Genomic DNA, 72,089 nt, shown 5'->3' with positions numbered 1-72,089 from the left:
TTCTGGAATTTTCCCAGATTTATTTTCCTACATTTACATTTATTTATCTATTTTTAGATCTTATTAAAACACTAAATATATCAAAAATACCAAAACACTTTAGAAAAATCCCAAATTTTTCTGGGATGATCTTTATCATCCTCATAACTTTCTGGAATTTTCCCAGATTTATTTTCCTACATTTACATTTATTTATCTATTTTTTAAATCTTGTTAAAACACTAAATATATCAAAAATACCAAAACACTTTAGAAAAATCCCAAATTTTTCTGGGATGATCTTTATCATCCTCATAACTCCCTGGAATTTTTCCAGAATTTAAAACTTATTTTTCAAGCCATTTTCACCCAAAACCGAGCTAGAAAGCCCTAGAACTCGTTTCACCGAAAAGCCTACTTAGACTTTTCCAACTGAGCTCAAATTTTGTGGGTGACTTTTATATGTTATAAAAAGCTTATCTTAAATTTTCCGGAATTTTTCATCATGTTTTGCTATTTTTCACTATTTTTGGCCAAAACCGAGCATTAAATTCACCAAATATTCATCTTTTATCCAAAAATTACCAAAAATTCACAGATCTCATATTTTCATGTGTAGATCATCTCTGTGAAATTTCGTGACCCGACTCTAAGCACACGTAAATCTGTCCATTTTTTCATAATACACGAAAACCGAACTATTTTGTGTTTTCTAGCTTTAGATCGCAAGGATCTCGGTTTCTAGCCTTTGCTAGCCGCTAGATACAACACTTACAAGCACAATATCACTATACCAAGCAAGTTACACCAATAATCAAACCATTTCTTTCAAAGTGTCGGTTTTTAAGTAAAAACAAAGGTTTTAACCGTAGAAATCCATTCCCGACTCTTTTTACTCATTTCTTGGACCAAGATCCCTTGTATAACATGTATACATCTCTTGATCATGCAAGAGTCGGTTCCATCTCGGTTTTTCACCCATCTTTCACTTGGAAACTCATTTTAACAAGATTTTAACCGTAAAATTTTATTCTAAACACTTTTAACTCATTACTTGGATCAAGATCCTTTGTATAACTTGTATACATCCCTTGATCATACGAGAACCGGTTCCATCTCGGGTTTTTACCCATATTTCACTTGGAACCTCTTGTTCTTGCAAAACAACTCAAAGTAAAGAAACCAACACCAAAGATCATGTATTATAACATGTTTATACATTGTGTTCTTGATTAGAAGAGGTGGATTTGATGAACACTTGAAAGTATGAAAGGATTTGAAAGAGTTTTGGGAGAGTTTTGTTGTTGAATTGTGTTAAAAAAAAAAAAAATGAATTGAATGATAATAATAATAAGGGCCGATCGGTCCATAGGGTGGATGGGGGTGGGCCCCACACATCAATTCTAAGCCACATATTCGGATTACGCAATCCGGATAATGTTGTGGATAATCTGGCTCAGTTCGTTTCTCGTTTAAACTCGTAATTCGGCTTGAAACGAAATTAAAATGGTCGTTTTTCGGGTCAAAATAAAATTTACATAAAACCGACTTAAAAACTTTAAAAACTTAAACCATGACATTAAAACATCATATTATTAATAATTACGCATCTTTTTCGGCTTGATTGATCGTCTCTTGCTTGATTTGGTGTTAAAGGTTTCGTTTAGCGTACCGACGTACCATTAAATCGAAATCCTTTTTCTGTGCTATAATTCACCTATCCCGAAGCATTCATACCTCGTAAACATCACTAAACATTATATACCTCGTCTATAATGTAATTCCCGATTCATTCGGGTTTCAATAATCGTTCATTGGTTAATTGTAATTCCAATACGATTCCCTATATAATTGAGTATGATTCATACTGTGAACCATATATATTCGTATCAATGTGCTATAACTCATATAATCAATATTAAATAACACGTAAATAGTATATTCCGGCTACGGTGTACCTGGATTTGTCGGAATCGTTACAAAAGTCAACAAGCATCATTACAGAATCTAGAAACCCAAATCGGACAAATTGCCCGACAATTATCCGAAAGACCACCTGGCGCTCTTCCAAGCAACACAATCACCAATCTGAATGCGACAGCTAACACTGTTACACTCAGAAGTGACACAACCAATGTTGCCTCACCAACTTCAGAACCAGTTATGGAAAAGGAAGCCCCTGCTAAAACACAAGAGGTACTGATTCCAACAGGCACGGTACAACCTAAGGAACCAGTCCGAACTTATGTTCCACCTATTCCATACCCTGGACAGCTGAAGCAGGAAAGATTGGAAGCTCAGTACGGGACGTTTTTAGAACTCTTCAAACAACTACACATCAACATTCCTTTTATCGAAGCCATTTCTCAAATTCCAAAATAGCTAAGTTTCTCAAAGAAGTGCTGACAAACAAGAGGAAGCTGGAGGAGCTATCACATGTCACGCTGAGTGTAGAATACAGCTGTCCTCCAAAACAAGTTGCCGCCGAAAATGACCGATTCAGGAAGCTTTACTATTCTTGTCTCGTAGGAAAATTTTCTGTTAGCAATGCCCTGGCCGACCTAGGAGCTAGTATTAACTTAATGCCTTAAGCGGTTTTTGCAAAACTAGGGATAGTAGAACCAAAGCCCAAGCGCATGAGCATTCAGTTAACTGATCGATCCGTTAAATATCCTTGGGGCATTGTTGAAAACATGCTTGTCAAAATTGACAAATTTGTTTTCCCGGTAGATTTCGTAATTCTAGATATGGAAGAAGACAAAAGTGGACTTATTTTAGGAAGACCCTTTCTAGCCACTGCAAAGCCTATCATTGACGTTTGCACTAGCAAACTCACTCTAAGGATTAATGAAGAGGCTATCACTTTTGACATAGGAAAATCTATGCAACATCCGCAACATAAAGATGACACATTATATTGTGACGACATCATCATTTCTATCGTGAGTTGCTATGTGCGGAAATCTTCCATCAACACCGCATTAGAAACATAGATCTTAACTGATGTAAAAATTAAGCCCACCTTAGAACACGATCACCGAACATAATAAAAAATGAAAAATCAAAAACATCAATCGAAGAACCACCAGCCATAGAACTAACAGAACTCCCAAACCATCTCGAATATGCCTTTCTAGAAAAAGACTCTAAAATCCCAGTAATTATTTCATCTCTCCTTTCTAAAGAAGACAAAGACGAACTTCTTAAGGTTCTCAAAAACCATAAGAAGGCCATCGCATGGAAGATCATGGATATCAAAGGCATCAGCACTTCCTTTTGTACTCACAAAATTCTCACGGAAGAAGAATACAAACCCGTGGTCCAACATCAAGATGTGGTGAAGAAAGAAGTAATCAAATTCCTTGATGCCGAATTAATCTACCCAATCTCAAATTCACCTTGGGTTAGTCCAGTTCAAGTAGTCCCCAAGAAGGGAGGAATGACAGTTGTAATAAACGAGAAGGACGAGCTAATCTCGATGAGGACCATCACAGGCTGGCGAGTTTGCATTGACTACCGAAAACTTAATGAGTCAACAAGAAAATATCATTTTCCACTTCCTTTTATCGATCAAATGTTTGAATGTTTATCTAGAAAAATGTTCTACTGTTTTCTTGATGGATTCTCCAGATACTTTTAGATTCCCATTGCTCCTGAAGATCAGGAGAGAACCACCTTTACATGTCCGTATGGAACCTTCGCCTACCGAAGAATTCCATTTAGGCTATGTAATGCTCCGGCCACCTTCCAACGTTGCATGGTGGCAATCTTTCATGAAATGATCGAACACTCTATGGAAGTTTTCATGGACGACTTCTCAGTCTTTGAAGACTTATTTGATCATTGTCTAAAGAATCTAGATAGAACGTTAGCTAGGTGTGAAGAAATAAATTTAGTACTCAACTGGGAAAATGCCACTTTATGGTCAAAGAGGGCATTGTTCTGGATCAAAAGATATCTCAAGAAGGATTAGAAGTTGATAGGGAAAAAATAGAAACCATCTCTAAACTTCTGCCACCAACTTCATTCAAAGCCATTAGAAGTTTTCTAGGTCATGCAGGATTCTATCGTCGTTTCATAAAAGATTTCTCCAAATTTGCTAGACCTATGACTAAGATTCTGGAGAAAGACGCACCATTCATCTTCTCTGAAGAATGTGTTGAATCATTCAACACATTAAAAGACAAACTGGTCAACGCACCAATCATGACTACACCCGATTGACACCTTCCTTTCGAAATCATGTGAGATGCAAGTGACCTTGCAGTTGGAGCCGTATTCGGACAACGCAAAGAGAAACAATTTCACTCAATTTACTATGTTAGTAAAACTCCTAATGATGCACAAGAAAATTATACCACAACAGAAAAAGAGTTACTAGCAATAGTTTTTTCCTTTGAAAAATTTAGATCCTACCTACTTCTTTCCAAAAACAATAGTTTACACTGACCATGCCGCCATACGATACATCTTCAACAAGCAAGATGCCAAACCTAGACTCATCCGATGGATTCTCTTACTCCAAGAATTCGACATATAAGTCAAGGACAAGAAGAGAGTAGAAAATGTAGCCGCAGACAATATTTCACGCTTAGATTGCCCAGCTTCAGAAGAACATCAGAAAGAAATTATCAATGATAATTTCCCACATGAAGTTATCATGCATATCCAAGCAGTCATGCTAGAGGAGGATGGAAGTCCTTGGTTTGCCGATTTAGCAAACTACTTGGCTTGTAAAATCCTAATAAAATGGCTAACTCATCAACAGCGGAAGAAGTTATTTTCTGACCTTAAGTTCTATTTCTAGGAAGATCCATACCTGTTTACGATAGGTGCCGATCAAGTTGTTCGTAGGTGTGTACCAGGAAAGGAAGCCCTAGATATCCTCAAACACTGTCATGAAGGACCAACTGGTGGTCACCACAATACTGCCACCACGGTTAGGAAAGTGTTTGATGCAGGATTTTTCTGGCGCACCATATATAAGGAGACACGTGCTTTGATCCAAGCATGCGATGCTTGTCAAAGAGCCGGAAACATGTCAGCCGAAAATGAGATGGCTCAAAAGGGCATTTAGATATGTGAAGTCTCTAATGTATGGGGAATAGATTTCATGAGCCCATTTCCTAACTCATTCATAAATAAGTACATCCTTGTAGCAGTCGACTACGTGTCTAAATGGGTAGAAACAAGCTCTTCGCATGAATGATGCTCGAGCAGTTGTACATTTTCTGAAAAGGTTATTTCCACGCTTCGGTACTCCGAAAGCCCTAATTAGCGACATAGGTACTCACTTATGTAACACACTAATGGACAAAGTCTTAGCAAGATATGGAGTCTACCACCGACCGGAAACACCATATCACCCTCAGACTAGTGGGCAAGTAGAAGTCACGAATCAGGGAATTAAGAGAATCCTTGAAAGAACTATAGGAATGAATCGCAAAAATTGGGCAGAAAAATCAGATGACGCTTTGTGGGCCCTTAGGACAGCCTATAAAACCCCATAGGAACAACACCTTTCAAACTCGTTTATGAAAAAGCATGTCATCTACCCGTAGAACTAAAACACAAAGCTTATTGGGCTCTCAGGGCAGTGAATTTTGATCTAATATCCGCCAATAAAAACCGGGAAGATCAGATTCATGAGCTAGAGGAATTAAGAACACTGGCCTATGAAGACTCTTAGTCTTACACAGAAAAGACTAAACGTTTACACGACGCACATTTGAAAGGAAACAAGAAGTTTCAAATTAGCGATCAAGTACTGTTATACAACACACGTCTACGTCTTTTTCCAGGAAATCTAAAATCTCGCTGGACAGGTCCATACATAGTTGAATCAGTTTTTGATTATGGGACAGTTGAGATCTCAAATTCTAATGGCCACAAGTTCAAAGTCAATGGACATCGGTTAAAACCGTACATCGATGGCCCATTCGAAGAAGTTTCGAAGGTACTAATTCTCCACCCGAACCAATAAATACCGTCAGAAGGGTCTGACCAAGACCTTAATTAAATAAGGCTCTATAAATATGTTCTGTTGTTTTCCTAAATAATAATAATAATAATAATAATAATAATAATAATAATAATAATAATAATAAATACTTTAGTACCAAAAACACGGGGGCGTGCTCCTAGAAGCACGGTCCCATGCCACAAAGTGCGGGCCAAAATCTTCGCTGCAAAAATCTCAGTCAGACTGGTTTGTAACAGAATTGTCAGAACAAAAACACGGGGCCGTGCTTCTACAAGCACGGGGCCGTTCCTGGCAACTGGTTGGCTATAAAAGGCACCTTTTGCCAATGCATTTCTTACACCAACCCTATTACAAACACTTCCCCCCTGAGATCAAAACATGCCTACTGAGATGAGCGAAGCAATCCCCGTCCCTCGCCAACCAAGGAACGAAATCCGACACATATCCAAAACCGAGATTTTGATGAAGCTTCAAGAACTCGTCAAAGAACTCACCGAAGTGAATCTCCTTGCAGAGATGCGTCTCGTTCAACTCACTGAATCGGTGGAGAACATGAAAATGGAGCTTCGAGACATTAACGAACAACTCCAGTTTCAAGTTCTCAATTTCATATACTTTCCGCCACCAGGACCATTCAGCGGAGGAGAACCCTTCGGAGAGATCTAGGAACCTTAATTTTTTGTTTTCATGTGTAAACAAGTGCACTAGGCATATTATGCTAGGACCCTCGGGCTTAATCCGAGTAATTTTACATTTTTTAGGAAAACGGGGCTTATCCCATAATTGTTTTAGGACTTTTAATTTTAATGAAATGTGATTTTTAGGATGGTCACACTGTTAAAATAACATGTTAAACATCATTCTAAAAATTCCGACTCTCGCGTTTTGTTGAAAAATCAAATAAAATTTCAGTGACAAAAAGCATGGGGTCGTGCTTCTTGAAGCACGGGGCCGTGGTCACCCTAGAATCTTCAGCATGATACACGCTGAATCCGTACAATTCTCTGAATAAGAAACATTTACTACCCTAACGCACGGGGCCGTGCTCCAAGAATCACGGGGCCATGCTCGATATTACAGTCTCTATATAATGCATGCAAACTCACTATTCCATTCATAGCAAATGCAAAGTTTACTGAAATGAAAAGTAAGAAAATGGAATGGAGACCAGTGAGAAGGGGCAAGCATGGTAATTCTTCCTCAAACCTTGAGGAAGAAATCATGAGGCTCAAATGCATCATGAGAGAACAAGTCGAAAGTAACATCCAAACTGAGGCTCGCCTAATCGAGCTGACCAACAAAGTCGAACTATTGTGGTTTGAGAATTTCCATGTTGTGGATAGCCACAACAAGGAGGTGGATTTCAAGCTCAATTATCTTAACCGGGAGATCGCGATGCTCGATAAAAAGCTTCCCGAGCTATTAGAAGCTAAAAGAGCCCCACCACACATTCAAGATTTGTTTGGAATGGTGGTCGTTAGAAGTCAAGACTTTGTCTCGCTAGGAGTTACTATTGCTAGTGTTATGTTTCGTGTTTCGAGATTGTTGTTTACTTTTCCTTTCTAATTATGTTTAATTATGTTTTATGTTTAATGAAGATTAGGACTTTTAATTTTTATCTTAACTTTAAATCCTTAAAAAATCAGTTAAAAAATGAACAAGCTCGACAAATAAACAACAATTAAAAAGGAAACTGACTGCTACCTGCAGCACGCTATCGTGCTTCATAAAGCACGGGGCCGTGCTTTTGTCTACAGTGCAGTTACGTATTTTTCTAAAAAAAATAAGATTTTCCAAACACTTAACCGTAACACCACTTCGTTCTAACACCGAAAACCGCCGACCTTTCACCAATTTCTCAAATCTTTGCCTCAAATCTTCGATTTCCAACCAAAGGTATATTAATTTATCAAATCATGTTCAAATACATCATTTTAGGTCTAAATCAAACCCCAAATCTCACCAATTGATAAAATCGGGTGCAAACCCGGAAATTAGATGGGTTAACTGTTTAGATCTAGGATAATAAATTGTTAGATAGGTTTGCACTTGTGTTTTGTTAAGAAAAATGATTCGGTTTCGGATCTTGGATGATTTGTTATACACTTGAAACCCGAATAACTTGTCAAAACCGGTTGGAATAATAAGTTCGAGTCTTGTTTGTGGTAGATTTAGGAACAGAAACACGGGTTGTGCTTTACGAAACATGACTCGTGGTCACCCTCTGGCCAACAAAAAGTCAAAATCAGATTCTAGGTTAACTACCAAGGACCCGCAGCGTGGGGCCGTGCTTGAAAAATCACGGTACCGTGCTTACTGAAAACATAGGGCCGTGCTTTAAGAAGCACGACACCGTGGTTAACACACTGTTCAGAAATATGAAGTAAATCTTTGATAAGAAACAGACTAATCTGAGTATAATTTGCAGTTGGCTGATTACGGTGATGATCAACATACATTTCTGTTATTTCCCGAACAAACCACCAGAGATATACGAGCCCGACAACGCCTGGGCTACCTTAACAACTGTCGCCCCGAAGCACATTTTTATGCTTGCAAGGACACACTAACGCAAGTGAATCAGTGGGAGTGGTACAAACAGTTCGTGAAAGGACCATGGGCGCGTGTGTTGAATCAAAAGGGTAAGGCTGTGACAGAATTGATCAAGAAATTTCTAGCCTCGTTCTCTTTCAAGACAAGAAATTTGAGTATGTGGGACAAAGAAGTTGTGGAATTCAGGTGTGGGGGGAGAATGGTACATGACATCAATGACCCAGTTGGGTATTGATTTGGGGATATACACGAGTGATGAAACTGACAAACCCATTTGGTTCGAGTCTATGATTACATTTTCAGATGAGGATGCGGACGAGTCAGCAAAAGCAGGTGATGCCAGAAAAGAAGCATGGGAACTACTGAGTTATGGGGATGAAGCCTACTGTGCCAGCAGCTCAAAGAGCATCGCCTTACGCGACCCACTCATGAGATACATTCACCGACTGTTGAGCCACACGGTAACAGCACGCGGTCAGAGCAAGGGAGTGGTGAATCTGAGGGATTTATGGGCCTTGTATTGTATAAAGAACAAAATGGCTTGCAATATCACCTATTTGTTCTGTCATCTTTTCAAGACGAATGCAAATGAAAAGAGCCCAACTACCTCGATCTTTGATGGTGCATGGATTTATAAATTGTACGAAGACTATGATGCAGACAGAGAAGGAACCCAAATCCCAATACCTATCGCACTCAGCCTCGATTACTTCATCAGCATGCAAATGGTCCAACAGGTCAGCCGAAACTCGGAAATGTGGAGGTTCTATGATGCACTGAATCAGGTTTGGGATCTTGAAGACCCGACTGAGATGATGATTCAGGACATACCCGAGAGGAGGGGAGGATCACCTCCCCGACAGATCCACCGCCGCACATACAACCAGCAGGGAGGCCCATCTTCATCAGGGTCCGGCCCTAGCTCGTCTTACGATAGCCGATACTCATTTGAGGGCATATACTGTCACACCCCGACTTAGGGCCTAGGCGTGTGACCACAAGTTGTACCTGTTTTGTAAATATATCAGAGTTTATGGGTTAATTTTAGCGGAAGACTTTAGGTTGAATATAATATTAATTTACATTGAAAATTTACTCGGGAATTAAATACCCGAGTATTGGTTTACAAAAGATATGTTTTCATATTACAAGGATTTTATATCAAAAACGGAGCCATCTTGTACGCGCTTCTATCTTCATTAAGACTCCAATCCTTGTTAATGCAACTTATGCTTAATTACCTGCAATGGGTTGGAAAAATACGTCAGCTATATGCTGGTGAACACGTATGACACAATAAAACATTTGAATGACAATATAATACAAATGTAGTTTTCTTGACAATCTCAGCGGAAGCATTTCTACTTCCGGTATATGTACCACTGCCCTACACACACAATGGTATTCCCCGAGCCAAACGCCCCTAAACTGAGAACTGGTCATGACCGTTTAAGCTCGCGGCTTCATTGCCTTTGATTGATTGATTGAGCTTTAACAGTTATGTTTGGATCCAGACACATTCGTATTTGGTCTGAGTTAATATTATTCTCTACTTTGTATTATAATGTTTTAGAGATTTCATTATCTCATGTAGACATTGATTGACTCGTTAAGAGAAAAACCCGTTCGTCTCATTGAGTATGAATATGTTTTGACTGATTAAAAAGGTTTACGTATTCACCTGTACCGTCAGTGTTGTAAACCTTCACTGATTGATTGATCAACTGTGAATGATATTAACCTATACATAATAGGTTCGTATGAATGTTTTGAATGATGTTAAGCTATGATTGTAAGCTTAACCATGAAATCGTTTATCTTTGATTGTGAAAGAAAACACTTAGTTTTATGTGACGTTTGATATAGCATGCTTTGGCCTAATAGGTTCTATCATGTTGGTAAGTTTCTCCAGGTAAGTAAACGGGTCCCTCGGTTGATTGGGATTTATGCGAATTACTTTTCCTTAGGCAAGAAACTTACTACTAATGATATCCCCCTTCAAGTTACTACATGCCCTTCAAAATATCTCTTTTGTTTAACATTACTTCATCATGAAGTAACGTTTTATGGAAACATGATTGTGAATGAATGTTTGTAAAATACGATCAAGGTTAAAGGCCATAGCCTCGATTGATAGTCTAAGATATAATTCAAATAACTTAAACATAATTCCTACCTTAATTCGGATGTTTAGAATGATAATAAGATAAGGCAAGACTTGATCTACTCGCTTATGTGATTGCTAGCTTAATTCCAACTTCGTTTCTTGCACGTACTACGAGAAAATAGCACGTCGGCTTACTAAGGCAACCGGGCACGCCTTTCAATGTTAACTGTGTGAAAGTGGAGGTGAAATGGGATGAGGAGATCTCAATACCAGTCACCCCCTTTTATAGGCTAATTCAATTCCTTGTGGCTCGTCGCGTATCGCGACGCCGCCATTTTACACCGCCTTATGTGGTGATGACACGTGGCCTGTCATATTGTGCCACGTGTCGACACGGTTTCAACACGTGTCCGGTGACTCACCAAGCTCATCGCGCTACGCGATGGGTTGATTGTTACCCCGTCGCGTATCGCAATGGGAACAGATTTTCAGAATTTGCATTTTGGTACCTGTACTTCTTAAGTTAGTATTTTTAAGCTTAAATTAATAGGGTTAGGGATGTGGTGTTACATATACAGCCTCATTGACCAGTTCCAAGCTAACACTACCGCCTCGTTTGACAGGATAACAGGACAAATTGCTGCATCCGACGCACAACGAGCAACAGAATATGTGGAAACGAGGCTAGAGATTGACCATTTGGAACACTGCATGGACATGCAATGGGGACCGTTCGACCCGGACACGGGTAACTGACGAGCAGCGGCAATGGTAGGTCTGGTAAGGGTATGGGTTCGAGTGGTAGTATTTTCATGACATTATTATTATGCTTGTTTGAACAATTTACACTCTGTCACTTGTTTGTTTGTTTTGTTGGATACTTTTTATGGCCGTGGGTGCCAAGAAATTTTAGCAGGTACTTATTTAGTCAGTGTGGGCAGGATATGGATGATTCCATACCCAATTTTCAGTAGAATTATGCTTGGTTGTTTGTGGTTGTTTGCAATTTTATATTATACAGGTACAAAAGAGGAAAACGGACAAAAAACAAGGGACACTCTGCCGAAATTTTGTTAACCCATAGAGAAGTACCTCTCCATTTTACCCACCATACTTAATTAGAATTTTAATCTTCTTATGAATATTTTCACATTGAGGACAATGTGAGTTATCAAGGTATTATTTTTACCATTTCCAGTCTCCAAGAACATGAGTGAATCATGAATGATTATTAGTCATCAACCTTGATGTATTGAGAGTTAGAGTGATAAAAAATTTCTTCATCAAAGGATAACTGCAAAATAACCATGTACTTTACCAAAGGATAACTAAATCACATTTTTAACATAATCATCAAGTAAAACAAAGCTACTTCATAAGAATAAGATGGTAAATGGAGTTTAGCTCATAATGAGCCTGGTTATGAACATTAAAAGAGATGAAGATTACAAACACAAGATTAAACTAGAACAATCTAATCAAATGTGGATGAATCTTCCTTCTTCAATAGTGATGGATGATGATGATGATAACCTCCAAGTCTTCAAACTCTCCACAAGACCTTCAATATGTGTGCAAAATGGGTGTTTTTATAAGAGAAACCCATATAGAAGTTTTTTTTCAAGCACACCAAATGAGTGCAATATGCTCCTCTATTTATAGGCTATCTGTGCAACCAGGCACGGCCCCGTGCCTTAGGAGGCACACCCCCATGTCCATCTGTCCTCTCGCATTTAATGCTTTGCCAGATCGTACATGATGACTCACCAAGAGGTGTGCTTCATGAGGCATGACCCTGTGTTTCTAGTGTTTTGTTATATTTCTTTTGTCTTTTTGGAAAGGTGACCACAGCCCCATGCCTACTGGGGCACGTCCCTGTGCCCAGCTGTCCAGTATTTTGTCTTTTTTTGCACTGGAAAGCATGGGGGCGTGTTCCATGGAGCATGGGGGTGTGTTTCAGTGTTTTCTTGGGTTTTCTTTGATTTTTCTTTGTCTTTTCATTCGGTTTTTTGTTCGAGGCTTAGGTTTACCTGAAAATACATTTTAGCATGATAGGTAGCTACTTGAACTATATTATTTGATAGAAGTTGCAGTTTTTAGAGATTATTTAATGCTAAAAAGATGTATAATTTTATATACATCAAAAAGATTTGAATGGTTATGAATATATGCTGAAGTTTTATATTCCGCGAAAAGTTTTAATTAACTCTGATATTTAGAACTATGTTTATGAATAAATTCAACGCTAAAATAGGGCAACGGGAACGAGGCCTTACAAGAAATACATGGTTATTTTGCAATTATCATTTGATGAGATATGTTTTGTCATCACAATTTATTAATTCAAGATTGATGATTAACACTCATTCATGATTCACTCATGTTCTTGGAAACTAGAAATGGTAAAAAGAATATCTTGATATTTTATCCAAAACATATTTCCTTGTGTTGTGCTTTGAAAAGATGAGATGCAACTATGATCAATTTCTCTAGTTTTGGTAATTATGAAATAAAATTGTTAACACGATTGATTAAGTTGCCATGTTAGTTAAAGAAATTATATGTTAAAGGAGTGTGTAATTATAGTCTACTTAAATCAACCAAGTGGAGGTTGTGTGACTAAACTATAACCACCCGAAGTTGTTAGAACTGGTATTTGAGAAATCGAAATCAATCCTAATATTTAAACTTCACTAAAACTACTTGCTTTACTTAAATTGACATTTTCATGGTAGACATGAAATTATGCATTCTACTACTCTTATGTCATAGAGTAATTCACTTAGAAATGATGGGTTATTCTATCTTATATTATTAAAGCAAGTTAAGCACAATTCATCATACTGATCATCAAATAAGAGTTATGTAGATTCATGATTTAGATGGTAACATTCATATATTGATTTTCTCTTCCAAAACTCATCTACGTGTTCTCCTATTTAATTTTACTTTAATTTAAAAAGAACTAGTTAAAACCAAGGTTAAATGATAATTACTTCTGGTTAATTTAGAACAAAGGTTTATTATTAGAAATCATTAGTGTCCATGGATTGATACTTGGTTCCTACCGTCACTATTCTACATATACGATAATACACTTGCCTATATGTGTGTGGTTTAATTTTAGTAAAAATCATTTTAATTAATTTAAAACACGGTCTTGTGTGAAAACAAATCAAAAGCTTTTATATACACACAACACACACCAATAAACCATTAGAGAGGGCTAGAGATATGTTTGTTACCACAAAACAGTTATAGAGAATTAGTGTTTTTTTACCTAACATGTTAGAGCATTAATATCCCTTTTCATATCTTCAAATTTAAAATTACACACTATATTTTCTCTCTCATTCTCAACTAAATAATATTATTATATATTTTTCATTACATTTCTCTTTCATTCATTCAAAACCATTTTCAAAATATATGAAAGAATTTATAGGGTGCTACAGGAACTTTTCAAATGTACAGAAAAATCACTGCATGATCTCTCTCCTTCACTCATAACACCCTAAACCATTCATTAAAAACCATTTTCAATATATATATAAAAGAATTTATAGGGTGCTACAGGAACTTTTCAAATGTACAGAAAAATCACTACATGATCTCTCTCCTTCACTGATAACACCCTAAACCACTCTTTATATTATAAAATCATCACTCACTAAATTTGATAGACAAATTGAATTGTTAATGCTCTTACAATTATGAGTATTCATGTTTAATCAGATTGTATGACTTTAAATGTGATATTATGGCTTAAGGTTTGCATATTATGTTATGTAAAGGGATTTTGGATGTTCATAGAACAAAAGGAATGAGCTTCTTATGTATTTTATACCGAATGAATCAATGAGACATGAATTGAAGATGTCAAAACTGGTTCGAGTGAAAGTGAGTTAAGATCAAAATGAGCCAATTAATAAACCAATTTATTTTGGCTCAAAAACCAATTTGGTTCATACTTGGTTTCTTCGGAGTGGATTTGTGTGAAAAAGGAGTTCGGTCAATACGGATCAACTTAAAAAAAGAATTTGGTCATGGTCAAAATGGGCTCGAGTTGAAAAATTGCATTTTAAAGAGCCTATTTGGTTATGGTCAAAATAGTTTGAGTCAAAACATTTTTTGGCAGAGCGGTGATCGAGCATGCTGTAATCGAAATTATCATTACGATATCAAATGTTGTATACAAAGAAGTGTATAGAAAGAAGTATTTGTAATACATTTTTAAGATAATTATGTTCTTAGGTTTACCTTTAAAAATTTTTAAAGAAATTATTTGTTTCAAATAATTCATCATATTAATTTACACATTGACGAATCTTATGTAATACACGAGTTCAAAAGCTAGTATTTGAATATCTAAAATCATCTAATGAATCATTAGTGAATATCTACCGTTGGTTCATTATTGAAACATAGAAGAAAGAAAGAATGAAAGAAAGGTAAAAAATAAAATTAAAACAAAAACAAAACAAAGACATAAAAGTAAAATATAATCAAATTTTATAGTTTTAAAAAACTTGGGGGTAAAATAGTCTTATTGTGAATTGTTTTTAATGAAATATATTAAGTAGGGATACATATGATACTAGTTTGAGTAACTCGTGTTACAAGATTTATTTAGATTTTTGTTTTTAATCATTTTGCTATTTTATATTTTGTAATGATTTGTTTTATTTTTTAACGTAGTTTTGTTTTGATTTAATATGTATATATTAGTTTGTTACATTGATTATATTTTTTAGCGTTTGTACTATTTTAATTGATATGTGTAGGTTTTTCAAATTTTTAACTACTGACATAAAAGAACATGAACATGTTGTTTTTCAAACGAGCAAACATGAACACAAATATATGCCTTATGAAAAATGGGTGATTGATGTAGGTGATGATAATGATTGATGCATGAGACGGGAGGTTGACGATGGTGGGCGGTAATTAGAAGTTAACCATCGATGGAGATGATAGACCAACGACGAAGAATATGTAAAGGAGAAAAAAATTAAATTAGGGCTTGATGTTGAAAGTGTTTCACAAATAAATAAGATGTTATAACCCGTTTAAGGCCTATCCGGGTTTGGTGAGACCCATGATTTGAGAAAATTATTGTTTAATGATTAACGGGTTATTTCATAAATAAATGAGATTCTATTTATGGGCTTTCCGGGTTTGGTGAGTCCCATGACCCACGCAAATTATTGTTTGATTATGATAGAGTTTCAAAAATAAATGAGATGTTATGTTATAAACCATTTAATGACTATATGGTTTGGTGAGACCCATACCCATGAACTTGGGTCAAATGCATGAGAAGCATCAAATCACAAATCAAGCAATCCGGTGGCTTTAGAGGGAGTGTGGAGCAATCAAAGAGTGACACATGTGATAAAATAGCCTATATTTTATCAAATTAAATGGTTTTATAAGTTTAAATTATTTTTTCTAATGGAATATTCATACAAATATGAGCTGTATTCTCATGCAATTTCTTCACAATCATGAAAAAGACGCTCCTAGTGATATTATAAACTGTAAATATATTTTTTAGTGAAATGAATTATAACAAAAGATGATATGTTGTTTCATTATGAATGAAATAAAAAAAGAACATCATATATAAAATTAGCTTGAATAAAACACTTTTTTGTATTTTAGTTTTAAAAGAGATTAATCAATAGAAGTTGAATAAATATGTGAGAATAAAATAGCTGTTCATACATAATTTCTTTTTGCCTTTACCACCTTAGACATATAAATATCGTTAATTGAATTTTATCGCATTCATTTCCTACACTCAAAAGTTTATATAAATTGATTTAACAAAAAAAGGTAAATCTGATTTAATTAAAGAGATAAATATTTGATTATATTAACATATATACCCGAATATTTTTAATCTTTATAACTTAGGTAATTAGTTAATTGATTAAATAATTGATTGATATGTTTTTATTAGAAGACATAAATAGGTTTTCATTTAAAATAGAAGAATTGAGCGGAAAATTTAGGCTAGGAATTAATATTCAAGTGACATGTGTCCACGGTTATCTTTTTATTAGAATATGTATATGTATCTACTTTATAAGAAAATATATGAATTTACCCCTTAAAAATATAATGATCACATTTTACCTGTTTCAGTTTATCATTGATTGAATACTTATTTTATTTAAAAAGAAAAGAGAGAACTTTGATTTTGGTCCCCATGGTTTCTTTAAATTATCAATTTTGATCCAATAGTTTATTTTATGCTTTTATGGTACAATAGTTTCAATTAACTATCAATTTTAGTTCAATCCATAACATCATCCACTAACCATTAGTTAATATTTGTTTTTTATCTATACACTTTTTATTTTTAAAAAATATATTTTTCAAAACTGACGTTTTATGCAAGTGTATATTTATTTATTTATACTTAAATACTTTTATTTATTTATTTTTTACTTTTTATAGCTGTAATAGTATGTCGATTTAAAAAACAATGTGTTTAGTTTTATTTTGAAGTACGATTTTAATTATAGACTTTTGCTAACTTCAAATGACTTAGAAAAATCAGTGTCCATTCTTTTATTTTTCAATGGTAAAAAGAGCATATAGCTATTTTATATTTTTTCTTTCTTTTCAATTGACGGAGGGATTAGTAAAACAATTTATTTTATTTTAATTCTTGATTTGCGTTTAGTAATGGTACATAACTTTATTTAATATAGTTTTTTGTCAACTTTGATTGGAAATTGAGTAAAGCGCATTTAGTAAAACTCTTGGAATAAATAAATATACATTTGCATAAAAATGCCAGTTTTGAAAAAAAAGATAAACTATATTAAGAAAAAACTAAATTATATAAGTTAATTATGTACCATTATTAAATACAAACCAATATGTCATTCATATTTTGATGAGGTGGAAAGGTGATTAAGATGTTATATATTTGTTTTAAAGCCTATAGAGTACAAAAATTTAGTTGTTAAAAAAAATACAAACCAATAATTAAAATTCATTAACAGATATTTAAAAACCCTCCGTCAATTGAAAAGTAATAAAAACAATATAAAATAAATATATGTTCTTTTTACCATCGAGAAATAAAAGCAGAAAAGTTAATTTTCTAAATCATTTGTAGTTAGTAGATGTGTAGAATTAGAATGATATTTAAAAAACATAAATATTATGTATTTTAAAGCATAGATACTATTATACCTATAAAAAAAGTAAATATAAAAGAATTCAAATTTTTTTTTCATTCAATATCAATAGAATTTTATTATATTAAATTAAATAAATATAAATAAATATACATTTGCATAAAAGTTCTGGTTTCGGTAAAAAAAAACTTTTAAAAAATAACAAAAAGTATATATTTATATATAAACAACATTTTAATATGTTAACTCTCATGTTCCATTAAGTTACACAAACAACCACGAAAGTTTTTAATATGGCACAGAGTAAGAAACCAGATCAATATCCACCGAATTCTTATTGCGTACCAGGTGCAATTTTAAAGCAACTAATTTATAATTTAATAACTTATATAAAAATTCAATATTTACATATGTAGTTTAAGAGTAGTCTTATTACATGTTCTAGAAAAATAAACTTTACAAGTTTGCGAGAGATTTAAGTTTTCAATAGCTTTTGTAATGGATTAACGACTCACCTTAGCAAGAGAAAAGGAAAGGAACAACCACCAATACCAAACAATAATCTAAGTATCTAATCTATTACATTTTTTTACAAACTAAATTGATAGTTCACAATCTCCCTCACTAATATTTGTTTTATGTGTCTTGTTGTACTCATACAACCCCTCTCTTCTTTGAGTTATGAATCTCAACACTTCCTTTATCACACCCCAACCTAAGGCGAAAATGTCGAGACGCGAACTGATTGTTCACAACTCACAATGTACTATCATGCAATATAATATGACAATATCTATTTAATTATTTTAAATAAACAACACATCATCCAGGTATATCATGTTTGAGCAAACTACCAAAACAATCCATATTTAATTCAAACATATCAAAACAAATAAATTAACTTAAGTAGTCATTTATTACTTTTATTCTTAAAGTCTTGCTAGTTGTCTCTTCACCTAGCTTCACACCAACTGATAATCTGCATATGAGTAGAAAATAACGTAGTTTTGTCAACACATTGTTGAGTGAGAAAATCATTGTGACATTCGTCATTTTTGAAACCCAAAAACCCGACCCATTTTAAAATTTTGACATCTTTCCGATCTTTATTTATTAATAAAATGGTGAATTATTTTTTATATTTATGTTCATGATGTTGTTCATGCATTTTTTTATGTTATTTTGTTATTTATGATGTTACAAATTTCATCTTAAGTATTATATCAATTTTTTCATAAATTGAGTCAAAGACATTTAATTGGTCATAAAAGACATTCAACTAGTCAAAATCATGTTTCAAGCCTTATAACTAGCCTCTTGACTAGCCATCAAATTAACTCACTTGACCTTGTTATTAAGTATTTTGAGCCTATATAAAGCTCACTCATTCTCTACATTCCTTGCACAACTAATTTACACTCAAAATCATTCAAGCTTGTCAATTTCTCTATTAGTCTTAAGTTTGACTTTCAAAAGACAACTTCTCTAGAAGTATTATTTTCTTCTTCTTTTGTGATACAATCCCAGGTTAATGTTTATTTCTTGTCAATACGCATAACGATTGTTTCCATGATGACAACCCAAACGACATTCATGGAGACATATCATCCTTTGTAATCGGCTCGCTTATGTTCGGTTTATGAATTTTATGTTTAAAAGTCAACTTTTATTTTTACAAACTAATAATCAAGAACAAACATTTTTAACATACTACTTCATATATTTCAAATTATGTTACTCACAAACCCGACTCAATAACCGGGTTCGTGTCCGACCAAAAAAACGAACCGCTCGTTAAACTAGTTTTCTTAAATTGTTTGGTTGGAACAAACCGGACTCATCTAAATTAATTAATATTTATTATAACCCATTTATTTTCCAAGACTAAAATAAATTAACTTAACAAATCAAATAACCAAAAGCCTTTTTTAATAAACCCAAAATATATATATTAAAATCAAATGGATTATTATTAAAATAATAAAAATAATAATTGTTGTTGTTGTATCATTACTATTATTAATGTTATTATTATTATTATAATCACTACTATTATTACTAGTATTATTATTACTATTACCATTATTATTCTTTTTATATATAATATTTTTCCAATGTTAAATGAAATATTTTAATAAAATATTTTGTTTCAAACAAGTACTACGCTCATGAGGCTATTACATTATCACTATAACATTTCTATAAAAATAAAGTCATTTTATTTGGCGATTCTCTCTAAAGATTTCACAGGACACCACCAAAAGGGAATCCTTTATTTTACATAAAAATTTTCATATAGTTCGCAAGCCTTAGTACTAATTAAGGACTTTCATTTATCATACAGAAATTATAACATTGAATTATAAAAACATCACGTTTGCAACTGATTTCACGAATTAAAATGAGTGTTAAAAATCATTTTTCTTCCCCCTTCCTCAACGCCAACGTGTTTTAGTTAACAAATCATGGAACCGCCCTCACCCTAGCCTTCATACCTCAAACCCACCTACCTTCGAGAAGACAATATCGCAAGCTTTATTTTGTTTTTCTTTAACTTCTTCTTCATGCATTTTCTTATATATAATTCTATCTGGATATAATCGAAGTAATATTATGTATCTAATTTCTTCGAAGGTTGTTATGGAATTTGTATTTGAGTTTTGTTATTTATTGATTGTTGACCTATTTTCGTTCATGTTTACTCTTAAGCACGAAACACACAAGTACATGCATCATTTATAATACTTATAGTCGATTGTCGAATTGGTTTACTTTTGTTACCTTGATCTCGCGGTCTACGACCGATTTCCTATGAACGTAATCGTTTAGTGGAAGTTGAGACTATGAACATGGTTGTGTACATAGTTATCTAATAGAAACCGTATTTCTACCTTTGGCTATCCATTACCAGTTACCTCTAAACAGATTTGTTTATTTATAACCAGGACTATGACTATGGCTATCTAGTAGAAGTCACATGTTTATTTTATATTTACTTTACATGAATTTCTTTGGTTATTTGTTTGGTTGTTTTCCCGCTCAATGTTTTATCGAACCATCTTGTTATTCTTGATCTTAATGTTTCATCAATTTGATTCCAATGTTTAACTTTGTTATTCTCAATCTCGAAGTTTCAACTGTTCACTTTTTTATTCATAATCTCAATGTTGCATTTATTCATGTTGATACTTTAGTTTATATGAAATTTTCACTTGGTTAGTGTGTCATTATTGACCCCAAAAACTTAATCTATTTTGATATTTTGATAACAAAAGTGTCGTTCTTTCTTGAAATCAACGCTGTATCGATTTACTTGGTTATATGTTGTTAGTTCAAGTCACCCATCTATTCTTGACCCACAATATTCCATTTATGTATTGCAATGCTGATGACTTTAATATTTCATTCATTATGTTTATCATTTTGTGTTACTCTAGAGATTCGCTTATTTCATTTTAACTTCAATAGTTTCGTCTATTTTGTTTTAAACCTCAATAACATCGTTTCAACCTTAATAACACTATTTATTTCGTTTTAAACCCCAATAACATCGCTTATTCTAATAAACATCAATAGTTTAATTTTTACCTAATATTTTCGTGTAATCCTTGACCCCAGGGGTTTGCTTATATATTTTTTTGTTAGTTTTGATCCTTATAGTTCATTGTTCTTGATATTCAAGTTTTCATATAAGAATTTATTTACTTATCTTAAAACCCACACATTGGGACGAATTATGTAGACCATCCGACGATAAAGGTAATTATGGGTCGACACGTAATTATCGAAGTCATCGTATGGAAAACATAATAAGTACAGTTGTGTGGAATAACTCGGAACTTGGCATGATTTTGGGAAACGGGACAAACGCAGTATGATAAGAGCATGGTGGATACGCCGATGGTACATCCTATATATAAGTGCCCTTGCCATACATCCCATTTGTGGCGTTTTTTAGTCATTCAAAGATCAGTGTTATTAATTTGTTTATTTATTGATTTTATTTTTCACACATATATAAAATTTATTAAAATTTTTAACAACTCCATGTAGTAGTTGTTTTCTTTTATTTTTATTTTTATTTTAATTTCGGAACGAAATTTCTAAATGTTGTGAATCCTGTGACATTCGTCATTTTTGAAACCGAAAAACCTAACCCATTTTAAAATTTTGACATCTTTCCGATCTTTATTTATTAATAAAATGGTGAATTATTTTTTATATTTATGTTCATGATGTGGTTCATGTTTTTTTATGTTATTTTGTTATTTATGATGTTACAAATTTCATCTTAAGTATTATATCAATTTTTTCATAATTGAGTCAAAGACATTTAATTGGTCATAAAAGACATTCAACTAGTTAAAAACATGTTTCAAGCCTTATGACTAGTCTCTTGACTAGCCATCAAATTAACTCACTTGACCTTGTTATTAACGATTTTGAGCCTATATAAAGCTCACTCATTCTCTACATTCCTTGCACAACTAATTTACACTCAAAATCATTCAAACATGTCAATTTCTCTCTTAGTCTTAAGTTTGACTTTCAAAAGACAACTTCTCAAGAAGTATTATTTTCTACTTCTTTTGTGATACAATCCCCGGGTAATGTTTATTTCTTGTCATTACGCATAACGATTGTTTCCATGTTGACAACCCAAACGACATTCATGGAGACATATCTTCCTTTGTAATCGGGTCGCTTATGCGGTTTATGAATTTTATGTTTAAAAGTCAACTTTTATTTTTACAAACTAATAATCAAGAACAAACAATTTTTAACATACTACTTCATATTTTTCAAATTATGTTACTCACAAACCCGACTCAATAACCGGGTTCGTGTCCGACCAAAAAAACGAACCGCTCGTTAAACTAGTTTTCTTAAATTGTTTGGTTGGAACAAACCGGACTCATCTAAATTAATTAATATTTATTATAACCCATTTATTTTTTCAAGACTAAAATAAATTAACTTAACAAATCAAATAACCAAAAGCCTTTTTTAATAAACCCAAAATATATATATATTTTTTCTTTATAAATTGCTTTGTCATGAACCGAACGTCCTCGCCAAATTACTTTCTTTTCGCAAATTCTTTTTAAGCCTAGCTATTTATTTATCTAGGGTCGTTCGTTAAACCAAACTTTGTCGGTTCACTTTCTTAAAGGCATTTTTCGCTCTCGACTCGCTTACGTAACATGTGAGTTTTTTATAACCCCTTTTTACTTTTTTTAATATTTTTGGGGTGTAGCATGTCACAAGTTTTATTTCGTTAGTTATGCGCTTGTTTACAAAACGATTCACATTTATCGTACATGTTAATATTATTCTTGCATATTGTTTATGATTATACGTGAACTTGCATGCAACCTGTTTACTATTTTTATGGTGGAAGTTACGCAAACGCATACCCATAGTGGGAGGGTCCGACGGGACGTACCTGCGCCGTATAACGTTACGACTTCGGTTGTTTACGTAAGGTGGTTCTCATTTCCCCGACTTCTGCCTTCGGCTAAATCAACGGGAGGACGACACTATTTGATTTCATTTACATTATGTTTGAATGTTTATTGCATGACGATCGTTGAATCACTCATTTTATATATATTTATATACGCAAAAACTTATGAAAGCTCACCAACATGTGTTGTTGACAGAATATATTATTTTAAACGTGCTGCAGGTTGATACGATGAAGTGACAGGACAGGAAAATTATTTAGTGTGTCATTATTGACCCCAAAAACTTAATCTATTTTGATATTTTGACAACAAAAGTGTTGTTTATTCTTGAAATCAACGATGTATCGATTTACTTGGTTATATGTTGTTAGTTCAAGTCACCCATCTATCCTTGACCCACAATATTCCATTTATGTATTGCAATGCTGATGACTTTAATATTTCATTCATTATGTTTATCATTATGTGTTACTCTAGAGATTCGCTTATTTCATTTTAACTTCAATAGTTTCGTCTATTTTTTTTAAACCTCAATAACATCGTTTCAACCTTAATAACACTATTTATTTCGTTTTAAACCACAATAACATCGCTTATTCTAATAAACTTCAATAGTTTAATTTTTTTAATTTTTACCTAATATTTTCGTGTAATCCTTGACCCCAAGGATTTGCTTATATATTTTTTTGTTAGTTTTGATCCTTATAGTTCATTGTTCTTGATATTCAAGTTTTCATATAAGAATTTATTTACTTATCTTAAAACCCACACATTGGGACGAATTATGTAGACCATCCGACGATAAAGGTAATTATGGGTCGACATGTAATTATCGAAGTCCTCGCATGGAAAACATAATAAGTACAGTTGTGTGAAATAACTCGGAACTTGGAATGATTTTGGGAAACGGGACAAATGCAATATGATAAGAGCATGGTGGATACGTCGATGGTACATCCTATATATAAGTGCCCTTGCCATACATCCCATTTGTGGCGTTTTTTAGTCATTCAAAGATCAGTGTTATTAATTTGTTTATTTATTGATTTTATTTTTCACACATATATAAAATTTATTAAAATTTTTAACAACTCCATGTAGTAGTTGTTTTCTTTTTTTTTTTTTTTAATTTCCGGACGAGACTAGAAAGTAATAAGAATAACGAAGAATCAAGCTTTAACGTGTTGTATGAGATAATCCAAATAGAACTGAAACTTAGATATAATAAACTAGAATTAAAACCGAGAATATAGCCGCCAGAGTTAAACCAAACGGGCGTATAGAACTCTAATTATGAGATTTTTAAGGTTTAAGCTAGCCGGTACTGACCAGATTCCAAACTGTGATTCGAGAGTCAGGTTTTAATTAGTACACTCAAAATTTGATTCTGAACAAAAAAGTCTTCTGGATCAAAAGCTAGTTCCGTCCTGAAGATGGAGATATTGACATGCCAAATAAGTTTGACTAAAACACCCTTAATAGGCCGAGATCAAATTGACCACCGAAACTCTCTTAATTTGAGAAATTAGTTGATGGATTTTTTAAAGGAGATAAAAACCTAAAATATTGAAGAAGACAACTTATTCAAACGAGGATTGAAACTAGGAGAAATTCTTGGTCAACGAGCTCTTGAAGATTAAAAGTCAACGGCATCTTGCAGAACTTGATTAATCTCGAAGAAACCGGCATTGGAGAAGGGAATTTCATGGAATATGAAAAGGATGGCTGGACTACAGTAGTTTTTAAGGTTTAGAGGTGTGTTTTGATTAAATATTGAGTGTTATAATGCATTTATTAAGAAATCCACTCGATTAGTATACAAAATAAGCTATTAATGTGAAAATCGGGTATAATAACTAATAAAATTTGGCTTGGACAACAAGAAAACGGTTTGGGGTGTTTTACAATATTAATTTTACATATCTTGGAGCTTAAGTTTCATTAATTTAGCCAAAAATATGAAAATTTTGGCTAAATTAGTCCTTGTACTTCTATAAACGCAATTTTTAGCCGAAATAAGCGCTTTTAAGGGTTTTTAAGCATTGTATGACAAATTTAAAATTTATTAAATTATTAAATTAGTTTAACCAAGCTAAATACTAATAAATAAAAGTTTTAATTAATACAAAAGATCCTAAATATATTCCCGAGTTGGGTAAACGAATACGAACACGAATACAAATACGAAAGATCAGAAATGTTACATCCTTGATCACCATCATGCATATGACCATTCACTTGACACCCCTATAAAGCGTTTTGAAGCGATAGCGTGGTAATGTGGTAGGTGTTGTTTTGTATATCATACATATTGTATATTGGTGTTCACAAAAGGTAATGAAGTGGAAGAGTGCAAACATACACAAGAAATAATGAAAAAAATAATGCCAACTTAGCATTGCTTCGAAAGCATTTTAAATTGAATATAAGGATAGGACGCACCATGGGAAAGGAAAAGTAAGGTTATTTTATATGTGGTAAACATTCAATTACTTTTTAGCCTCTAAGCCATATAAACATGCTGACCCTTGAACCCGAATAATTAAATAAGTCTACCCTCTAACTTGTTTAACCCATTTATTACAAATCACTAAACTGTTTAACACGTTTACAACTTCATTACTACATGTCAACCTGTGTAAATACATTGGTTACACGAGTCGTGTTCAGGTTACGCGATTTTAAGTTTGTGCAAGTTAGGGTTGATTTTTTTGACATGAATAATTGTGCAGGTTATGTTTTGGTTAAACAATTCTAATATGTCAACCATATACGATTCACAACTTCATTACAACTACGCCTCTGCTCACAAGAACATATCCCAAACATAAAGTTATTTGGTTACTTAATTTTTATTTTTTTGTTAATATGATAACTCGTTACATAACACTATTAGAATACTAATTTTTCACCAACGGAAAATGACAGTAGTAATACCATTGGCAAACAAATTATCCATGAGCACTTTACTAGACCGGACGATATGTTTTCATCGTAACCACTATTACTGACGAATTTACAACGAAACGAAGATACTTAGTTTTTATAAGTGTTGAATGAATACAGTTGGTAGATTGAAAATGGGACATACAAGTCCATTTGAAACGTGAAATACCTTAAATATCAAAGAAGGAAATGTTGTGGATGGCGATTGTGCACGCATGCATAACACGTTTGCAACGTCACCCATATATTAAATTTTATTTCTAATTTGTAAACTCAATAAGTACTTGATGGCGAGATCAATCAAATGATAAAATTGTATCATTTAATAATTGTAGCAACTAACATTTTCTATTTTAGTTTTGTATATATGACGAACTCACATATGACATCAATAAACGATATCATGTCAATACCTTATACTCGTTTTTATAATTTAATTACGAATTTGATACAAAACTAACATCAATAAATCAAACAATTTTAAAGAGTAGTACTGAAAACCGGCCAATAGAAAATCTATGGTGCACCACTTGATCAAAAGCTCACAATTTTTTTATATGTAATACTTATAATATATAAAAAAATTGAAGCATATAGTTTTTTTCCTTTTTTGAAATCGATTTCCTGAACCACACCAAGAGAGAGAGAGAGAGAGAGAGAGAGAGAGAGAGAGAATGTTGGTTATATACGAAAATCAAGGGAAGGGGGAGAAAGAGGGGGGCAAGCACGAGTTTTTAGGTGGTTTTGGCCGTAGTAGATTATGGCCAAAGACGGTGGTTCTCGCCTAAGGAAATGGTGTCCAGATGATGATGGCAAACATGGGAGGTGTAGCATTCGTCATTTTCGGTTTAACTTGTATTTGTATTTGTATCAAAAACTCACCCGTTTTGATCTTTCGGATCTGTCGTTATTAATAAGATATTGGGTTTTTTATGTTCATTTATGCTACACAAGTGTCGGATCAAGAAAATATCCTTTTCGGTATGTTAAAACACCCTTTTATGGTTAAAGATGAGTTAAAATGAACTATAGGGACTAAACTTACCAAATATCAAAAGCTGGAAACAATCCCCCCCCTACCTTGAGCGCCGCGCCACGCCACCATCTCCCCCATGGAGGTCGCGCCCCGCCTAGGTGCACCTGCAGATTAACAGCTCGTTTTTCTTGTTGTTTTGTGCATTGTTTGACCTTTTAAACCTATCCTAATGCATGAAACTCTTAAAAGAAACATTATGGCCAACCCTTCACTCGTTCCCTATATAAACAAGACCAATGCATCCCTTTTAGGTTTGCGAATTCACCTCAACCTCTCCCCAATCTAGATCTAAGTATTCTTTCTTCAAACTCTTGATAGTTTGACTTCTTAAGGTCAAACACATACTAATCTTTGTTTGTAACTAATTCTTGATAATTGTAAGACCCCGTAACCGCAGCAGAAACGTAGACGGGATGCAACAGACACCTCTGATATCAACCACATTGTTTATAAAGAAAACTGAATGCATTAATATACTTCAAAATTACATTATCTCGTATTTCATTACCGTCTAGGTGATACACACATCATACAATACGATACATAATTCTATTTGTTATAATGTATCCTAACATCCCGCACGCAAATCTTACACACATCAAGCACTTAGCACGTAAGCAATCACTTCATCTTAATTGTACCTGAAAAGCATATGAGAAAACGGGTCAACTACGAATAGTTGGTGAGTTTCACAATTTGAGTAAACCATGATAAATCCATATCAAAATATAATATTATCTGGGAACACTGTTAACCCAGTACTGTACTCATTCCGGGGGCAATGTTAACCCAGAAACACGATGTAATTATGCTGAGCCCACAAGCGAAACCTCTGTCTGGGGACACTGTTAACCCAGTACAGTACTCATTCCGGGGACAATGTTAACCCAGAAACACTTCTAGGGACATCTGGGGACACTGTTAACCCAGTACTGTACCCATTCCGTACGATTCCCGTATAATCAAATATTTATAAAAACACGCAAATCCATGCGTTCAGTATGTACTTAAACATTTTATTAGTAACATGCTTTCCGCCCCGGGAAAATATTTAAAAACAATTCAGAAAAAGGGGCTCGTGAAACTCACCTTAGCACATGCAAGCAGGTAACAACAATCATTATCAGTTAACACGTCCAATCTGTAATATGATCCCTACGATCGTTACTATACACCCATTATTAATATAATCTTTAACTGTATCAACCGGTACATCTGGGGACACTGTTAACCCAGCACTATACCCGTTCTGGGGGCAATGTTAACCCAGAAACACTTCTCCGGACTCAGATTGTGATGTCGTTTAGAGTTAAACAGTCAAATTTTCTAATAGCTTGTTTTCCCTGTTTTTCGTGCCTAGCACGGTTACCCGTTTTTATGTTTCAAAAATGAGTTTAGTCACACACGACCCGAAAATAGTGGTTGACTGATAATTTAGTTTAAGTTGTGAAATTAGAGCTCGGTTTAGACGCCCCGATTGGCCGCGGGACCCGTTTCTCTCTTTAGTGCACCGGAAACTGTTTTATCGGGTAAAATTACTCAAATCATCCGAATTATTTTCGGATGATTCATTTTTACTTGTTTAACTCAATTATATGAAAATAGTTCATTTCTAGGGTTTTCATACACCAGTCAGCTCGCTTAAGCGAACTTCACCGGTTTACGCGTTTGAACTTTAAAAGTTTGATAATTAGCACAAATAATTATCCGTTTAATCTCGGATCTTGAAATTTTGTACAAATCACTTTTTGACAGTGGGGAATTTTATAAAAATATTTCCAGAATTAATTTTTATATTTAAAATTTATTTATCTATTTTTAAACACCATTTAAACACTAAATATGTCGTAAATACCAAACGATCTTAGAAAAATTCCAAATTTATCCTGGATATCCCCTGCCATCCACATAGTCCCCTGTAATTTTTCCAGAACCAAAATCTTCTTTTACATGCCATTTTCACTAAAACCGAGCTAGAAAACCCTAGAACTCGTTTAACCAAAAAGCCTACTTAGGCTTCTCCAACGGACCTAAAATTTTTTGTGTGACTTATACATGATATAAAAAGCTTATCTGCAATTTTCCAGAATTTTTCATGATATTTAACTATTTTTCACCATTTTTGGCCAAAACCGAGCATTAAATTCACCAAATATTCATCATTTATCCAAAAATTACCAAAAATTCACAGAACTCATATTTTCATGTGTTTAACACCTCTGTAAAATTTCATGACCTAACTCAAAAACATCAACAATCTGCCCAAATCTCCAAAATCGAACATAAACCGGATATACCTTTCGTTTTCCGCCACTACAAGCTACAAACTCGTCTTTCCGCCTTATCTACCACTAAATACAGAACCTACAACCAACATACCACAATACCAAGCAAGTTACAGTCACGATCAAGCCTCTTACACTATAGTTTCGGTTATGATTCAAAAACAAAGATTTAAACCGTAAAAATTCGTTTTTGGTCCGTTTAACTCCTTTCTTGGACCAAGATCCCTTGTATAACCCGTATACATCACTTGATCATGCAAGAATCGGTTTTCATCTTTGAAACCTCATTTTCCTGCAAATAACTCGAGAAGGGAAGATGAAAACGTGAAATACTCAATCTTTACCTCGTTGTTCTTGCTACAAAGTCTCGGTTTTTAGATCAATATGTTGAGAGAGTTGAAGGATTGATGAATGTTTGTTTAGAAAAAAGAAAATAATAAGGAATGGGGAACCATGGTCCGATCGGAAGTAGTGAGGGGGTGGGGTGGGACCCACCTCTTCATCCTTAGCCACATGTTTGGATATCCGCAATCCGGATAATGTTTTGGATAATCTGGTTCAGTTCGTTTTTCGGTTAAATATTTAATTCGGCTTAAAACAAGGCTAAAACGGTCGTTTTTCGGCTTAAAAATGAAATTTATATAAAACCGATTTAAAAACTTTAAAAACTTAAACCATGACATTTATTAACTTAAAACATCATATCATTAATTATCGCGCATCTTTTTCGGCTTGATCGATCATCTCTTGCTCGGTTTGGTATTAAAGGTTTCGTTTAATGTACCGACGTACCATTAAATCGAAATTCTTTTTCTGTGCTTTAATTCACTTATCCCGAAGCTTTAATACTTCGTAAACATCACTAAATATCATATATCTCGTCTATAATTGAACCCTCGATTCGTTCGGGTTTCAATAACTATCGATCGATTAATCGCATATTCAATACGATGAATTATATATTCACGTACGATCAATACAGTGAACCATGTATTCTCGTATAATTACTATGGTAACTCATGTACCCGACATTAAATATGACGTAACTATTGTCTACCGGTTAGGGTATACCGGGTTTCGTCGGAATCGTTACATTCTCCCCCGTTAAGAAATTTCGTCCTGGAAATTTTACACGCCCACTATCCCCTTCCGAGAGAAAGGTGGGGGTTTTTCCTTTAGGATTTACCCTCGCGTTACCAGGTATAATCTGGTCCTCGCTGTGAATTCCACTTAATCTTAATCAATAAAGCTTGGTGTGTCCAAACTGTTTAGTTTTCCCGTCTACTAACTTTACGGAATTATTTATGATATCAAGCACGTCTTCTATGAGTACCTCCATTACCGGTACTTTCGTTGCCTCATCGCCTAGGTACTTTTCAATCTGTATACATGGCAAAACATCATGTATAATACTTAGCCCCTGGAGTACTCTAATCGATAAACTAAATGACCAATCATGGAGATAGTCTCATGAGGTCCAATATATTAAGGAGCTATTTTTGGTTTTGCCAAACCTCATATCACCTCTCTAAGGTGATGCCTTAAAATGCCTTGTCACCTCTTTCCAGTGACAATGGTTTCCTTTGAATGTTGGCATAAATCCTTTGCCAATCACGCGCTGCTTTCAACTCATCTTAAATATTATAAATCCGATTGGTTGTTTCCCGAATCAATTCAAATCTTATGGCTTGATTGACGCCCATTTTCAATTTAACAAATTGGTGATAATTACTTCACCCATAGAAAGCTTCAAGCTCTCGATGCTTCCTTCCCCGCCTTCCAATAATGGAAGTAGGATGACCATTTTGATCTGAGATAATTGAAAATGGTACCCCACGACGAGATACCATTTCACCATCATGAATTTGAGCGAGAATTCATTGTGGTAATCGTCATGGATTGGGATGAAATGCGAGGATTGGTTAATTGATCCGCGATTACCCAATTTACCTCATGCCTTTGATATATCATGGGAATTTGCGTCCCGAAATCCATTGTAATTTATTCCCACTATCATTGGCGAATTTTCTGTCGTTGTGGGGTTCTCCATGGTTTTCGGTTTGCAGCCTTATCTCTTGCATAACTCAAATACCCTCCAACATACGAAACCATATCTTTCTCCAACTCGGTCATTAATAAAATCCTTTCAGATATTCGTATCATTAATAGTTTAATCCGATCCCGGATGTATGAATATTTCGATCTATGCGCTTCGTCCATGATTAAATCACGAAGGTCATGGAGGGTCGGGATCCAAACCCGATTTTTGAAGTAGAGAATTTCGTCCACGCGCTGTTCGAAATTCTTCTCATTGCCGTAAAGTCCCTCCTTTTCCAATTGTTCCTCTTTCAACGCCTCACGTTGAGCGACTCGAATCAGGTCCGAAAGGTTCAACTGGACTATCATCCCTAGCGCTTTCACTCGCAATGGCTTAACCCGATCTTTCCTACTCAAGGCATCGGCTACGACGTTAGCCTTGCCGGGGTGATAACGGATGTCACAGTCATAATCGTTTAACAACTCGACCCATCTTCGTTGCTTCATATTCAGTTCTTTCTGATCGAATATGTGCTGCAAACTTTTATGATCGGTGAAGATGGTGCACTTCGTACCGTAGAGATAATGTCTCCAGATTTTAAGTGCGAAGATAACCGCTCCCAGTTCTAAGTCATGAGTAGTGTAATTTTTCTTGTGTACTTTTAACTGTCGGGAAGCATGGGCTATAACCTTATTATTCTGCATTAACACGCATCCTAACCCTCTACGCGATGCGTCACAATACGCAACAAAACCATCGTCTCCATCGGGGAGACTTAAAATCGGCGCTTGGCACAATTTTAATGGTTTCTATCTTATTTGGATCTATGTGAAATCCTTGTTGCTTTACAACATGACCAAGGGATTATGCCTTCTTTATTCAAAATCACATTTCGAAAACTTCTCGTACAACTCCTCTTGCTTTAACACTTCCACAATTTTTCCCTAACTGTCGTTCGTGCTCTTCTTTACGTTGCGAATATATCAAAATATCATCAATGAATGTTATGACAAATTTGTCAAAATAAAGTTTACAGACTCGGTTCATGAGTTCCATGAACACTGCCGGCGCATTTGTTAGCCCGAACGGCATGAATAAGAATTCATAATGGCCGTAACGAGTCCGAAACGCTGTTGTTGCAACGTCCTCCTCTTGGGTTTTTCATTTGGTGATAACTATATCTAAGATCAATTTTCTAAAAATAAATCGCTCCTTGCAGTTGGTTAAACAGATCATTTACTTTGAAAAAGTGAATACCTAATCTTGATCGTCACTTTATTCCATTCTCCCTAGTCAATACATATCCTAACACTTCCGTCCTTCATTTCCCAAATAACACTGGTGCACCCCATGGTGACTAACTAGGTCGTATAAAACCTTATCCAAAAATTCTTGCATTTCAGTTGGTGCAAGTCGGTAAGGTGTTTTAGCAACAGGGCCAGCTTGAGACATTAAATCGATTCTGAATTCGACTTGTCGGGTTGGCGGTAATCCAGGAAGTTCTTCTGGGAAAACTTGTGGAAATTCGCGTACCATCGGGATATCTTCTATATGTTTTCTTTTAAATACTTTGGCAATCGCGTTTGTTAAATACACCACGTCTTCTTGTCGTAAATGTTATAACATCTCAAGATGAGATTAGAGTGGTAACATAATACCGTACAATTTTCTCTGTATCTAATCGCTTCATCGTCCGAAGGAGAGCTTCTAATCATCTTCTTTTCATATTTGATTTCAGCTTCATGTTGAGTTAGCCAACCCATGTTAACTATTACGTCAAAACTTCTTAACTTTACTGGTCGTAGGTCAATAAGGAAAGGTTAATCGTTCAGAATAATGGGACAATTCCGAACAATTTAGTTAACCATTAGGGGTTTACCGTTAGCGATTCTACAGTATAGGGTTCTATAGTTTCACTAATCGGTATCTTTCCAAATGATAGGAGGTTAACAGGAACTAACTTCTATAGACTACCGTAAAAATATCACTGAAGTCTATTGATTTAAAACTACAACGTACTTAATACCACCTTTGGACCATGACGTGCTTTATTCGAATTACTCACAAAAGCACGGCTCCTTGCTTGATCAGAGGTTGGTGCTTGTCATGAGGTTCGTCTTCCAACGACACCTTGGTTCAACTTTGGGCAATTTCTCTTGAAACGTTCAGTACTGCCACATTCATAGCAAGTACAACTGTTTGGCATAATTTGGTTTCTTTGGATGGATTGTTATTGAAGTTGTTGGGTTCGGAGTGGTTGTACACGAATGGGTTGGGGTCGCCGGTTCACATGGTTTCAATTGGTTATACAATTGGGGCATTACGTCCATCTTTACCACACCTGTGGCCTACTATCACTCGACATTCTTCTTCCTGCCGATAACCATATTTTCCACATTTAGGGAAGGACCCTTCATGTGGTTCATGTTTTCACACCAGAACTAGTCTTAGTATAATTCTGGGTTGTAGGACATACCTACTTATTCAAAAGCCTATCTTGCACTATACCTTTATCATTTCTCTACTTTAACACTCGACGTCTCACCTAACGTCCTTCCAGTCCGCTTCCCATAGAGTTAAATATATCAATGCTGGCTTGTGACACAATCCTTCCAAAGGTTGTATATTTTACAGGATTGACTATACTCCTTATCGATGGAGTTAGTCCCCAATATAGCGCTCACTTCGCTTAGTTTCAGAAGTAATTAGCCATGTTACCAGACATGACAATTCCTTCAAACTATTAGCGTGTTCTAAGTGATCAGCACACAACATTTCTATCTTCCATAGCTCAGTTTCCAATCTCTGAACTTAATTACTCGAATAAAAGTGCTCTAGCACAAGAATTTTAAACTCTGACCATATCATCTGAGTGATAATTTTCTAACTAAAATTTTGTACCATCGTGTTCCATCACGATACAACATAATCTACCTACATATCGGTAGCATATTTCACTACACAATGTTCTAGACTCATATCAATACCATTAACCATTTCGATCTTTTCTATCCACTCGCTAATCTATTCCTCCCTTTACCATCAGTAACTATTAATAATTTCCTTAACACAACCAACAAACATATCCTTCATACCGGATCTAGTTCATTACGACTACTATTCATGTTTAGTTTATAACTAATACTTGTAGTCATAATAGTATACGGTGGAACATTATCACTCTTAGTAATAACACTAAGAGTTGAAATATTCATAATCATGTGATTGCTCGATCTATAATTCTGCGATCACATTTGCATCAACACTAGCAGTGATCTGTGATACGACATTTGGTGTCATCATCTGCTATCTTTGAGCAATCAACTGAATCATATCAATCTCCATCATTGGAGCTACTCTTTTTATGTCATTCTGCCGAACTCATCCCGTACGCAGTAATCAATACTAATCTCACCGTATAACTCGTTACCAGCTCAATCATAACAACAGGTACACATACACACCAAATATTATCATATATATTACACATACCGGCATCTAGTATATATGTCCCACAAATATAATAACATATGGACTTAACCTGACGTCGGTTAACGTTTAAATATGTTTCATAACCCTTGTCACCAACTGACATATAGATCTTTCTCAACAAAGATCAATGTTTAATATGCTTGATTTCAATATCCTTCTGCATGTCAGCATAACCGATACATGCTCACCGTGAGCACCAAACGATTACGTACCACGGAGTTATAATATCCGTGTCTATTTGTATATCCGGCATACACGGTATACCACCTACGAACGAACAACCAACTATGCTATAATGATTCCAACACCTCTTTGTGTATGGGTAATCATTCTATTCGAGCATATATGGGTATAGGCATCTAACGGATGTAAGGATAACATAGGGAGTTGCAAGGTTCAAGGTAATCGCGCAACATGGGCTGCCTTCAAATATTATTAATTACTATTATGGGAAACTCTATCACTTGCTCAGTCAATGTCCTCAGGCGTTCTAGGTTTGCTAAAATCAGTAATTCTCGATCTGGAGGTGGTATGTCTCATATGTTTGAGAGTGAGCAATACATATATATATTTCTATATATTATTTTTATCTGCTCATTTATTATCCATTTTATTATTATTGTTTTATTTTTATTTTAATGGAACAAGAATGGGTTCAGGTACAGGTCCGTCCGTACGTGAGGGTTGGCGGTTCGGGTGAACATAGGGGGTTATTAGGATATACGGTACCGGTGTTGGTAGGGTAAGGGATTTATCAATTTTGGTTGGGAGTGACGGTTACTAGATATTTCTGGTTAATGTCAAACGGGAGATCTAACTTGGTACTATCATAACTATAGCCCGATAAGTCAGACTTATCATCAACCGATGCTCTAGAAATCTCAGCATCCTCGGTACTTTTATTATTTCATCCCCCGGTTCCTTATCCGGGTCCTATTTCTCAATACAAGTACCCACAAGATACGTACATATATATATATACACATTAGCACGCATAAATAATATTATATACTTTACACATATGTTGCCATTTTTACCTATTAATGTACCAAGTGACTTCCCCTGAATTCCCTCGTGCAGACAAGTCTGTTATTATGTTCCGGACCATAATAACTCACTTGTCCATCCAAGTTAATCCAGATCTCGTCACCATATAAATTATAAGTTGATATTCAGATCCTATAATACTTGAGCTACTGGTTATATTTTAGGTATCTTTTAAAGACATCCTAATTCTTTATAACCAATGGCTCTGATACCAAGTTCTGTAACACCCCGTAACCGCAGCGGAAACGTAGACGGGATGCAACAGACACCTCTGATATCAACCACATTGTTTATAAAGAAAACTGAATGCATTAATATACTTCAAAATTACATTATCCCGTATTTCATTACCGTCTAGGTGATACACACATCATACAATACGATACATAATTCTATTTGTTATAATGTATCCTAACATCCCGCACGCAAATCTTACACACATCAAGCTCTTAGCACGTAAGCAATCACTTCATCTTAATTTTACCTGAAAAGCATGTGAGAAAACGGGTCAACTACGAATAGTTGGTGAGTTTCACAATTTGAGTAAACCATGATAAATCCATATCAAAATATAATATTATCTGGGGACACTGTTAACCCAGTACTGTACTCATTCAGGGGGCAATGTTAACCCAGAAACACGATGTAATTATGCTGAGCCCACAAGCGAAACCTCTGTCTGGGGACACTGTTAACCCAGTACAGTACTCATTCCGGGGACAATGTTAACCCAGAAACACTTCTAGGGACATCTGGGGACACTGTTAACCCAGTACTGTACCCATTCCGTACGATTCCCGTATAATCAAATATTTATAAATACACGCAAATCCATGCGTTCAGTATGTACTTAAACATTTTATTAGTAACATGCTTTCCGCCCCGGGAAAATATTTAAAAACAATTCAGAAAAAGGGGCTCGTGAAACTCACCTTAGCACATGCAAGCAGGTAACAACAATCATTATCAGTTAACACGTCCAATCTGTAATATGATCCCTACGATCGTTACTATACACTCATTATTAATATAATCTTTAACTGTATCAACCGGTACATCTGGGGACACTGTTAACCCAGCACTGTACCCGTTCTGGGGGCAATTTTAACCCAGAAACACTTCTCCGGACTCAGATTGTGATGTCGTTTAGAGTTAAACAGTCAAATTTTCTAATAGCTTGTTTTACCTGTTTTGCGTGCCTAGCACGGTTACCCGTTTTTATGTTTCAAAAATGAGTTTAGTCACACACGACCCGAAAATAGTGGTTGACTGATAATTTAGTTTAAGTTGTGAAATTAGAGCTCGGTTTAGACGCCCCGATTGGCCGCGAGACCCGTTTCCGTCTTTAGTGCACCGGAAACTGTTTTATCGGGTAAAATTACTCAAATCATCCGAATTATTTTCGGATGATTCATTTTTACTTGTTTAACTCAATTATATGAAAATAGTTCATTTCTAGGGTTTTTATACACCAGTCAGCTCGCTTAAGCGAACTTCACCGGTTTACGCGTTTTAACTTTAAAAGTTTGATAATTAGCACAAATAATTATCCGTTTAATCTCGGATCTTGAAATTTTGCACAAATCACTTTTTGACAGTGGGGAATTTTATAAAAATATTTCCAGAATTAATTTTTATATTTAAAATTTATTTATCTATTTTTAAACACCATTTAAACACTAAATATGTCGTAAATACCAAACGATCTTAGAAAAATTCCAAATTTATCCTGGATATCCCCTGCCATCCACATAGTCCCCTGTAATTTTTTCAGAACCAAAATCTTCTTTTACATGCCATTTTCACTAAAACCGAGCTAGAAAATCCTAGAACTCGTTTAACCGAAAAGCCTACTTAGGCTTCTCCAACGGACCTAATATTTTGTGTGTGACTTATAAATGATATAAAAAGCTTATCTGAAATTTTCCAGAATTCTTCATGATATTTAACTATTTTCCACCATTTTTGGCCAAAACCGAGCATTAAATTCACCAAATATTCATCCTTTATCCAAAAATTACCAAAAATTCACAGAACTCATATTTTCATGTGTTTAACACCTCTGTAAAATTTCATGACCTAACTCAAAAACATCAACAATCTGCCCAAATCTCCAAAACCGAACATAAACCGGATATACCTTTCGTTTTCCGCCACTACAAGCTACAAACTCGTCTTTCCGCCTTATCTACCACTAAATACAGAACCTACAACCAACATACCACAATACCAAGCAAGTTACACTCACGATCAAGCCTCTTACACTATAGTTTCGGTTATGATTCAAAAACAAAGATTTAAACCGTAAAAATTCGTTTTTGGTCCGTTTAACTCCTTTCTTGGACCAAGATCCCTTGTATAACCCGTATACATCACTTGATCATGCAAGAATCGGTTTTCATCTTTGAAACCTCATTTTCTTGCAAATAACTCGAGAAGGGAAGATGAAAACGTGAAATACTCAATCTTTACCTCGTTGTTCTTGCTACAAAGTCTCGGTTTTTAGATCAATATGTTGAGAGAGTTGAAGGATTGATGAATGTTTGTTTAGAAAAAAGAAAATAATAAGGAATGGGGAACCATGGTCCGATCGGAAGTAGTGAGGGGGTGGGGTGGGACCCACCTCTTCATCCTTAGCCACATGTTTGGATATCCGCAATCCGGATAATGTTTTGGATAATCTGGTTCAGTTCGTTTTTTGGTTAAATGTTTAATTCGGCTTAAAACGAGGCTAAAACGGTCGTTTTTCGGCTTAAAAATGAAATTTATATAAAACAGATTTAAAAACTTTAAAAACTTAAACCATGACATTTATTAACTTAAAACATCATATCATTAATTATCGCGTATCTTTTTCGGCTTGATCGATCATCTCTTGCTCGGTTTGGTATTAAAGGTTTCGTTTAATGTACCGACGTACCATTAAATCGAAATTCTTTTTCTGTGCTTTAATTCACTTATCCCGAAGCTTTAATACTTCGTAAACATCACTAAATATCATATATCTCGTCTATAATTGAACCCTCGATTCGTTCGGGTTTCAATAACTATCGATCGATTAATCGCATATTCAATACGATGAATTATATATTCACGTACGATCAATACAGTGAACCATGTATTCTCGTATAATTACTATGGTAACTCATGTACCCGACATTAAATATGACGTAACTATTGTCTACCGGTTAGGGTATACCGGGTTTCGTCGGAATCGTTACAATAATTAAAGCTTGTCATTATAGCTTGTTTAAAACATACTCACCTTGTTTCCTTGGATTTCCTTTCTCCAGCCATGTCGGTTTAGGTGTATTGCTAGGCAAGGCTTCATGGAGGACTATTTTAGTCCTTGATTAAACACTTTAATTTATGCTCTAACTTATGCAAGCTTACTAATGTTGTTTAGTTTCTAATTACTATAGTTTCCAAATCATTTTAATGAGTTCTATGGTATTGGGTATGTGGCAACCATCCTTGGATTCATTCCGAGTCAAGGGTCGAACCAAAACCGAACTCTTGTTTAAATACTTTATTTTTAACATGTTGTATGTAAGACTTGGGTATTATCATTTCTAATTTATTTTAATAAAGTTCTATGGTATTGGGTATGTGGTAACCATCCTCGGTCTTATTCCGAATCAAGGATCGAACCAAGACCGAACTAAACCGAGTTCACTCGCTTAAGACACACTAGTTGTGTTTTGGGCCACCGAATCTCATATTTTTCTTTAAAACTATATTATAAACTAATTTTAATTGTTTTATCAAAATACTTGGTATGTTGGATCCAACTTGATCTTATAACAAGTTTGGACCAACAAAGCCAAACACTCGCTTAACGGACGTTAAGGTTCTTCTTATTAGAACTACACACTTGGTTAAGTTTCTTTTGATTTCATTGAGTTATCTCATAACATTTATTACTTTGGAATCTCGGCTTCGAGCTTGGTTAGTTATCAAGACTCGAACCGAAAATTCCGAACACTCGTAAATCTCGTCTTAGTATCTATTTAACAAAGGATCTTGCAATATTGCAACCTACCCAAATATTTACTCAACAAAGGTTAAGTAAAACTAATGAATAGAATACCTAGACCCGATTTCGAGTAAAATTACTTTTCTAAAACCGTTACTTTAATTTCTTATGTATTTACATTTTAGCCTTAAAACTTTAATTATTTATCTTACTAGTCATGTTATTTTACTTTAAAGCTTTTAAGTCCATCTACTAACTCAAGACCTTTATTAATCTAGGTCCTGATCGTTGAACTTACCTTTCCGTTTTCTCGCAAACTAATCCTTCAAGTTACTTATTTCATGTGAGTACATTTCATCCTCCGTTTTCATTTTTATTCATTGGGGGTAACACGCATACCTATTCAACACAACAATGATTTATGATACAAGATTCTCAAAACCCAAACTCTAGGGTATATGACACTTTAAAGCTTACTAGTCATGTTATTTTATCTTACTAGTCATGTTATTTTACTTTAAAGCTTTTAAGTCCATCTACTAACTCAAGACCTTTATTAATCTAGGTCCTGCTCATTAAACTTACCTTTCTGTTTTCTCGCAAACTAATCCTTCAAGTTACTTATTTCATGTGAGTACATTTCATCCCCCGTTTTCATTTTTATACATAGGGGGTAACATGCATACCTATTCAACACAACAATGATTTATGATACAAGATTCTCAAAACCCAAACTCTAGGGTATATGACACTTTGAATATTTGCTCGATGGTGTGTTATATGTCTCATATGCTTTACGTGCACGAGTGTTTATTTATGTTGTTGTTGAGCCTCAATAAGTATGATCATACGCGCCCCTAACTACTAGCTTTGTGCTAGTAAAATAGGGCCTCATTATCCGAGTATGTTGGTTGTTACCAATTAGAAAGGATCCTCATTTATTTATGTTTTATATACCGCAATTGTTGATTTTATTTATAGTTTCATATACGAGTTGTGGATTTTGCCTCATATTATATACTCAAAACTATGAAATGGCTCACCAACATATGTGTTGACAAATTGTATTTTATGCATTATTACAGGCCTGATTATTGGTTGATTGGAGTTTGAAGCGCTATTTTATTTTGAGACCGTTTAGGTTATTAGAAGAATGAACAATTTAATTATTTGCATTTGGTGTTATTTTGTATGAACAAGATGTGTTACTTTTGATGATTGAATGAATTGAATGAAATGAATGAGTTGTTTAGATATTGTCACTTTAATAGTTTCTTGTGTTCTTGAGCAATCCGTTGCACCCGGCATGTTCCGCCGCTTTTGGTCGGGGTGTGACATGAGGAAATGGTTGTCGGATGATCGTGGTGGTTGCTAGGGAAAATGGTGGCCAATGACTTTGTAAAGAGATGGGAGATGTACATGTGGTTGATTCTAACTTGAACAATTTACGTTAGACCCACAAAATTAATATGTTTTTATTTTATTCTTTTTAGTTCTAATATATATTAATATATAGTATATTAATAACAAATAATACTAAAAATAAATAAGAGTTAAAATATATAATATGTTTTATTATGATTTTTTATATTAGTTATATTTAACTATTCGAGTCACCCTATATTAAAAGAAATGAAATACCCTTCTACTTAAATTAAAATTCTAATAGACTTAGCCAAAAGAATACAAACAGTAAAAATATGAAAATTTCAAGCTTTGGATCGTGAGTAATGGGCACCATAGCCATCCAAATCGCCCCCAAAGCACCGGGGAACACTGCCCTGATGCTAGACTGCCGTTATCTAGTCAAAGACAATCAAATCAAGTTCCTAATCACCTAAGCAAGCCAGGGTAAGTAGGGTGTCGAACACGAGGAGTAGGTGGTCTATGTAATCGTGCAAACAAGTTCTATATTATGAAGTATGAATGTTAGTTATGATCACACAAAAAAATAAGATTGAGTTTTAATACTGATTAAACAGTTTTACAAATTTAAGCAATTAATAAAAGCAAATCACACCCGGGGTTCAAGAATACACACAAAAAGTAATCTCATGCAACCTAACATATTAACTATCACTGATTAACACACACTGACTAATGAGCTAAACCTTAGGCACCAATAATCGCTAACACACGTCACTGGTTATCAAACAGTCCTTACCAGTGTGAATCAACTAAGGGCGATTGCATGCTTCATTGAATTCAACTAGTCAAAACAGTCGTATGAGCAATTATTATAGAAACCGACAAACTAATCGTTCTGATCAACGTAAACCTAAACCGACTGAATGCAATACTAAACATCAATGCTCATAGGTTAATCAAATAGTTACAAAGTATACGTTCTTAATACATGAGAAAACTAAAAAAGATACAAAATTTACATCACAGGTATGACTCGAAGGATTTAGCCGAGCATCAACATCATGGAATCTTCAATTATGATGATAATGAACATAGATATGATCTCGGTATGATTCAGAGTGATGGATTCATCCTCTCTTAGCTCTAGAAACTGCCTGGAGCTGGTTGTTGAATGATAGGGCCGTCCCAAGAATAATAACATGAAATCCCTAACATTTCCGTCTTCTTCACCCATCGCGATACGCGATGGGGTCTTCTGGGATCCATCGCATGGTCAACAAATATTATTTATTCCCATCGCGATACGCGATGGGTCTTCATCCCGGGTCTTCATCTCGCGCCTCAAAAGGTCCAAATTAACTGATTCAATGTCTATGACTTGAAATACAATAAACAAGCATGAAGTATCGAAGTTCCCACATTAAACAATTAAAACTAGTAAATAAACGAACTTAACTATATACAAATTAACCAATCATCACGTCCCCACACTTATCCTTTGCTTGCCCTCAAGCAAACTCTAAAGTAAACATTAAACTCCATCATAGGTATGTGAATTATCATCATTAATACTACTAAGGTTTATGGTCATACACAGTTTCTCAGACTAACACTTTCTAGATTGACATCCCACAAATAAGGTTAAATGATGCTATAAAAACAATAAAGCCGCCCAGACGAGTGTACTGTGTTTCCGATTAAGGCATACAGGTTCATACCCCTCACACTATCAACAATCCTCTCATTTAATATCTGGACTAGCAAAATATGTGCTAGTATATGTCTCTGCCCTCAAATTCCAAATATGAGTCACAACTTAATAAGCTTGTAGGTCAGCCTTATCTCCACCGATTACCCACCGCTTGCATAAAGACTCGGACTAAGGTTTTGCTGAGGCTTAGGTTTGGGTGCAGATTAGGCATATTTAGTGACTAAGGTGGATGAAACCCAGTTTTACCAATACACAAACAACTAATCAAAACCAAATAAACTGCTAATTACACAACTAAATATAAACTAAACTTCTTTTTGGCATTTTGCTGAATTTTCCAATTTTATTATTTTTTTTACTAAACTGATAAAAAATACACTGAAACAAATATAAACAACTTTGACATTCACATATCTACAACTCTTTTGACTATATACAACTCGATAACGAACTGGATTTCATCACATAGGGTTAAAATAAAATAAAGGCCAAGGCTGAAATGGTGTGTAATGTTTGGTTTAGCAAATGAAAAGGAATGAGGTCCAAACAGGCTCCAAGGGGGTAATGTTGGGCAAAGAATTTTATTTAGTGCGGAAAAATGTATATACCGGTTTTCTAAAGTCCTAATATCCATACAGGTGGTGGTATTAAGATCTCGATAAGCATATGAGAACCAAGTTCTATTTCTGTAAAACTTACCGGTTTCCCTCAATAAATGATAAGACATGTTTTATATTTATTATATAATATGTGTATTAAGTATACGGGGCTATCTAACAATATGTCTAGAATTATGGGATGTCGATATGAAACATGTATCCCGTCCCCTTGACTCGTTATTCTTGACTAAATGACTCAATTTTCAACCTCTCTTTTTTAAAACAATTGTTAGGAAAACTATCGAGAAGCTGAAAAACCAACCATGACTAGAAACCTATAACTTGACATTAATGACAATAACTAACAGTTAATAACTTTCGTTTTCGAACACTCTTCGAGGTACTATCGGGCAAAAATATTCAAATTTCCCTCATCCCCACACTTGAGGTTTACATTGTCCTCAATGTTAAAATATTTAAACAATTAATGAACATTTGAGGGTCGGGGATGAAATTGACAGTTTAACAATTGAAAAACTCGGGGATCTAATATGATGGTTCTACTAACAATTATACAATTACACTTCGAACACTTAAAACAAAAAAAAAAACAAAATAGATTATGAAACTAAAATAACCTGATATGAATGACATTGCAATGAAATAATATGGCTCGTGAGCTCTCGTAAACACCCGTGCACACTCGTCTCATCCAAGTACCAACCGAATAACTAAATCTGCATAGTCTCGAGACGTTTAGAAGCAAGCTTCTCACAAGTGTATGGTATAGGTCTATTAAGAGTTATGTAAACATGGCTTTTCTGTTAATTTTATCAAAACAATTACCGAGTCGAATTAATTAATTTCATAATAAATTTTGTTAAACTAATTAAAAATGTTAAAAGACCTAACTCACTTTCGTAGGAATCACGATTGCATTTAGCGTATGCAACAAGCCCTTTAAACCCCCCCAGTAGCCTGGGTGATCGAGTGAGGTCTCGTGAGGGTTTATAATGAACTACACCCACAAAGTTCTAAATACAGAAAAATATACAATAAATTAAATACAATAGATATCAAAACATAGATATATATACAAATTACCCATCTGGTTACCCATACAATTTTTTCCAATATAATATTAATTTATACAGACCATGATAATCAAAAACAAAATAAAGGGAAAATAAAACCAAAAAAATGCAACCGGTAATCTGCTGAAATTTGATCTAGTCATCCATCCGAGCCTCGCCTCTAACATCAGGCTGCTCCACATGCTCCGAAGGCTAAATAAGTGTAGGAGTAAGTGGTACTAGGAAATGAGTAAATAATAATTTGAAATAATCATCATGACGAGTCAGATCGTCCCGTGTCTCCTTCTACATCGCCAGCTGTTGTTGATATATCATTTGAAGTGTGACTGGTTGTTGCGGCTGCGGTGGCGGCTGTCGAAGAGGATACTGATGTTGTGGTCGCATCATACGGGGAATAAGAACATGCTGGCGATGAGTCAGAATACCCATATGCATCGCAACCCCCGCTGCCATACCCGGAGGTGGTGGAGCCTTTGGTCCATGTCGGACGAACCAACGAAGGAGGATCTTGAAGCTCGCAAATCCCAAGTCCCTCCGGGCATCCTCTAACCCAAAAACCTCCCTCACTGGTCCAGGAGTAAAGTACTCCAGTGGATATCTATCAAACACGTCAAGTCTCTCCGCAATCCTCGTAATATACCTCCCTAATGCTAACTGGGTCGATGCACCCTGCAAAATACGACTTCGAGCAAACAACGTAAGAAACAAGATCGCAATGTTGGCCTCTCGACAAGTAACGATCGACAATAAGCACAACAAATCAAAGTTTATACATTTATCGCGGCCTGAATGATGACCAACGATAGTGTAATAAACGATCCTATGTAAATAGCGATGGACAGGGTCCCTATTTGATGACGCCACCACTGAACCCGAGTGGGCCCCGTCCATGATCTGCTCCCAAAACTGAGCTAACCGAGCCGCAGTCAACCGGAACTCTCTATCTCTCTGCGCCCGAATCGTATAACCCATAAAACTCTACAAAAACTCGGGAGTCTGAACCTCCTCCTAAGTATAAGAACCCGTTGCCTGAGCGAAGTCGGGAACAGACATCACGTACACGTGCCGTATAAGTGAGAACGACACGAAACGTGGCTCGGCAAAGTCGGTGGCCGTATGTCTAAATGTCGAGTAAAACTCAAGTGTGGCTCGACAAAGTGCTTCTTCTTCCTCCTTGGCCAATGCTTCGGTACGTCACCTGGAACTTTAAATTAACAATATGAGCAAACCGGGGGTTTTTTGAGACTGCCAAAATGTGCTCATCCGGGAAATTAATGATCTGCAACAACATTTTCATTTCCTTTTTTGTCCCGAATCTCTAGATCAAATTCCCGAAGTAGCAAAACTCATCTGATAAGCCTCGGTTTTTCATCCTTTTGGTCCATAAGGTACCTGACTGCAGAGCGGTCAGAATAAAAAATCACTTTACTATCCCAAATATAAGACCAAAGTTTATCTAGAGCATATACTACTGCTAGTAACTCCGTGTCGGTTGTTGTGTAATTTAATTGAGCATCCTAGAGAGTTTTACTTGCATAATATATGGCAACGGGTTTCTTGTCAACCGGTTGACCCAAAACAGCCTTGACCACATAATCACTTGTATCACACATTATTTCAAAAGGTAAATTTCAATCGGGTGATTGCAAGATCGGGGCTTCAACCAATTTCAAATTCAAAATGTCAAAGGCTTTAGCACATTCTTCATTAAAGTCTAACGAGGCATCCTTTAACAATAAAATACATAATGGCTTAGTGATATCACTAAAACCGATAAATCGTCTATTAAACCCAGCTTGCCCCAAAAATGATCTAATGCCCTTGACATTCATGGGATGAGGTAGAGTGGAAATAACTTGAACCTTAGCTCAGTCCACCTGAATCCCACGACTCGACACGACATGGCCCAAAAAAATCCCCTCTTGGACCATAAAATGGATCTTCTCCCAACTAAGAACCAAGTTCGTTTCAACATATCTTTTCAATACTCTTTCGAGTTGATTTGAACATGCCTCGAAAGATGTGCCAAAAATCGAAAAGTCATCCATGATAATTTCTAAAGACTCCCCCCATATCGGAAAAAATACTCATCATGCACCTTTGAAAGGAGGCGGGAGCGTTACATAGCCCGAATGGCATCCACCTAGATGCGGATGTGCCATACGGGCACACAAACGTAGTCTTCTCCTTATCTTAAGGATGAATAGCTATCTAGTTATACTCGGAATACCCATCTAAAAACAATAAAATTTTTGAACAGATAGCTTTTTAACAATTTGATCGATAAACGGAAGCGGAAAGTGATATTTCGATGTTGTCGTGTTAAGTTTTTGATAATCATTACAAATACGCCACCCGGTTACCGGACGGGTGGCGACCTCGTTACCCGAGTCTTCCTTGACGACTTGAATGCCCGCTGTTTTCGGTACTGTCTGTGTCGGGCTTACCCATGTGCTGTCAGAGATGGAAAAAATAATCCCATCGTCTAGCCATTTCAACACTTCTTTCTTCACCACTTCCCGCATGTTCGGGTTCACCCTCCGTTGAGCATCGTGTGCGGGTTCGACATCCGGATCTGTTAAGATTTTGTGCATCATAATTGAGGGATTGATTCACTTCAAATCCGCTATCTTCTACCCGATTGCTTCCTTGTTTTGCAATCAGCACCGCCATCAAGAAGTTTCCTATTCAACAGATAAATTAGAAGCTATGATAACAGGTAAAGTTTCATTCTTGCCAAAGAAAACATATTTAAAAGGCTTTGGGAGCTCCTTCAGCTCGACTTTTGGTGCCTCCTGCAGTGATGGTTTCAGCCCGGTATCTATTTTCTCGGGAAGTGATTCCACCTGAACTAACCATGGTGGACGGTCTACTCGCACAACCGCAACCTCTAGCTGTCTATCCTCTTCTTTCAGCAACTTATCTGTTTCCACCTATAACCTGTCAAACAAAAAACATGTCTCCGTTGTGCCATCCATGTTAACGACAGATTCGTATAGCGAGATGCACTTGTCAATGACATCAGCCATGAAGCCCTCGTCTTCTAAAGGAGAATTATTTCCATGTGTGAAAAAATTAATCCTCAACTTACGGTTACCAAATGTCATGTCAACAGTACCATTTCTACAATTAATGCTGGCATTTGCGGTGGCCAAAATCGAACTACCAAGGATAACCGTGGGTTGTTTGGTCCTTTCTCCCAAAACATAATCGAGGACCAAAAAGTCAACTGGAAAATAAATATATTCTACCTTGATGATAACGTCAGTCTGTATCCCCCGAGGAAGTTTGGGTGTTTGGTCAGCTAAAACAACCGTGGTGGCGGTTGCCCGAAGCAGACCGAAGTCATACCGGTCGTATAGACTTCCCGAGAGAATACTGATGCTAGATCCAAGGTCTAGAAGCTCACGTGCCATTTTAAAATCACCCACTTGTAACTTGGGTGAAAGAGCACCCGAAAGGATTGCACTCACATTATCGGTAAAATCAATCTGTTTGGGAATCTTATGACTCCTCTTTTGTGTGCACAATTCTTTCAAGTACTTCGCACAGGCGGGAATCTGTTTTATGGCATATAGAATGGGAATATTAATTTTAACATGTTTAAACGTGATGTGTGTTTAATGAATGCCCTTTTTAAATAACTCACAACTAGCTTTAAATTTATGAAACGAAAATCCTAACGAATCCACACGCAACCGGCAAGTGTACCGATCACTAATAGCATAGACCTAAGGAAGTCCGAGTATCGAACACAAGGACACGAGAAAACATACTTAATACTTAACCCTAACCAAGACTCACCTAAGAATAATATAATTTAAATGATTTTTTAATTATTAACTACTTAACCTAACTTACTTTAATTAACTTAAAAGACTTAACTTAAGAAAACTAGACGAAACTGTGAGAATAAAACTTATTAATGGGGAAAACGTCTACCTAGGTAAGAATCCTATTGAAGGTATAATAAGCTAATGGATTGTAGAATCTCAAGACACCGGTTCCTAAGGATGACACAACTAAGGTTCACTCAAGAAAGCTAGATCACCTCTCGGTCTCACTAACAAACCCTAACCTACACTTAGTTGATTTTAAAAACTAACCGGGTAACGAATTGTTAAAGTGCTCTAATGCCGACTCTCCTCTCGGTCTCACCGACACACTACCCTAATGGAGACGAATACTACGCAACCAAGGATAGAGGAACAATTTAGTTTAACTTAAACTAGGTCAACTAGTCGCTCACAAACCCAAACCCGACAAGAACCGAACCCGCTCTCGCGCGATCTAATATTAACAAGTAAAAGCTATGAGACGACCCTACTTCCTATCACCTCTCGGTCTCTAAGAAGGTGTCTACCCGCTGATTTTAACTAATTAATGTACCCAATTTAACCCTACGGTTGTACACCCTGCAAACAATCTCTAAACACAAAGTAAGCTAAAATCAATCAAAACCAATTCAATCAATCAAAGCAAGAGGTATGAGTATAATTAATCAAAACACAGCCACTAAACACAACCTAGATCAATATTAAACAAAACTTTCATCAACTATTCAAGTCATATTGATCAAACAATCCAAGAAACTCATTAAAACCGAACAATAATCATCAAACCTAGGTAGAACTAACAAGATTAGCTATTCATAACTTTTGTACAGCAGATAATAATCATAATTAAGCTCAAAGTATCCATTAAAAACTGATGGGAACTTGTTTTAAAGTCTAAAACTCAAAAACGAACTCACAAACGTTAAAACAAGCAAAACCGACAACTAGAGGATAAAAGATAGAACTGTAAGCTTGTCCTCCTTGGTTTCTCCTCTAGAGCAGGTGTGGTGGCTGGAAAATTTGTTCCAAATCGTTCATAGGGTATAAACCCTTATATATATATATATATATATATATATATATATATATATATATATAACATATATATATATGTTTAAACACCTCTTTCCTAATATAAAATAGGTTAAAACAAGCCCACAAGGCTCACTAGAAGACAAAATAGATGAGGTAGCTGATTCCTGAATATTCTTGGCAGCCTTTGGGACATGTGAGGCGTCGCATATCATGGGCATGGATTCCTCACCTGGTCGAGTAGCGCGGACAGGTCCTGGGTGCTCGTTTCTTCGTTTTCTGACTCGTTTATCTTCAAACGCGCATACCGGCTTCATCCGAATCCCGTTTGAGCTGATTCTTTCTTCATTAAACTCGTTTTTTCGCTCTCTTCAACATGGGACCTATCATATACACAAACATTTAATTTCATGCAAGAAAAGGTTATATCCGTTAACGGTTTATGCATAAAACAACACAAAAACGAGATAAAACGCTATGTGTTTTGCAACACATCAAAACGTTTCCCACATTTCTTCTTGTTGTGGGCCCCTTTTGGATGCCATCTTCTCCTTAGATGGCGCCAACAAAGCATCGAGATAGGGAACGGTTTTCACCTTCCCCTTGTCCTTAGGGTTGTTAGTGTCATCTCTCAGGTCCGGTTTATTAATACTATTTTCACTTTCATTAGATTCATTTAAATTAACTAGTTCCGGATCGTCATCACTGACGAGAGTCTCATCAATTTTTTCCACCATCCTCTTAACCAATGGTGGTGGAACCCCAACTTTGTTATCATAACTTTTCCCATTTCTTAAAATACTTACCTGCTTAACATGCTTTTTTGAACTCGAGCTGTAATGGTTCGGGTTGACCATGGTATCACTCGAGAGTTGACCCACACTTTTCTGTAACTTTGCCACATCAGCTGCGAGCTGACCAATCCGCTTTGACATTGTCTCTAGTGATTTATCCCGTAACTCAAACTGTTTCTTTGTATCAGCATGATTATTTATCACAATCTTTAGCAACACATCCAACTTTGAGTGCACCGACTCATCTGCATATCCCGAGGACCCTTTCTGCTGGTCCTGACAACCCAATGAATTACCACCGCGGTTACTGTCTCTGTTATACCCCTGATTCTATTTATACGAACCCTGCTGCTAATAATCGCCTTGGCGATAATTTCCCAACTGTTTGTTCTTGTTCGATCTCTGAAAGTTCGGTTTTAACTGAGTAGTCGCTTTCCCATATAGAAAGTTCGGGCAATTCCTCAGGCCCGGGTGATAAGTGTTTGAATTGAACCCATGGCCCTTGGAATCCCCGTAAGCATAATTAACCTCCTCAGACTCCTCATCATCATCATCATAAAATTCTGGGCAGAACTATGCCTAAGCTCACCACTTTCCTCACATACATGGAATCTAACTCCAACTTTACCAACCTCTTTCTTTTTCCCCTTTCTGTACCCAGCCAGTTCACGTTCCAATTCAACTATCCTTTCAAATTCACTCGTGGCTGACTTTACTGATCTGGAAGAAGTCTGGTGTCTTTGTCTTTCATTTGTTGCCTCTACTTTAGAGTCCTCACACACAAACTCCAAAAATTCCCAATCATCTTCCTCGGGTTGGTTCAACAGTTTACCATTACATGAGGCTTTCAAGTGTTTTCTATCCTCGTAAGTCAACCCATCAACAAAACACTTCACCAATTCCCACAATTCAATCTGATGGCGTGTAACATCATGCTTTTGAAAAAAATAAATAAAATAAATTTCGTTTATTTAAAAGTGTGTCGTTTATCGGTTTAGATAAATAAACTAACAGTAGGTGGGCTTGGACATTTAAAAGATGGAATAAGGGACGGAACATGACTTAGGTCCATGGGCTTAAGGGAGTATAAATTCCCCATAAACCTTTCCATTATTATCTAACTCGAAACCATAGCCTAGACCTCTAAAAGAAACACACACACGTTCCTTTATCCCGAGCCAAGATCCGAAGGTGAAAATCCGAGCTTGTTGGTGCTAGAACGTCGTAACGAGCCAAAACCGACATCAAACCTAGATCGTGTTTGCGAAAACCGATTTATTAAAGGTACGTTTATAACGGAAATTGTTCATTTATGTTCGGTTCGTTTAAGTAATCCTAGTTCTGAATGAATATGGTAAAAACGAATCAAGCGAACTGATTCACAGTGCAATACATTAACATTTGATATGTTAATCGAGGGTATTAAGAGCCGGTTACATATATATACATATATATACATATATATACATATATATATATATATATATTTCAAACGCACCAGTTAGAAACGATGTTTAGGTGATTTGATGGTTAGGGTTTACAGGCATTGGGAATACGATATCAATGACACCAAATTTGTGTTGTTTCATCGTGTTTCTAAGGTTAATTGGAATTCTAGGGTCTCTTGACTGTTGTTGTTCTTGACGATTTTGACTTTGACCCTAGATTCAAACATTTGGATAAGAGCTGATGCTCATTCGTTATGATTGAACGAATCGTTGGTCATTCGTTAAGCAACCATAACGAATGAGAATGCAGGTGTGACGAATGAGCCTTCATTCGTCCTATAAGAGTCAGAATGAGCTTATTTTTTCATGATCCGTTCACTTGTCATGAGAAGACAACGAATGGAGACATTTGTTATAGTTTCTCCTGTAACGAATGAGGCCTTCATTTGTCTCAAAGAAAGCACGAATGTCATTAGTCATTCGTTATGTTCACATTCGTCTCAGACCAAGGCATACGTTATAACGAATGAAGCCATTCGTCCTAGAAAAAAAGCATAGCGAATGATACATACCCAGAACCCATTCATCATAACGAATGGGGTAGCGAATGAGTCTTAGCCAGAGACCATTTGTCATAGGGAATAAAATAATAATTTAAGAGTCCTAATGATATTTGTGTTAAGGCAGTTAATGAAAATAAAACTAAGGCAATTAAGGCAGTAAACCCCAGCCAGGAGCTCTGCCCCTTGGACCCCGCTAGGGGCGGTGCCCCGGACCCCCGTTCAATGAGGGTTATATTAAACTTGAAATTCGATATGGGTAGTCATAGTTAATTGATACGTGTAATTGTTATACAGTTAGCCGTGCCTAGTTAAAGAAAGGAGTTACCATTAACTCTGAGAGGAACCGAGTTCAGGTGAGTTTCTAGCCCCATTTCCTTGTTATGTTTTCTGGGCTGTGTGCATACTCAATGTGATTAGTTAATACACTTACCCTAACTGGTAAGTGTATGCCTTATATGATTTATGTGATAGTGATTGAGGTTATGAACGAATGCTTGTCGGTACATGAACGATCTTCGGATATTGCACGTATCGCTAGGGAAGGTGAGTTTTATAACAGATGTATGAACGATACATGAATGATTACGAGTATGTATGAAATTATATAATAAAATGTAAAGGAGTGTAGGTATGGCTGTATGGAAAGAAGGGACTAGACCCTACTAATATCTAAGGTACCAGGAATTGGGCCTTACATGGTGTGGGCATTTTCTGATCATCTCTTTGAATCTGGTGAATGCCTCGTGAAACAGTTCGTCCGATAATTGTGAAAAGTGGCGAATTTCCATCCGGGCCTCTTTTGTCTTAGACTGTGAGTAATATTCATTAAGGAAAACCTGCTGCATCTCGGCCCAATTAGCAATACTATGCATTAGTAGCGAGTTAAACCAGTGTTTTGCTTTGTCTTTTAGTGAAAACTGGAATAACCGCAACCGAACCTCTTCTTGGTCAAACGTACCGTCACCATTGACTGGCACATAGCCAAAAAATCTGACAAATATGAATACGGGTCCTGGAATCCATCCCGTGGAAATGTGGCACAATATTAATGTATGATGGCCCGGACTTAAATGTCTGTTGTCCCGTCACTCACACTTGTGGAACAATTGGGGATGCTCCGTCTGAAATAGCTGGTCTGAACCGACTGTTAACACCCTGAACTGGGCTACATAATTCCTCCTCCCCCCCAGGGATTCACCAAACCTTCTCTGTTAACCTGAATACCCCGTACTCTGTCGACCCTTTCTGCTCTTTTAAACCTGTTTTCCCCAATACCGTTTCTTCCATTGTTTCTGTTTACAACATCACCCTGTCTCTAATTCACCGGTGCATCCACCTCCTCATCCCAATCATTATTTCCCTCAGTTATTGGCTCAAGCCCCTCGTTCCGTCTAACTCGCCAATTTGCCTCGTTATTACTTTTAAAACCTTGACCCGAATCTTTCTCTTCCCCTTTTTCATCATCTTCTGTATGGATATTGACATGATCCTCATCATAATCAATCTGAACTCGGCAACTAGGGGTGTTATGTGGGGCTGATGGTCTGGCATGATCAAAATTTTGGTTTCGGTTTCTAGAAAAACGAGATGAGCTGTTCAATTTGTTTTGCTTGTTGGAATTTAATGGTGGAAGTTGGTTATTTTCGATTTGGAAGTCTGGGTTAAAAACGTTATTTTCTGGGAGTGGGTTCGGGTGTTGGTTCTGGTTTTAATTCTAATTCTGGTTTTGGTTTTGGGTTTGGTTCTAGTGTAGACATTCCATTTCTGATGTTCTGCTTTGTGCTCGGTTCTGCCGAGCTAATCTCTCATTTTCATGCTCGAAAATAAGCGGTGACTGTCTGTCCGAGTGGGGGGCGTGCATATATCTGTTACCTACACAAACAACACACCTCGCGTAAAAATGGAAAAATAAAATTTAAACTAAAAACTAAAAAATTAAAACTAAACTTAAACTAAAATAAACAAGAAAATCAAATAACACAAAAAACACTAAGCGCACTAACTCTCTAGCAACAACGCTATTTTGATGCTAGACGGTCGCTATCTTGTAAAATAAAATTAAATCAAGTTCCTAATCACCTAAGCAAGTTAGGGTAAGTAGGGTGTTGAACACTAGGAATATGTGGTCAATGTAATCGTGAAAACAAGTTCTAATATTATGAAGTATTAATGGTAGTGTTGATCACACAAGAAAATAAGATTGAGTTTAAATACTGAATAAATAATTTAACAAATTCAAGCAATTAATAAAAGCAAATCACACTAGGGGTTCAAGAATGCACACAAATAGTACTCTCATGCAACTTATCAGAATAACTATCATTGATTAACACAGACAGACTAAGGAGCTAAACCTTAGACACCAACAATTGCTAACACACGACACTAGTTATTAAACAATCCCTACCAGTGTGACTCAACTAAGGGCAATTGCATGGTTCATTGAATTCAACTAGTCAAAACAGTCCTATGAGCAATTTTTATAGCAACCGACAAACTAAACGTTCTGATCAACGTAAACCTAAACCGACTGAATGCACATCAATACTGATAAATTAATCAAATAATAGTTACAAAGTATTCGTTCTTAATACACGAGAAAGCTGAAAAATGATACAAACTTTACATCCCGGGTATGACTTGAAGGATTCAGCCGAGCATCGACATCATGGAATCTTCAAGTATGATGATAATGAACATAGATATGATCTCGGTATGATTTATAGTGATGGATTCGTCCTCTCTTAGCTCTAGAAACTTTGAAACAGGTTGTTGAATGATCGGGTCGTCCCAAGAATAATAACATAAAATCCCTAACATTCCCGTCTTCTTCACCCATCGCGATACTCAATGGGGTTTTCTGAGGTCCATCGCGTATCACGATGGACCATGGTCAACAAATATTATTTAATCCCATCGTGATACGCGATGAGTCTTCAGGCTTGCCCATTGCGTATCGCGATGGGTCTTCACATCAGCAATAAATTATTATTTTCCTCTTTTCGTGTGTTGGACATCCCGGTCTTCATCCTGTGCCTCAACAGGTCCAAGTTAACTGATATAACGTCTATGCCCTGAAATACAATAAACACGTATGAAGTATCGAAGTTCCTACAATAAACAGTTAAAACTAGTAAATAAACGAACTTAACTATATACAAATTAACCAACCATCATGCCCCAGGGCACCTTTGGTGGTAATGGGGTGGGGGTGGCCTCCCACACATCGCTAGATGAGGGGAAGAAGGTGGGCACTGATTGGTGGGTTGACTTTAATTGTTTTATTTTTAGTAATAATAATAATAATAATAATAATAATGTGGTAATGATTAGAATGGGCTCTATCCACTATACTATTTTGTAGAAAAACGCCCTTATGATGACGTGACGTCAGATGACGCAAAACGTCCCATAAAGGTTTCTCATCCACTACATATAGTCTTACAATGATTAGAAAACGGGTTTGGTATCCAACTAGTCATTTTGGTTAAACATCATGCAAGCAAAATGAAATTAACTATAATATAAATTATTTTTAGCTATTATGAATTTACAAGATAAAAAATATTTTTAATAATTTGAAAGAAAGAACATGTGTGTAGTTAATGTCTCTTTCATGCTATGTGGTAGCACGACTGTCAAGTTAGAACCCCGAGTTTATTTTGGTTTTCGTCTCATTGTGTGTTATGTTAGAGAGTTATGCTCTTTTGATGACACAACGTCTGTGTAGTGGCAGTTGGCGGTATGTTTTATTGGGGAACACCCAAACCAAACTCTGAAAGCTATTGTGAGCCCGGTTAAAATAACATAGTATAACCAGAGTAGGCAAGGAGGCTCTCCAAATTAAAGAATGTGATAACCTAAATACAAAAAGTAGCCGTTCTTGCCAAAAAGAAAAAAAGAAAAAAAAAAGTTAGTGTCTCTTTTATGTGACTAAAAATAAGAATAACATAATGTATTTTTACCAATCATATTCCAAGACACATATTCTTAAAATCATTTTAATTGGCGTAATTATAACTGGCGATTGGAAAATGACAATTCGATAAGAAAAATGATAATTATACAACTACTTCGGTGACCTTTATTTGAACCAAATTATGATTCAGTTGTAAAAAATTTCTAAACAAATTCAACACTGGAAAAACTATTATTGAAGAGACCAAATTTCAACTAGATTAATAAAATTGATTTGAAAATTGAATTCAGTTTAATCGAACAAACGGAGAAATTTGGTCATCAAGTGTATGTACTATTTAGCGTGTTGTTTCGATTTGTGGCTTTGAGCCTTTGATTACTTTGTAAACTTGTATTCTTTAAAGCTCTTACGACTAGAAAGTGGTGCTCACCAAAAAAATCGCCTCTTATAGCTTCTTTTGTCGCCCCTTACGGATGGCCTCAAAAATCGCTAACAATTTTTAGTCTAATGTGAGAAAAAAATTCGGGTCTTAATTAAAATTGTTTTTAAATAAAAAATTGAGTTTAAATAATTAATATTTTATTGAACTAATTGGGTTATGATTTAGGTTGTGCAAAACCATTGTTATGAAAATGTATTTAAATGAATTAGGTATTGGGTTTAAACATTAAGGAATGATTTATTAGTATATATATATAAACTAGCTTTGAAAACCCGTGTATTACACGAGATAAATTAATGTATAAATTACAAAGAATAATTTAATACAAATAAAAAAAGGTGACTAAGTCTCTTTATATTATGTAAAAAAATGTGTTACAAATATAGTCCTTTTATATCATCAAATATATTTGAATTTTAATCGAGAATGAGTTGTTCTTTCATCGGTATACAATAATGAACCAGTGACACTGGAAGCAACATTTAAAACAATGAGACATTTCGATGTGAAAGATGCAACTAAAGTCTTTCACAAAAAATGTTATACATTTCATAGCTGACCATAGACAAAAAAGACACCAGATTTTTCTTTTTAAACAACTTTCATGTTGTTGTTATAAACACATTTTTGTTCAACTATCACAATAATCTTATAATAAATATACAAAATAGAAAATTTGTCTTTGATTTTTAAGAGCGAATATTTGTAAAAAAAAATAAAAAAAAATTATTATAGTTTTCTTTAATATGAAGATGTCTAAAAAAATTGAATGTTAATGTACTTTTTACACATAAACTCTTTTATATATTGTCGGTCCCGAATATTCACTCACAATCACACTCAAGTCATAACTCACACAATAAATGTGTCGACAAGGGAGTTAATGACAGTTGCTATTTTAGGAAAGAAAACCGTTTGTTAAAGGCGGAATCAATAACAAACAGTGTAGTTGCTAAAAGGTTAATAACAGGTAACTAACACATAAGAATCACTAAAAAGATTTTCATTCATATAATATAAATCATACAAATGTTAATCGATTTAGGGTTTCTTGATGGATAGTTATGTCCGTACTATTCTATGACAACCGTCACAACAAATATTCTCTCAATAGTCTATTTCCATCTATCCATGAGTAGTGCCCTAAAATATTTCTTTTATAGGCCTGACACCTCAAGACAGCTGTCATTCCATCTAGAAACCCTAAATATAAAATACATATTCAAATTACATATTCAAAACTATCCTAAGTGTAAAAACATGCCTTCCGGGTAAACTTTGCTTGAGTTGTCTTCTCCGGGTAGGATTGTGCCTTGTCTTCTTCGGGTAGACCTGGTAACCTTGAAGTGTGCTTGGACAGTTTTCCGGGTAGACTTTACTTGGAGTATTTTCCAAAGGAAAATACTTACCTAGAAGACTTCAATCTTCTTGATCATATCAGACTTTGCCCGACATGATCTTACGAGCAACCTTGTTCTTCAATGGTCCCTTCAACTCCTTGCTAGAAAATAGCTTATAATCAAAGTGTGCTAGGTATCACTGTACCCTACTTGAGTTGAACCCTGCCCGATCTTTCAATCACTTGGCTTCATGAGCTTGGTTAGCCAAGAGCTTACCAGGAGGTAAACCTTACTCGGCTATGAAGAACAATCCTGCTACACATAGTGAACCCTGCCCAGGTACAGAAGAATTGAGAAGAAGAACCGTGATTCTATCAAATATAGAACTTATCTTAGAATGCATGGTTTATCTGATAGAGATCTGAGTAAAATGAAGTTTGCTTATTTGTAAGATCATTAAAAGTCAAATGTTAAAAGAGTAGAGAGAGAAGAAAATGAGAGAATGAGAAGGGAAGCAAACTAGAAGGAAAATATTGATGAATTAATGAAGGGGTTTGGAGGCAAATGCAAATACCTGATTGATAGAGGCATGGCAATGGAAAGGGTTGATAGCCTTTTAAAAGCTCAAGTTGAATCCTATTTCAGAAAATTGTCAATGAAAGATGAATCTGACAAAACTACAAAGACGCCAAGAGTTGTCACTTTGGCTGAAAAGGAGAAATCTAAAAAGAAGAAAAAGTGGGAGGATGAACAGCTCAAATTACTTGAAAGATTAATGGAGGCAAGAGGGAGCTTGAATGCGGTTCACGTAATGAATAGAAGTGAAAGGTTAGCCCAATATCAGTCTGAACTTAATAAGATTAATCAAGAAAAGGCTCAATCTTCAAAGGCTGCCAAAGTCCCTACTGTTGTGGAAGTAAAGCCTGAACCAGTTGTATACAGGGATACATGGGAAGATGAGAATATAATCAGAACCCTAAAAGGGTTAATGATGAGCAAAGGAATGGAAGAAAATGATTTTGATCTCTTGGGAAAGGCTAAACTGAAACAACTATTTTATGAACAAAAGGATGCATGAGAGAGACTGGAGGCAGAACAAAGAGATCCCAGAAATTTTGAGGTTGGACCAGGAGGAGTTCGATTTGTTCCTGCCGGTCAACTTGGAGATGAAAGAGTGTTGAGAATGATTGATAGATTGGCAAGAGAAGGACGTGAGAACATTCTAAATTTGATGGCTATTCCTGTAGAAATGATAATTTCTATGTTTATGAAGAAATTTGGGGAATTGGGGGCCACTAAACCCAAAAAGGAAATTCCTTCTAGGCCCTCAGCCTCAAGAGCACAAATTTCTACAAGATCCACACAACAACGATAAAATAGGCCACCATCTGATGTGGACCTACCAAAAAGGCTCTTTTATGACTCTGTGTATGAAACTCTGAAGGCGGTAATGAAGAGTGGAGATTTGAAAGAAATCATCTTTGAGGATGATTTTGCTGAATTTAAGAGGGAACAGCTGGAAGAGATGGCAAGTCTAGATCTGTATGACTATCATGACAGGAATAGACTTGCAGGAAGACAAAAGAATGAACTATCTAAACATCTCAAGGAGGAGGCAAGGACAGGATTCCCTATGTTGAGCAAATAGAGGTAGTGGAATATGTCTGCACATGAGAAAGCCAGGATGGAAAAGAGGATGAATAACATCATATATTCTGAGATTGGATATATTTCACAAGTGCGGAACAAAGATCCTCTGGCTAATATGATGGTCTGCATAAGTATGAGAAGGAGGATGACAAGGCCTAATCTGGAAGTCCAGAGTAATGGTAGGATTGCTCGAATTGATTACAAAGAAGAAGATGAATCCTACATTCTCAGAAATTCGAATGGACTGGCCTTGGGAATTATCAGAACAGATGAAGACCTAACATACTTGCATGGTGATGATTTAAGAGATATTATGGAGTGGACTTTGCCTGAAAACCACCCTCATCATCAGTTATTATTCATGTTCAAGGAAAGAGCAGGATGTGCAAAGTTGGAAAGAAGACAAGCAGCCTCAAGCTCAAGAAGATGATATTAGGTTTTTAGCTTAGGTTTTGCTTTGTAATGTCCACTGAACAGAATTTCCACTTGTAATATTTTGTTTATGCAATGTAATATAACTTTGAAATTTGATGTGTATTTTTGACTAAGTGTATGTAACCATAGAAGTGTTTTGGTACAGCTGAGGTTGTTACAATCTAGGGGAGATTGTTGGGATGAGAAAAGTGCTAAATGAATATTGGTTACTTCTCAACCTCTCAAGAAACTGGTAAGTATGGAAACTGAGCAAGCTCAGACCTCCCAGCAAGGTTTTACTTAGCCTAGAAAGGTATTTTGCCTTTCGGGCAAGGTTATCTTCTTGAAGTCTTCTTAAGTGTCAATCCGAGCAGGGTTCACTTTGTCTAGCAAGGTTGTTCTTCAAGCCAAGCAAGGTATTCTTTCCCAGCAAGCTCTTGGCTAAACCAAGCTACTGAACCAAGTATTTTGGAAGTTCTAGGAAGGTTATTCATTAATAAACAGTGGTCCCAGCAAGCTTGAAGAAAGTTGATAAGGAAATATCTTAAGGACTTTTTCTAGCAAGGTTCAACTCCGAGCAAGCTACAGTGCTACCAGCACAAGTCTACAGTGTTACCAGCACACTTGGGTTTGTTCAATAAGTTAGTTGTTAACAAAGAGTTGAAGGGATCTCTGAAGAACAAGTTTGCTCGTTGGACGATATCGAGCAAAGTTTGCTATTGTTAAGAAGATTGAAGTCTGTTAGGTGAATATTTTCTTTGGAAAATATTCTAACTAAAGTATACCCGGAGAACTGTTTCCCATCACACTTTAGGTTACCAGGTCTGCTCGGAGAAGACAAAAGCTACAAAGCTTACCCGAAGACCTGTTTTACACTTAGAATCTTTTGTAATATGTTTTTTGATTATGTGTCATTAATTACGATTTCCAGAAGGAATGACAGCTGTCAGGCTAGGCCTGTAAATAGAATAATTTAGGGCACGCCTAAAAAGAGAGACAAGAGATACGATTGAGACGGCCGGATAATATTCCTGACTTTGAGGGTGACGGTTGTTCTTTATTACGTACTGACAAAAACATTTCCTTTTCTGGAACCCTGATTGATTCCTGTTTGTATGAAATCTTTCTACAAATGGAAATCTTTTGAGTTACAGTCTGTGTTTGTTACATTAGTATTTATCAAGCAACATATATTGTGTTAGTGATTCCGTCGTTAATACAATATTGTTCTTACCCAAAATAGCAAGTCGTTAACCTTCTTGTCGTCACCTAACGGTGTGGGTTGCGACAGTGGTATAGTGTTCGAGATATAACGGGACCGACAAGTCGGGATAGGCTTCTTAACCCAATCAGGTTTATCGATGAGAACCCATACACCCAGTCGGTTAAACTGTTGCAATTCCTCTTGCATTGATTCAACCCATGAAGTATCAGCAAGTGCCATGCGAACACTCGTCGGCTCCATTTGAGATAAGAAGAAAGTGTATCGATCGATACTCATGATTCCTGATGAATTCATATCAGTAAACGCACATAAAATATTATCATCATTTGCATTAGCAATCTGATGTCGTGTATGAACACCTACATCAAGATCACCAATGAAGTTGTCCTGAGGATGATATGTGTGAATCCGAAGTGTCGGGTTTTCATGAACAACAACATGATCACTTAAATTAGTAAGATTCTTTTCAGCAGCGATATCTTCCATAGTATGAGATGATTCCCTAACAAGTACCTCGGTAACGTCGGGATTCTCAACGAATGGAGCCGAAGAAGAATCTATAAAAGGACCCTCATCCGAAGAAACAAAAACAGCATCAGATGGTTCATGATGTTAAAGGTCAGCAATATCATCATAATTAGAATATCAAGCATGGAAAACATTTGATCTTCCAAATAGGCAAGTACCAAGCCTTCATTTGGTTCGTTAATTGAGGAAGTAAAAGAATTAAATAATCCCTCATAATCGAACATCCAATCTGGACCCTTTCCAGCAGAAGGTGTAGTGTAGCTTTGACATCAACATGGCACCACTCTTCTACACAACCTGAAGAGAAATTAAATACACATTTCTTAAGTGCCACATAGCCCAGAAAATAACCTTCAATAGCCTTCTCATCGAATTTTCCCGCATCACGTTTTAACCTTGTGCAAGGACACCCGAAAAGTTCAAGGAACTTTAAATTAGGTTTGCGGTTGTTGAGAAGTTCATAACTTGTCATTTGAAGCTTTAACTGTTAGAATACAATTGAGTGAGCAACAAGCAGTATTCACAGCTTCATTCCAGAAATGAACAGGAAGCTTTGAATATGCTAGCATTGTTCTTGCTGCTTCAATCAATGTGCGGTTCTTCCGTTCAGCAACACCGTTCTGCTGTGGTAAATAACAAGCACTATATTATCGACGAATACCTTTGTGAATACAGAAAATGTCCAATATATTATTTTTGAACTCCGTACCATTGTCACTTCGAATGCGTCTCACCTTATGTTTGTAAAGCGATTCGATCTTAGTGATTAAATTTTGCACAAGAACCGGTGTCTGATCTATAGAACTCATAAATAACACCCACGAGTACCTCGAATAGTCATAAGTCATGACTAAATAGTACCAGTCTCCATCAATACTTGCACGATTCACAAGACCAAACAAATCCATATGAATTCGTTCAAGTGGAGTATCAATAGAATTAAATAACTTCGTCAGGTGTGACTTCTTCTTCCGTTTGCCCTTATTTCATGCAACATAGTGATCAATCAACTTGAAATGCTTTAGCGAAACTCCCTCCACTGAATCATTAGCTATCAGATGATTCATCTTTCTTACATGAATATGACCCATACGCATGTGCCACAGAATCGAGTCTTTCTCAGTTGCTTTAGAGATAAAACACGTTTCCACAGAAGTTGAGGTTGATACTTTAGTACTCATGTTTAGTACATAAATATCATTCAAACTAGGAGAACACTTAACAACCATGTCTTCTGGAATGGCATATCCTTGTTTAAGTATTATGCACTCCTTGTCGGTAAACACAAAGGGAAAACTTCTTGTCACAAATTTGAGAAACACTCAACAAACTGTGATCCACCTTGTCACAATAATTTACTTTTCAAACGTAATACTACCATTTGACACATCGCCCTCTTTGGTTATCATGCCACTGAATTACCCGCAAAAGCCACATAACCCCCTTGAATATTCTTCACATTGGTTAGAAGGTTAATATTGCCAATAATATGACGAAAGCATCCACTATCCATAATCCAGTTTTCTCTCGAGATAGCCCAGGCCAAAAAGGCAGCCCAGGCCTCAGTCTTGGGCACCTCTTTCTTTTCATGAAAAGAGTTAATCACTTTAGACCCTAATTGTGATTTATGCACTTGTGAATAAGTCACAAGTCTTTTTGACTTACGTCTTAGATATGCATCTTTAATCACATTTGTGTCATAGTTTGTACAAAGTGGCTGTGAAAGTACAAACACTTTGGGTTTTAACTTAACAATGTTATCAGAACATGAACCACCTTTCGTGGGTTCACATCATGAAACATTATCTGCGTCTCGTCAATTTGAGACGGTGGTCTCTTAAGAATCTCCTTAACCAAAGGAACCTTTTTGGGTTGTTCCAAGATAACAGGATTAATATTCTTCAGTTTCCTTGTTCAACAATTTCTTACAACATTCCACGTTCGCCACATAAGAAACAGGTTCTCATATCCATGAGCGTACGTTGTGGTTTAACAGACGATTGTGCAACATTGGATTGACGAGAATCACTTGAGATTTAACAGCATCCAAATCGTCAAAGGTCACAACCTTTTTCTTTTTGTAAAATTCCAAATTTGATCAGTTGGAGAAACTTTGTAAAGTGTCAGTTCCAGTAGAACTAACAAATGTTACAGGTTTAACAATTTTTAATTGTTGTTTCAAACTTGATTTAATTATTGGCGTGTTTAACGATTTAGATCTTGCAAAAGCTCGCTCAAGATCATGTAAACTTGAAGTTTCATTCTAAAAGACACTCTCGATCAGTCTTGGTTTGATCAAGTGTATGGGAATGTCTTTTTCTTCAAAAACTTTGTTTACACCCTTTAATTTAAACACACAACCTGTGTTTACTTTACCACAAGAAGGATTAATGAATCACATTAAATCCTCATCAGATATTGTTGGCTTTTCTAATTTCTTGGGTTTAATCTTTGAATTATTGTTCTTGGATGCATTTGAACCATACACCGCCTCCTCAAACTCATGAGGTTCACATAAGATGGGATTAGAATGTGGAATATTCTTTTCCTTGCATATGATTTGAGGTTCAAACACATCCTCAATCACAACCTCTTCAACAGTATTGACAAACACTTTGTTGCTTTGAATGTGAGATCCTTGAGCTGATGAAGGATAAGTTGGTTTTTCTTGAGAAATATGTGTCGGTTTTTCCACATTAACAACTGATTCAGTTTTAGAAGTGATTCAGTTTAGAAGTTTTAACAACATGTTCTTCTTTCCTAGAAAAGGGATTGTTTGAATAGTCAATAGAAAATGGTGGAGGAACCTCTAAAAATCCTAAACCTGCTTTCTATCCTTTTTGTTTACGCGGAACCTCAATTATTTCGTTTAAAATAAAAAGATGAGTTTCAAAACTTTCCCAACTTATTATTTAACTCGAGGATTTCATTTTCATGTTCAGTGATTTTGGTTCTCAATTTGAGAATCTCTTGAAACTGTTTGTCAACAATACTCAGTTTTCCTAAAAGTTCTGCTTTCAGATCATGATTACTATTAGACAATCCTTCAATTTTATCTTTTGAATTGTTTCCTAGATCTGAGGATTGTCTATAGTTATCTTGAACTATAGCAAGTTTTTTCAGTAATGTTTCATTTTGAGCATGAATTAAGTCAAACTTTGACTTTAATTCCTCACAATCATTACATGAAACATTTTTAGGTAACTTAACTGATTCATCTGATGAGTTTTCAGACATACTTAAGACAGGGATAGGACTAACCTCATCGATTTTGGCCAAACATGCAAAGGAACTTGGTTGCAGGTTGATTGAGACATCAGAATTAGATTCAGTCTCTGATTCACTTTCGGTAGTTAATCCTTCACCTCGAGCATCTTGAAAATTCTCAAAAGATTCAAACAAAGCAAGGTTTGCTTGATTACCATTACCGTTACCCAGAAATCTTGGATTCCAATCAATTCCATTAGCAGTGAACCATTTGCAGTGAAGAATCAACCCAAGAAGCATTTTCTTCTGAATCATTAAACTTCTTACCCGAGCTTTTATCCTGATTACGGGGTCCAGTATATTCCTTCTTTGGCTTGTCACATTCTTTGCTAACGTGACCAAAGTCCTGATAATTGTAGCATCTCATCTTTAGTTTATGATACCTTACCCTCTTGTTCAGAGTTGGCAAGTCTTTTCCTGTTCTTTTCATGAACCTCTTAACCTTTCTGGCAATCATGGCCATATTCCACTTTAAGTCCATGAGTTCCAGATCATTTGGATCAATCTGGTCATAATCTTCATCAGTAATCTCACTCGTGGCAATTTTAACACCCACCAAGTCCTCATATGAACTCATAAAGGCACTAAGAAAATCAAAATGTTGTTTTGCTTCCTTCACGTTAACATTTGGTGGTTGAGCTGAATCATTACCAATGCCATGAAATGAAGTATTTGACCCACTAGAATTGTTGTTTGATCAAGAAGCCATAAAACAAACATTTGGCATTTGTTCATTCAATGAAGATGACATTTCTTGAGAAGTTTGAGATAGGAAAGCATTAATTGGGGCTGTGGTGCTGCTTAATGGTAAAGATCCTCCATACAATGTCGGTTCTTGGTTATCTTTTTATGACTTTTGACGTCTCATGCCATACTCCCTCTTTTCAATTTTCTTCATAAAATCCATTGCCACCAAATCTTCACTTTTGAAAAAATTATTTTCTTTCAGCACAAGTAGAAAAGTAGAATAAGAACTCGGCAGTGCATTCTTGATAGTGTCAATATGAATTGATTGCGTTGGTTCCATCTTTTGCTTATTCATTTCAGCAATCAAATGATTGAACCCGGTCAACATCTTTTCAACCATCTCTCCCTTCAACAAGCAAAAGTTTCGAAACTGAAACTTTAGCATTACCTCTTACTTTCAGGTGTATTACCCATGCTTCTTATTCGAATGTGTTGGAACAAAGAAACACAAACCTTAATACTTCCCACCTGGTGAAAAAAAATTATTTGGTAAAGCCATTGTCAAAGTAGAGTATGCTTTGGTTTCAATCTCTAAAACCTTTTTCTCTTCTTGAGTATAAGAAGTATAAGGTTTGGCTTCATAACTTGTACTAGCATCACCATTCATCGGAAGGATATAAACAGCATCAAGACATCTAGAGCAATCAGGATGCACAGATCCCAAATGTGCTCTGAATCTCGGTTCCCACTTAGCAAAGTCTCTAAATTTCATAAGCCGGGGACGCTCAGAATGTGAACCGATTTCTGCATCCAAGTGGAGCATATGCTGCATCATCATATTCCGAGATGCTAACGCGTAATACTTAGGCATATCAAAAATATGTTTTTAAATGATAAACAGTTCAAAGTATTAGTTATAAAGTATCCAATTCTTAAACTTAAGAGTGAAAAGTGTAAATTTTATAATGAATAGTGAATAAATATCAAACGAATGGGATAGGATTATGAAAACGAATGAGGATGATTATGGTGACGAATGTAGATGGGTATGGTAACGAATGGTATTGCAAATGGTGTAACGAATGATACCAAATATATAACGAATAGCTATAACGAATGAGTAGTTTATTAGTAACGAATGATTCATGTTCACACGAATGATCCAATGATGAATGGATTAATGAATGACTAGTTAATCAAATGAATCAGCAATCAAATGATCACACGAATAGCTTAACGATTATGCTTGACGAATGAATCTGTCACGAATAGTGTTTTGGTAACGAATGAGCTACAGTGAACGAATGATATGTTATAACAAACTGACACGTGTCACAAAACGGTTGTTCTCCTACAACGAATTATCAGTTACTGTATAATGAATGAGTCATTATACGTAACGAATGGATCCTTCAAATTTTCAACAAGTTTTCTAGATCTTTAATAGTTCATATCCAAACTCAAATCCAAACAAGGATTAAACATGTATATCTCGTCCATTTCAACACCAAATTCAACAAATAGCCACTTACTCAACTCGTCCACTTAATCCGAACAAACCTTGACTAACATAAACAACCAATTCTCATCCAAACTAATCCGAAATCAATCAAACCCAATCCCGTAACACTCTGTTCTCATTATACCAATCAAAATCTCAATTCCAATAAATTAAACAACTATTATCCAATTAAACTAACACGAAGCTTACCAATCTGATTACGAATTGAATAATAATCAAATTGACCTCAATTATCCATTACACAGTGATAATTGATTCAATATCAATCAAAACAGTTTCAAACCTTAATCTCAAACAAATAACCAATGAATTCTCATCAATTCATATCAATTAACATCAAATCACCTCAATAATCGAACGTCTAAGATCTGATACCACTTGAGAAACCTATTACGAACGCAACGATTTCAACTCATACTTTACCGGATCTAGTTCATTGATATATTAGAAGGTGATTGAACAGTGTGTTATACGTTAAGTGAAGTGTGTGTGTGTGAGAGTGTGTGTGTTGAGAGAGTAATTGAGCAGGGTAACGACTTGTAATTAGATAATTCACACAAGTGTTAATTTAAGATCTGAGTACAGACTATATATAGAAGACGATACCCATTCTTTATACATTATATAACGAATGGGTTCCATTCGTCTTCATTCACTAACATAACTTATAGTATAGCGAATGACTCATTCGTTATACACTCCATAACGAATGGCCTATAAACATAGCAGATGGCCACATTCGTTAAACATCCTTAACGAATGGCCATATAACATAACGAGTGTAAAAGTATAATTACCAAAATGCCTTTTTATATTAATAACAATAAATTACATAGATAAGCAAAGACCGAGGCGACAAAACAATGCACTAACGTAAATAGGTAAGCCAGGTAGCGGACCCATTTCGTGGAAATGCAATAAGAGCGAATGGTTTTGGCGAATGGCCGAAAATGGTCCCCTCGGGAAAGGAATCATCGGATTGCAGAGCTATCAACTCTAAGTCGAAAAAGTTACAAACTTCAAAGTCTAAGTCAACAAAAATTTGTTGACAGCTAAAATCGGGGTGAGAATTTTTCACAACTAGCAACAGAAGCTTTCGACCTCCTTTTAGGCATAATTGATGAAAAAATAAAAAGGATAAAGAAACCATAAGAGAAGAGAGACATAGGTTACCTAGATCCGAAGGCTATATATAAATATATGGAATTTTGGAGTAATTATGGGGGTTAGTATCGGGGTTAAAGGAGTGGCGGTTAGGCTACATCGGAATTTGCACCAGGTCTTATCAATTCCTTTCAAGCAGTCAAATTACAAATTAACATTAAGGATAAAAATATAATGAGCAAGGTTAAAATAAGAAGTATATTTATCCTAAGAAGTGTAGAAAGTGTGTTTTCACCACTATATCTATTAAAACACACTGAACAAAAAACACACCACAACTAAAATAAAACACACCGAACAAAAAACACACTTTCCATATCCACCGTCAGATCAACATATCTAACGCACCAGATTACTTCTTACACTTCTTAGACAAACTCCACTTCTTATTTTAACCCCACCCAAATATAATATTTGTAAACTTATGATTCACAACTGCCATATTTTTTGGGAAAATTTTTAGGGGTTTTTTATTTCCAGCATGATCCTGATGAGTATTCTGGCAGATGGGATTCCTAGCTAGTTCCAGTATCTTGAACTGACCAACTATAAGTTATATTTTATCTTTGCTTGCAGACTACTCAAATATATTATACCTTATAACGGCTAGAATGACTAATTCTGACCTAAAAACTCAAAGAACCAGTTAAAGTGCACGTGGAAGACGAGCAAGTCTACTAACGGTCATGGCGGTTAGGGTTCCCAAGTTTATAGGATATTTAGTTAATTTATTTTCCATAATGAGACGATTGTAAATGATATAGGACACATTGAAGTCGCCCACTACACTACACTCTATATTTTAGAAGTGGTTTGCAACCAGTTCTCGAGCTATAATCACCTTTTTCATTATTAATAAATTGAGGCTGGGGATATTTTTCCCCTCTGAGGTTTTTTTGAGGTTCCTCAAAAGGATCTAAGCCTTTTCATCGCTACATCGATGTATCACACCTTTACTTTTACCGTATTTACTTACTATATTGTCGAAGAACACTCTACCTCACTTAACGAATTTGTTCAATTTTTGCTTAGGTAATTTTTTACCAAAACAATAACTATCTATTGACAAGTCCAAATGGGTTTCTACTTATAGAACTTAATATTTTGTGTTAGGAATTTAACCCAATTGGCCCGCTCTTTAGTTGAGTATTTGATGCTTAACCAAATCAAAACTTTATGTTACGCACTAAAATAGTTGCACAAACCTTTCTATGTTAGATGAATTTTCATAATTGTTTTATGCATTAGAAAATTATAACAAAAACTGGTTTTACACTTCAAAATCTACCATTATAATTCAAAATATGAAGTTATGTTAATTGATGGTAGGTTTGATCTATTTGTATTTACTTGGTCTGTGGTTAATGTTAAAACTTCATTTACACTATTGAAATTAGCGTAATCACCAATGGGTCATCGAGTCAAAGTTGTTGCATGTGTGAGTCATTACTTGAACCCTAGGACATTGACTTTGTTAGAAACTTGGGTTTTTGTTGAATTGCATAAACACACACACACACATACACTTATGGAATTACTTGTAATAGGTTAACCGTTAACGGGACGCCTGGTTTATACTGGTTGTATATTTTAGCACGCAACTCTAAGGTGAGTTTCACAGCCCCTCTGTTTTACATACTTTTCCTTTTTGGGGGATAAAGCATGCACACAAACATTTTTAGATTTTGCAATACTGTATTATCACATGCGTACTATAGTGAACACATTGCCAATATAAAAGTCCTTACACACCTTAAACCGTTAGCATGAGTTAGTGGGGAAATTTGAGTAGTACTACTATTGGGTTTGACAAACCCTACCCGGGCTAGTCGTGCTACCTCGACTGGGAGTAGAGAATGGGTGTTAATTTTCGTAACACATTGTCAGTTGTTTTGGCAAGACATGACAGAAGGAAAATAAACAAACTAAACAGTCAACTTCGTTACGAACCAGTATTAGTAGCATGCACATAGATTGAATATCCATCGAATTACTTTGATTACATTCTCGGTAACGCTTGAAACATTTATTCACGTACAAACATGTGAACTCCCAATCATTGTGTTGACACTTTAAGCATGTCTTTCTCAAGTTGCTAAGGCACACTTAAGGATTTAAGATGCATCACGATCGCATGGCTTTATTCAAACAACTAAGCATGGTTTGATTTCTTTTATTTTTGTGTACAGACACCTTGTTACGCATTAGTATTATGAACATATCTTTGTTTTACGTTTCCGCAAACGCATCTTACTTGTAACGATAGTTTCTAATGTTATTGAGTAAACATTAAATGGTATTTTAAATTTATTAAATATTTGTATAGTATGACAAGTGGCTAGATTTTTATATGTCAAGCACTTCACGAAAAAAAAAACCTTGTTAGTTGAAATTTGAGGGAGTGACATCGCTCTCTCTCCCCAGAAAGTCGGTTTATTGATGCATATGCTACCATATTTATTTATGTATTTATTTGGTATACAATTTACTCTGATTATCCAACAATTATGAAGCTAACATTTTTTTTCAAGATTATAAGACTATTATTTTATGCACTTATATTTTGTATTATGTGTTTTTAACAGCTAGTATTTCTTTCATTTTTCAAATGAGATTTGGATTCACAATTTTTTTTAAAAGCCATAAATATTTACCACCAAATCAAACTAGTGGTTACTATAATATGTATTCTTTAAATAAGACGTCTACTAATTCAAAAGTTAAAAACCTGATTACATCCCAACCGCAATAGTCCTATGTCAAATATTTAGGCGACGTAAAGTAATTGTCGTCTAGATAAGTCATTAGTCATGTATATGACATCTTAATTGCAATTTGGGAACAACTCAACCGCCAAATAGCAATAATTATGTTAATTGTTGTATGGGTTGATTTTTTATCATTAACCACCAGCAAAAATGTTTATTAATAATCTACCAAACTGCTAGTGAGAGAGCTTACACTTGAGCTTAATACATTTAATCAATTCATACCAATTGATATATAGGATCAAGTTATGTAATATGTGTAGGTGATTAGCAATAGATTAATAGGAACGAAGTGTTGAGTAGTAATTTGGACAGAGTAACGGCTTGAGAGAGATAATATTAACACTTTGAAGGCTAAACAGCCTATATATAGAAGATGAATGCCATTCGTTACACCATCCGTAACGAATGGCCTCATTCATCTTTATTACAATACATAATATAACGCGTATAGCGAATGAATCATTCACTATACCCCATTCATCAGCATTCCATGATTATGGATACAGAATAATAACGATTAAGGTCTATTAGTTAAACATCCTTAACGAATGGACACGAACAATAACTTATAGCCTCATTCGTTAAACATACTTAACGAATGAGCATACATAAACTAACGAATGGGACTGGTAATTACCAAAATTCCAT

This window comes from Bidens hawaiensis, unplaced genomic scaffold, assembly GCF_021521415.1.
Source record: "Bidens hawaiensis isolate Kalapana, Puna unplaced genomic scaffold, B.hawaiensis_p1.1 tig00032045_1, whole genome shotgun sequence".
In the NCBI taxonomy this organism is placed as follows: domain Eukaryota; kingdom Viridiplantae; phylum Streptophyta; class Magnoliopsida; order Asterales; family Asteraceae; genus Bidens; species Bidens hawaiensis.
Note: the sequence above shows the minus strand (reverse complement) of the source record.